At 39.6% G+C, this 60948-nt stretch overlaps 1 protein-coding gene across 1 annotated transcript; it reads left to right on the forward strand.

Moving 5' to 3' along the window:
- Nucleotides 1–45638: 45638 nt before the first annotated feature.
- Nucleotides 45639–51816, forward strand: LOC127632937 (purine nucleoside phosphorylase-like). The gene is made up of 6 exons (XM_052111783.1): nucleotides 45639–45728; nucleotides 46230–46393; nucleotides 46548–46651; nucleotides 48997–49172; nucleotides 49354–49544; nucleotides 51031–51816. The coding sequence occupies exons 1-6, from the start codon at nucleotides 45706–45708 to the stop codon at nucleotides 51246–51248; spliced, it is 876 nt and encodes a 291-aa protein (XP_051967743.1). The 5' UTR covers nucleotides 45639–45705; the 3' UTR covers nucleotides 51249–51816.
- Nucleotides 51817–60948: the final 9132 nt, after the last annotated feature.

The following is a 60948-nucleotide window of genomic DNA, read 5'->3' on the forward strand; positions in this document are numbered from 1 at the left end:
TGAAGGTGAAACCCTACAGAAATATATTACTGTTGTATAAAACAAATTAGCAAAATAATAATAATAATTAATTATTGTATAATAATAAACTGAACTGGACAACAATAAATAAATGTTGGGATATAAAAATAACTTAAATAAAAATGATAATTTCCAAAAACAATATATGTAAATTAAGTTGCAGTTTTTGCACACCCTATTCATAAATAAATTAATATTTAAATAAATAATGTGTTTCAAAATGTTATTTAGGTAAATATTACTTATTTATTACTGTATTGGTGAATGTCAATTTTTAAATATTATAGTATAAATTAAAAAACATTCTTCCTTACATTCAGTTAGTGGAAAAACTTTGGAAAATATGCATTCATTATCTTTGGTATATTTATAATTAATTTAGTATTTTGAATGTACTTGGCTACAGTGGCTGTTAGGATGAATTTAAAATAACTTTGTCATTTCAGAGCAAATAGCACAAACAATTATCAATGTATACTGTATATCGAATTTTATCAGCAGACTGAAAAAAACATATATAAATAAATAACAATTAGAATATTATAAAATAAATATATATAACAATATAATTTTTAGAGCCACGATTCATCCAGCGCATCATATGGTGAAAGCGGGCCCCAGGTAGTACCGTTGCTTGGGGCCTCGGAAATCATAACCCCACCCCTGGCTGCCCAGAAATCATTAATTGGGATGTCTATTAAACAGTGATTTATTACATCTTCAGAAATGGAAAACCCATTTAATGGACATACAATATGAGTACCAGACACAATGGTATGACATCATTTCAAATCTTACGCAATCATGAAATTAATTTGACTTGCCTTGACATGTGTATCTCTAAATACCTGCAGTATACACCATAATCTTTATGGTTATCTCTGGGGAACTGCATTTTAATTTCATGGGTATCATGCTAATTTGCAGAGGGGGGATATGGCAGGCAGGAGGAGGAGGAGGAGAGGGTAGATGGAAAGATTGCCATGTCTAATCCCTCCCTCCTTTTTTCTGATGCCCAAATTATTTAAACATGCATTTTTTTACGACTACTATAGCAAGACAAAAAATGGTGTATTATCAATGCATCCAAGCTGTGCAGGCTTAGGATTTACACTTTGTAGATTCATGCTTGGCACCAGTGTTGGGTAACATTACTTTTAAAAGTAACTCGTTAGAATATTGCATTACTCCTTAAAAAAGTAATTTTTTATGGAAAGTAATGAGTTTCTTTACTTTTGCATCAATTTTGCATTACTTTTTTCTCACAGCCACTTTCTCTTCTGCTATGCTATACATTAAATAAGCCAAGCATTGCATACAAGAAACATTACAGGTTATGCTAGCTACTGTACAACACTCATGTTAAAACAACATAGTAAACAGTTCCATGAACAAACATGGTTTGAACATCCATAACAAGATCAAACTGAAACTGATGGCTTTTTAACACTTTTAACAGGCAGTTTATTGGATCAATAGAGGTAAACATCATATTATGCATATTATGCATTACTTTACAGAAAGCTTGCCACCTACTAGTTAAGTCTTGCCTTAAGAGCAGGTGGTATGGAGTCACATGATGCCATGCGAGGAGTGGACGTGTGAGCGGCGAGCTCTGCGCACTTTGCTAGTTTTATACTATTTGTGTAGATTATATACACCCTGATTCTTAACTGTTCTAGGAAGGCAATATGTCAAAGAATTCAAAATCCTGGAGACATTAAAAGACATTTATGTGCTCAAGCTGATTCCACACAGTGGCAGGCCGAAAGCCCCGGACTCGGACGGTGAACTGAATGAATTCTGCCGTGAACTGATGTGTCGCAATGCTGTCAAAGGTCATTGCAGACTTGGAGAATCTTGCTGTGATACGTTGATCGATTACCGCCTTGGAGACGAAATTCTCTGAGATGGTAAAAAGAATGTCGGATGTTGAGAAACGGATCGATTATCTGGAGTCATCGGAGAGGGAATTATCTGCTAACACACTAGCGACCAAGGGAGATTTGGAATGCTTCTGGGAAAAATTTGGTTTTGGTAATTTGGATAATTGTAATCGACGAAACAACGTCAGAATTTTGGAATGCCTGAGCAGGAGGAAGGCAGAGATATGGTAAAATTCCTAGACTGGCTCTTCCTGAGTCTGCTCGACATAACAGGCTATAAGCTGGAAATCGAGCGAGCTCACAGGGTCTGAGATCTGCTGAGGGAGACAAGTCACGATCAATTCTGTCCAAATTTCTGGGATCATCCGATAAAGATCTCGTGTTACACAAGGCGAAGAGTAAAGGAATGCTTTCTTGGAATAACCACAGCATTTTCTCATTCCCAGACTTTGCAAATTCGACAAGAGAAATGTGAACGATTCAGGGAATGCAAGGAACACCTACATCAACGGAAGTTTGCGTTTGCTCTGATGTTTCTGGCCAAACTTCGAATAGATACTAAGGATGGCCATAGAGAATTTACATGCACACAGCAAGCACTGTCCTACATAAAGACAATGGAATAAGTAAACCATTTGGTGATTTTCATGTTGCTGCCTAGTGGACCAGACTCACTGAACATTCTCTTAACTCTTCGAGGAAACTGGGTACATTTTTTGTTTCATTTTGTGCTGGTTCTGCCTAGCGGCTGGAGTTCGTTTTGTGGAATATTTCTAGCAGGACATTGGACTGCCCGAAGAACTGAACAGCCTGTTTTTTTTTGTTGTTTTTTTGTTCCGCTAGTGATTGGAGCTTGTTTTGTGGAGGCACACACCTTCGAGGCAGTTAAGTGGATGAATCTACACATTTTTTTTGTGTGTGTGTTTATTCTGCTCATTGGCTGGAGTTTGTTTTATAGATTATTTTCTGTTATGTAAATCTGTCTCACAAAATTTGTATAGAAGCACCAGACTTGAGCAATCCAATGGCAAAGTAGTCACAGGGGCTCTCGTAGGCATACATGGACTGTTTGAGTTTAAATGTATGGATGCCGGTTGGCGCTATCGTGCACGGGGTTAATGCGCATGTTTTTCTTTTTTCTGTTTGTTTGGTTTGGTGGGAAGTTCGGGGTTTGACAAGGTCAAACAGAGTAACAGCTCTGCCACCTGCTCTGTACTATTTTTGGGAGTAACATACATCACCCTTAAACGGCAGACACTCTGGAAGTGGTGAATACTGCTTTTGGAAAAGGTCATGAGGCATCAGTGTATTACTCCCTGCTAATTCAGAGTGAAATGTTAAATGTTGATTCCATGTATAAAAGTTTTTCTTTTCTTTTTTTCTGTGTGAAACATTAAAAATGAGCAGGTGGTGCAACTAAGTAAAGCATTGGCTTAGTTAAAAATTAATTAGTAGTTACTAAACCCTTTTAAAACAATTTTACATCCATGGATGGATTTGTAATCTGGCATAGTAGGCATTGATAAACTGAAATGATTCTTAGTGTTATGCAGAATGAGCCACTAAATGGTGCTGCTTTATGACTAAGGTGGCAGCAATATGAAGAAAAGAAACCATAACTGAGACAACCCACCCATGTTTACGTCCCAACTTACGTGAGACCTTACTCGCAGCTGGTGCAACCCTACCCTGAGAAATAAATTAATATTTTTCACTTGTCATCTCAGTGCACACTTGTTTTAAGTTCATCCACAGTGCGTACAGACACCACAACTTCAAAGGTGCATGTTGATCCAACTTGAATGGAATCGCTTTTAATGCTACCAAAATTTCATAAAAATGGTTTGTTTCATGAATCAAGGTACTTTTTAAACATTGCTCGGAGCTACAGATCCAGAGTCTTTTCTCATCCCATTCTTCTAGTTACAGTACCATATCATGTCGAGGCCAGTGGAAGACTAGTCTTATAATCCCTCTGCCTAAACGTGTTTACAGATTTTTTTAATACAGTGTGTATTAACACATGAATTAAGCTAAAAACATAAAATGTACATGCATGTTAGCGAGTTGATTGACAGGCGATGTCTGTATCTAAAAGGTGATTGGCTTTTTTAACTTCAAGGTGGGACTTCCTATCTATATCCATTGAGTGACTCGTTTCTCTCTGCCAAATGGTCTCCTCCCCGAAGTTTGCACACTTTTACTCCTGATTTCTCACAAAACAGGGACAGTAGAGGTGTACAAAACCAATGTTTTACTTTATTTAAAAAGGAACTCTTTTAAATATCTCTTATTATGGTCTAAAATAAAAATTATTGTGTTACTTTACTCTAAAAAACTTAATCTGATTACTTAACTTGCGTCTCAATATTTACTCATAGTTATCTTGAAACACACACATGCAAATGCATCTCAAAGATTATCCATCATTGTCCTGCTAGGAAACAGACTGCCTTCCTCCATCTCCTCGAATCCTCGAGCTCATTAATGAATTCAGAACAGTCGACCAAAGTGGACGATTCTGACAACTGGCAGCCGTAGTGTCTTCAGAGCTGGCTGGCATGCACTGCGACAGCTCTTTGATGCCACTATTGTAAACATCTGTTAGGTCTCACGGGGGACTGATGCTCAGCGCGAGTACCCCTCCAGAAGAATTAGCTGTTCCTGCCTATTGTTTTCTTGGAATCAGAGCATTAGTTCTTTATCAGCGCTTCTATTGAAAGTAGTTAATGTGCCGCCCAATTTTAATAATGAAAAAGTACAAAATGTGGCCTGGTGTAAACTTTTACGAATTTTACGTTACAGTTCACCCAAAAATGAAGGTTTCCATACAATGACAGTTAATTTTGACCACATCTTTCAAGCTCCAAAAAGGACAAGGAATTCAAATAAGCACTATAAAGGTAGGAAAATATAACAGCAACAGGTTTGGAATGACATTAAGTTGAGTAAATAATAACATAATTTTAATATTTGGGTGAAATCATGAAAAAAGTCCATGAATTGTCAGAGCCTGCGAAAGTAGCTTAATTTTGACGTAGTTTTTTAGTAAATTAGAAGATGATGTCTCAATGAAAACTGAAGTTGTTGTTGAAGCCCCAAGCAACAGGCTATACAAATACATTGTCCTTGGTAGAGCTCTAATAGATTTCAAAAACCTTCACACTGTTCCGGTACTGTGCCAAGACGCAACATGCCTCATGTGAGAACATGCAGGAAGGCTGGTCACTGGTATATAAGGAGGATTATGACCTTGATTATAGAGGTAGGCCAATAAATCTCCTATTTGTTCTAATGTTACTCTACAGTTATGATTATTGCTTATAGCTACCTTAAAGCAATAGTTCAGCCAAAAATGATAATTCTCTCATTATTTACCCTTATGCGGTCTCAAACTAGTGTTACTTAATTTCTTCTGCATGGTACAAAGATGATTTCATAGATGTATGATGTGTCTACATATATCTATACAATACAAGTGAATGGGGTTCAACACTTTCAAGTTCCAAAAAGAACATAAAGGCAACGTAAATGTGATTCTTTGCAACTAAGATTTAAAAAGCACAAAACATTTTCATTATATTCATACACATGACATGTTTTCATGGCATTGACAAGAACTTAGAAAATAATTTTTCGTGTCTCTTACAATATGAACAGAAAATAAATTTTTTGCATGACTGCACATAATCATTCAGTAGACATTTTTGTTCAAAGCATCTCGTAATGTTATTCAAATTATATGGGAAAAAAATGTATATTTCACAATTACAAAAATGTCAAGCTCTGTTGAATCCACCAATACTAAATCAGTTCTGTCTAGTTTACTCTGGCCTTTAATCGGTGCTAAGATACAAAGCCTAACCTTCCAGTAACTAGCAATTCAAACTGTTAATTGATTAAACATATTTTTGATGTCCCTCATACATTGTGAAGAGAATTTATTGATTCATCAAGTCAAAACGAAAACTGAGATGTTTTCTCCCTGTGTGCATCCTGTGCAGTTCTTCTAATGTGTTGGTTATGTGGACCTTCTGTGAAGTTGCGTCATAGGCTTTTTTATAGCGGTATCGTCCTGCTGTGTGCATGGTGACCTCTGAAATGCCAACGTCAGGGTGCGCAGATGAAGCACAACTGGGACTCATGCTGGGGAGAGAGCTCTGATGTGAAGTTCAAGCTTGAGGGATGGCCAGCTGTGACCACACCTTATCTTTCCCCGGAAGATCTCCCACCATATGCTGTTATACTAATGTGTTTGAATTAGACTGCAAATGTAGCATTTTAATGTGCAATTATTGTAAACCTTTATGTGGTTTTTAAATGCTGCTATAGTAGAGTCCTTCCACAGATCTGCAAAGGGCCATGGGGATGTAGAGACAGTCTTCAGGGCCCCAGCCTCTAAGGAGGACACAAGAGAGAGAGTTCAACACCCCTGATTTTGCTACAACATGTGGAGATTGCCCACCGGAGATCGTGCTCACATATTGCCCATGACAAATACCGCCGCTCCAACGTATAATGGCATGCGCACCCCCCACTCACCCACTAGTTAACTTCAGACATGATCACCTTTCATTCCAGTGCTGTGCATGTTGAGCAACACAGGTTCTTGTCCGATGAAGACCAGAAAGTCACTTTCACCAAGAAATCACTTTCACAGAATCAGTAATGATATATTTATGATATAATTATGTTTTTACTCCACTGACAGATAGGTTTAGGGTTAGGGCATAATGTTAATAAAATACATATTCCTGTTGACTGTATTACATCATTTACAATTTAACCCTCAGGGACTACAAACTAAATATTTTTCATTTTGATTCGTTCTGAGCAGAAATTTTATTTTATGTTCCATTTGGTACTTTAATTCACTAAAGTGGCATTCAACTGATCACAATGTATAGTCAGGACATTACTGATGTAAAAAAAACAGCACCGTCACTATTTAAAAAAAAAGTCATTTTTGATCAAATCTAAACAGGCCCCATTTCCAGCAGCCATCACTCCAACACCTTATCCTTGAGTTATCATGCTAAATTGCCAATTTGGTACTAGAAAATCACCATTATATCAAATACAGTTGAAAGCTTCGGCCAGTCTGATGGAGTTGTAGAGAGCCGGGTCATGTTTGAGAGCAGTGCCCTGTAATGGAGGAGGGGGCCTTGATCCGGATCCCGAACCCCACAGACTGCCCCGATCGGGCAGGGATATACCAAATACCCTAGAGTATTAAGGGGGGTACATACCAAGCCTTGGTGGATACAGGTTGTAATCAAACCTCCGTTCCTTTTTGATCATTATTGAAGGGTTGTGTGCGGATGAGTCCTGTGAAAAAGTAAAGCAGTGTGGGATGTGCGAAGCCCTGGATAAGGAGGCGTGGCCTGGGCCATCTGTATCTGCTCCTCATCAGGCTGATGCTGGGGAAGGGGAGGTGTCATTCTCACCCACCCTTAGGGAATTCCCAGTAGGGGATTTACCGCTAGAGCAGTCATGAGATGAAAACCTGAAGCATGCGTTTGACCAAGTGAACGTGATTGATGGTCAATGTCTCAGCCAGGCATCGCACTTACATATCCATATTTTTCAATTATAAAAGATTGGTTGTATAGAGTGACACAGGACACTCGGACAAATGAAAATAAAACCCAGTTGTTGATACCAAAAAGACGGTATTAATGTTATTCCAGGCGCCTTATCATAATCTGATGGCAGGTCACTTTTCTATGACATGGCCCATTCTATTGGCCGGGCATTCACGGGGATGTTCACTGGTGGTGTATGGCATGCCGTGAATGTCAGCTGGTGAATCCCCCTGCTGGTCCAAAAGGGCTATTGAGCCCCTTTCCGTTGATCGAGGTTCCTTTCGAACTAATCGGCATGGACCTTATCAGGCCATTAGAATGGACAGCATGCAGGCATCACTTTGTGTTAGTCATGGTGGATTATGCAACTCGATATCCGGAAGCAGTGCCACTAAGCAACATCTCAACACGTAGTGTTGTGAAGGCACTCTTCAAAATTATCTCCCGAGTAGGGATTCCGAAAGTAATCCTCACTGATCAGGGCATGGCTTTTATGTCACGTACATTATGTGAGCTGTACGAATGATTGGGTATTAAATCGATTTGGACAAGCATGTACCATCCATATACAGATGGCTTGGTCGAATGATTTAAGAAGTCCATAAAGAATATGATTCGTAAATTTGTGCACGAAGATGCTCAGAACTGGGATAAGTTGCTCGAACCCCTGTTATTTGCAGTGCGAGGGATCCTGCAAGCCTCCACGGGGTATACCCCATTTGAATTATTATATGGGCGTAAGCCCCTTGGTGTAAAATAGGGAGGAACCTTCACAGAGCAAAAATGAAATTCAACACATTCTTGACCTGAGAGCAGAACTCCACACACTGTGCCAACTATCAAAGGAGAATTTGCTACAGGCGCAAGAACGTCAGTCGTAGCTTTATAATAGGAGAGCTTGGCTATGGGAGTTTGCACAGGGAGATAAAGTACTTGTATTGCTGCCCACATCAAGCTTGAAATAACTTGCAAATTGGCAAGGGCTCTTCGAGGTCAAACGTTGGGAGTTGGGGAAGTCGACTGTGAGGTAGTGCGTACGGATAGGGGCAAGGCACGTCAGATTTACCACCTCAACCTACTAAAACCATGGAGAGAGTTGGTTCCTGTATCCTTGGCAACAATAGTTCTGGAGAGGGAGGCGCTCGGACCATAGGTGAATCTAAAAGCCAATCAGTTCATCCCGGTCCTGTCACGCACACACACAAGACGAGACAGTCACAATGTCGGAGTAAACTGCTTTATTCCACAAAGCAGGCAACAGTACAAAAGGGCAAATCCAGTGAAGAGGAGTCAAGGGGGGACGTGAGGTCGAAGCCGGGGAATCAAAATAGAACAGAGGGCAAATCCACGGAAGAGTAGTCGGGGGGAGCGTTAGGTCGAAGCCGGGAAATCAGTAAACAACTAGACGAGACTAGCGAGAGGAAAAGACAGGGGAAGCTAGGGGAAAACTAGTGCTGGCAAAGCGAAGGGGTAAACTAAACAATAACCAACAAGAGTGAAACGAAAGGGTTGTGATATATATAGGGGAAAAAACGAGCGATGCAGGTGAAACGAATAACCTAGTGATTGGGACGAGTTCGGGTGAAACTAATACTCTGGTGATTGTGAGCGAGCGCGAGAGCCAGAGGGGGCGGGTGCAGGTGAAACTAATAACAGGGAACGTGCACGCTAACAAAGGGACTGTGGAGTTAAATACGGGACGAAATGGGCACAGAAGAGGTAAGGGCAAAACGAGACAAGGTGAATGTTACAGGTCCCTTATGGAGACAAACTCTCGCCATCACAATATATGGAGTTTGCCAGGTTGCAAAATCATTTCTCTGACATGTTCTCACCTCTTCCTGGCCTCATTAATCTCATAAAACACCACATCGAGACAACCCCAGGGGTAGTGGTAGTCGTCCCTACCACTTACCTGAACACAAGAAACAGGTAGTACAGGAAGAATTAAAGGGCATGCTCAATATGAGGGTAATAGAAGAATCCCATAGTGATTGTGCCCGCCCGGTGGTACTAGAACCTAAGAGTGATGACTCAGTCCGGTTCTGTGTGGATTATAGGAAAGTTAACGCAGTGCCGAAATTTGATGCTTATCCAATGCCTCGTGGTGATGAACTGCTCGATCGGTTGGGCATGGCTCACTTTTATTCAACATTGGATTTAACAAAGGGATATTGTCAGATCCCCTTAATGACAATGTCCTGTGAAAAAAAACGGCGTTCTCCACACCATTTAGTTTACACCAATTTGTGACCCTTCCGTTCGGTTTGTTTGGGGCCCCAGCTACGTTTCAATGTCTTATGGACAGGGTCCTCAGACCGCACAATGTGTATGCCACTGCCTATATGGATGATATAATTATTTATTGTAATTATTGGCATCGGGACATGCAGCATCTGGGGGCCGTTGAGCTGATGAGCAGGGCTCACAGCAAACCCGAAGAAGGATGCAATTGGACGGGTTGAGGTACAGTATCTGATGTTCCACTTGGGTCATGATCAGGTGTGGCCCCAAATTGATAAAACTGCAGATACTTCTATCTCAGATACATGACATAACCTTGTAATAACACTTGTAAAACTCTAAAAAGTTACTTTCAACTTTGAAAGCAACTTCTTTCCTTCTTTAATAAAACATTCACATATTATCTTCTCTTTCTTTGAACCCAAAATTGGCTTTTATACACCTTATACATGTAACTGCATATAGCACAGCAGCATTTAAGATTTAAACAACAATTAACTAATATTTAACCAAGATCTCAATAGATGAGTTTCACTTTCCAAGAGAACTTGATTTCAGTTGATTTCCCGAAGAACAAAAACGTTTTTCCATTGTTGAATGAGTGTTAGCACTCACTCAGGATTGTTTGACTCGATAACATTCAGTCCACAATTCTATTTTCAAATCTCTTTTAGTTATTTTAGTTATGTCATTTCTAATCTATTTTTCTGTTTTAGGGCTTTTTAGGCAGCACAACAGAAGCAGCTTCATCAACCGTGCTCTCCCCAGAGGAGCATCCTCAAAATCCCTCAAAATTATTGTTATTCTAAATTAAACGTATTTCTTAACTTTATGCATTTTCTTATACGCTATTCAGAACAACACTCTTAAACTCAACAGATATTCATAAAATAAAAATACTCAATTTACATATTTATGCATACTATAACACTTTCTTTGTCTCATTTTTTTCTAGCTTCAACTTGGACTGCTAGAAACCTGGGTTACAGATGTCAACGCCTGGATCACCCGTTGGTATCTGGCACTAGCTGTTTAAGTTCGAGGTGGTCCACAGGCCAGGGGCGCAGATGGCTGTAAGAGACTTTCTCTCCAAAAAAAGGCGATGGGGAGTTCGGACAGTTCCCCCGGCCTGAGTCGGGTGGTAGGGGTATGTGGAGGCGAGGGCGTTGTCGAGTGTTCTTCTGGGAAGAGAGGAAGCGGTAAGGGTTTTCACCTGAGATGATTTGCTGGTAATTGCTGTTTCTTTGTTCACAGTGAAAGATGGGGGATATAAAAGGGGCCAGACTTCAGAGAGAGAGAGAGAGAGCCCAGCTGAAGCTTCAAGTGTGTTGGCCACTGCCAGTCCCACTATATATTGCGTTTGAGTGTTTTTTTGGGAAGCATTAACATTACGCAGTCAAGCAAACTTGTTTTTGTGTGAAGAATAAATTTACCTTTGAGATGGATTTGCCGTCTCCCACTTCCTCATTCAACAAACCTGTTACAGGGGTCTTTAAACATCACTCTTTTTTCTTCTTCTTTTTTTTGTGAGGGATTCTGGTGTCATTGAATTATATTGACATGCTTTCACAGCTTTTTCTCTACCGTAAATCCTCATTTACTTCCTTGTCATCAGTTTCCCAAAGCTCAGACAACTTGAACATTACCCATACTGCTTTTTATAGGTGGGCCACATGTGTGTTATATGGCCAAAGTAGGGTGTTTGTTGATACAACAAAATTGTCTATACATTAAAATAATGTATTTATTTGGATGAAATGGTGGATTGGCCACAATGGAAGATTGCTGGAAAATAGGACCGTCAAGAAAACCTTCTTAGAAAATGCCTTTGATGATACCTCTAAGTGCAGAGCTCGATGGTAATAGAAGTATATGTAAGACGACAGTAGCGCTTGGCAAAAAACGTGTTTGATGAGCCTGAGGAGATGAAAAGAATGATATTATTTTGTGTATAACAGTAAAGTTCCATAGGCCTTTATCTATCTCAGAATGTGTGTATGTGTTTCAATCATCTCTCTATACTTATTTCTAACTTTCTCTAAAATGTAGTCTACAAGCAGGTAAGCCAAAGTAGGTCAGATTTACTGCAACAAACATAGATACATAGTAATTTTTGGTTCTGACTCTCATCAACATTGCATTGCTTCTTTGCTTGTTCCCCACTGGGAGTTCTGATGCAGATGCCGTAAGTCTGCTGAAATCATTGATCAGCAGGGTGCATCCGAAGCGAGGCATGATACCCTCTGATTGTGTATTGTTTTATATGGATTTTATTTTAGGGCCTGTTTAAAAATAGCTAAGCATTGAATGTTACCATGCAACCTGTAACACAAAAAGAGATAAACAGACATTCTTTTGTTATGAGACTTTGAGCTGACTTAAGTCTAACCTCTGGAAATGAAATAGATCCTCATCTGTTTTTTTTATCTTTCAAGACTTTCTCCTATCCCAGCTTACTATACAGAGACAACTATGAGTATTCCTACTCATTCATATGTTGACTTCCCCTAAAGTGCACTGTGGTGCTTTTTAAAACAATACTCTGTTTGAGCATCCCAACCAGCCATAGCAACATCTATCTGTCTGTCTATCTGATCTTATATTATTCAACCTACATATGGCATATAGAGCTTTCTAAACTGATGGCTCTGCCTGACAGGCAATGCTTTGTCAAGCCAACATTGAAAGTTTGTCTTGACGAAATTACCTTTTAAGGTATTCCATTTGATGACGTGAGTGGCACAATGTTACTCTCAGTTCAATGTACTTTTATTGGACGGAATTACATGGCAAAGATCCACTAGGTTAATATGTATTGTCTCAAATGTATAATCGTCTGATTAGATGCAAATTCAGTCTTTTATATCTTTGACTTTATATTGTACAGTCTCTTGTCTTTTTCTCAATCTTGTGTCTGGCCTTGGCACTCAGTGCTTATGACTTTGTCACATAAACAATATGCTAATCAATAAGACACCTAAGCTCATCTAGAAGATCATGAACATCAAATAAAAATGAAATAAAAATAAATATATGTGTGTGTGTGTGTGTGTGTGTGTGTGTGAGCGTGTATTTATCACTTTGTGGGGACCAAATGTCCCCATAAGGATAGTAAAACCCGAAATTTTTGACCTTGTGGGGACATTTTGTTGGTCCCCATGAGGAAAACAGCTTATAAATCATACTAAATTATGTTTTTTGAAAATGTAAAAATGCAGAAAGTTTTCTGTGAGGGTTAGGTTTAGGGGTAGGGTTAGGTTTAGGGGATAGAATATAAAGTTTGTACAGTATAAAAACCATTATGTCTATGGAAAGTCCCCATAAAACATGGAAACACAACATGTGTGTGTGTGTGTGTGTGTGTGTGTGTGTGTGTGTGTGTGTGTGTGTCTGTTGGTCTTCATTGTTTTTCTTCTATTGTTTGAATGGTCTCTGCAGGGAATCCTTTCTAACCCAAATGGACTACATTCACCGGAGTATTAAAAGGCTAAACTTCGTTCAGCTTAAGGATTAGGGCAATATGTAGTTCCCCTTCTGTCACTCACTTGAAGTTGTATTGATGTAGTGACACTAGGGGTCACTCTTGGGCACTCAATCCACCTTCAGATCTGTGAGAAAAGGCCAATAACAAATTGGCAAGCTGAATTTGCATGCCACTCCCCCCAACATACGGGTATAAAAGGGAGATCGGAATGCAGATTCATTCAGACTTTTTCTTCAGAGCCGAGCAGTCCTTTTACAGCCAGCTGAATACCACTGCCGTTCCCCTTCACCTAGACTCTTCAAGAGCTTCTGCTGTTCTCTCTCCACTCTGCACTCTGCTGCAGATTACACACCTAGGTGTTTCGACAGCACTTCTAAAAGAGCTTTTATATAAAAGAGTATGTTTCCTCTATTCAAGCAAGGCACAGTGACGTTGAACGTCTTTTTAAAGACGCATCTCTTTAAAGATCACTTTCCATCTCTGTACCGTTCCTGGATGTGGTGGTTACCTCTCCGCCTCTGGCTGATGGCTCATGTTCTCACTGCGAGAACATGACCATGGCAATGTTGCGGTCGCGGCTTTCTCTCTTCCGAGAGAAAGCCACTTCGTCTGTCCCCCTCGCAGCGCCTCCTACCTACGGGTACGAGATCGCCTCGGCTGACACCGGAGGCGATTTGGGGGCTTCAGTGAGTGCGGCTCCACCGGGTAAATCCCCACGGACCACCCAATCCCCGATACGCTCATTTGATTCCATTTAGGGATCAGGTGGTGAACCTTCAAGCGCTGCCTCAAGAGGAGGCAGACCCAGCCTTATCATTGCTGTGGCCTGTGCATGATTTGCACATCTACTTGGACAGCAGGCAGAGTTTTAGGCACTCTGAGCAGCTCTTTCTCTGCTTTGGCAGACAGCGGAAAGGGAACACTGTCTCCAAACAGAGTCTTGCCCACTGGATCGTGGACACCATAGCGCTATCATACCAGATTCAGTCCATGCCCGCCCACTTGCGGGTTCGAGCACACTCCACGAGAAGTGTGGCATCCTCGTGGGCACTGGCCAAGGGCACCTCTCTAGCAGACATCTGTAGGGCAGCGGGCTGGGCAACACGCAATACCTTCGCGAGATTCTACAATCTCCTGTAAAAAAAACCTGTATGTTGGGGGGAGTGGCATGCAAATCAACTCGCCAATATCTCATTGGCCTTTTCTCAAAGATCTGAAGGTGGATCAGGCTCCCAAGAGCGACCCCTAGTGTCACTACATCGACACAACCCCTCATTCCCTCCATCAGGGAATGGAGGTTACGACAGTAACCAAGACATTAAGCGCAGATCGAATAATCAGTCATGTTAAGGCAAAATCCAGGCAGAGTGCCACTAGCTGGGCCTGACAGATTGCCTCATTGATTTAGATTGATGGAGTTGGCCAGTGAACTCTAGACCAAATGGTCAGGCTGGGGGGAGAGGTTTGGTAAATGGGATATTATAGGATTCACCTGGGGCCTGTACCAAGGACAAAACAGTTTTGGGGGACTAAAATTTTTATCCAAGTTCATGTTATGGCATATCAAGGTTGATGTGTTGAAAAATGCAATTCTACTACTTGGGATGTGCAAAACTACATTTAAGTCATGACAACTCTCTGAAAGATTAAGCATGTTAATGGTTATGACATATTCATGGGTTATTGGTCTTCTTGGTGGATTAGATCGGTACACCAAGAGTACCCTAGACTACCCTGCTGCTGCAGAGCAAGTATGGAGACTTGCTACTGCTAAAACATACACATACATACTGTATTAAGCATGTGAACATGCTGCTGCATGATTAGAAAAACACAAGACGTGTTGCATCAACCATGTATGACAATGCCGCTGCACAATTAGACATAAATACAACCCACATGTAGCAGATCTACACAAGTGGAGCTTTAGAGGAGGAGGGTTTTCAGAGAAAACTCTTGCAGCCCACTGCAGTGAAACTGGCTTACTTGCAGTCTAAGCAAATTTAAATGTTAGGCAAAGAGCAAGAATGCATGTTGATTGGCTTTCCGATTACTCATCAAAGGACCTCTCAGCTTACACCATGTTAACCGATTGGCTTGTCATATCACATATGAGCAAGCTAATTGGCTAACAGTTAACAAGTTTAAAGAACTTATCAGTTTGCGGTACTCAGAGTTCATGCTTGAACTTAGTCCTATTTTCAAAAATGTACTAGTTTTTTTTTTTATTGCATGAATGACTAGTTGGCAGATCAGTCTTAAGGAAGCCCTTAAGGAAGGCTGATGTCGAGTTTACTTGACCACAATCAGATATTTTTCTTATGAGATGTATAAATAAGACATTTACAAACAAATAGGTTGAGCACAACAGATTTCTGAGGCCCCAAGCAGTTGTCCAGTTTTTCAGTATGATACAGTATTATTATTATTATTACTAATTATTACAGGATTTTTTTTATGCAATAGTAATATATTTACTTATAAAGTCTTATTTACTTTCACCTGGAGCTTATATTCTAATGCTGCAGTTCATCATATAGCAAAAGGCTATATTTCATGTAAGCATCATAGGCAACATTCGTAATTGTAACAGTAAACACACAAGGCATAGCATCCCCTCAGCACACTAGAGTGGAAGGAACCAAAAACATTGTCTTCATCAAGTGCTGAAAATTAGCTTGGTGCAGAAGAATCTGAAATAATGTTAAACATTGTAAGAGTCACCTCTTTGCAACCTGAACTTGTTCGGAATGTTAAATCTTTGTGACACATGTGCTAAAAACAATCTAGACACAGTGCAACTAATGAAACAGAACGTATACGTCTCGACGAGCGTTTTTGAGACCTGAAGTTATTTTTAACTTGACACTGTGTCTAAAAATGACCCAACCTCAACCCCAATGTCTGGGGCCCCATGCAACTGCGTGGTTTGCGTGGTGGTTAAAACCACTACTGAAAATGGAACAGAATGTAGAGGTCTCAAAGCATTTTAAAAAGTTGGACTATTTAAACTCAAAATAAGCGATTAATTTAGCAAACTGCAAACAGTTAAATTCAAGCTGTGCAAAGCATGCTGTCAGCATGATAATTACAACACCAATGATACAAATTTTAAAGTAACATTTAAAAAAAAATCTAGATAAGCTTGTTGAAGTCACTGATGAGCAAGTCGATTTTTGGACGACTAATCGATTAGTTAACCATCATGTCCCTAGCTACTACATTGCCATGGATTTTTGTATGGAATTATACTTTCAGTTTATTAACAATAAACAGGTACATTAGCGCTTCCTTCCTTTGTGACTAAAGCACACATATGACATCTGTTTATAAAGTTTAAATGTGAACTGTCACTACATATCCAGTAATCTCTTGTTGTATACGCTGCGCTTGCTCTGTGTGATTAATGATCATAGTTCAGACACCATAATGCACGGCTATACCGTCAAGTCTCAATTTACATATATTCATAAGAGTAATGTGTTAATTAACAAAAATAGAAATGCAAGGAGATCATTAACCCCACCACAAACACTTTCCATTCTCCTGAGATGGTACACTTCTAGCTGCCAGTCCCAGGTGTCTTGCTGCCAGACACGCTAGCATTTAGAGTAGCGTGATAATTGACATTAAACACAAAAAAATCTGTCATTGTACAGCTAGTTTCCAGAGTGTCTAATAAGCTCTGTTTGTTCATCCGAATGCCAAAAGAAGTAGTGTCTGCCAATTAAGGATGCTGCCACTTGCTAATGCAATCTTGTAAGTTAAATTGTAGAGAAGGATAAACTTTGATACATACAGTAGCTCAATATGGACCTATAGGCCAGAGTGGTTATTATCACCATGGTTTTCTGTCCATTGAGTAACACAAGGATCAGTTGATCTGGTTGACATCATTAAGACTGCTCAGTATATTGATATTTATATATCGATATCGCTGATATGCCTGTTGTCTGCTTTGTGTTTTGCATTTTTACTAACTCTCAGGTTTTTTTACACTTGGGGGAATTTACACATTTTATTAAAAGCAGGTAATAGCTATTGTGTGTACCATACATCTTCAAAGTAATACATGATTTCATATGGCCTAACATTTCAGCTATAGTGCCCCTTGTGGCAATGTTGAGAATGCAATGCGTGCTAGTGTTGTGTTATGAATTGCAGTCTAACGCATTTTAGAATGCACAAAATCGAGCTCGCATAGGCAGAGGCCTCTGCTTTCGCATATTTGTGTAGAGTATGTTTCAGCTTTTAGAACAGTGTTGACGACGCTTCTTATTTGTTAATTAGCCAAACTTTCTGGAATTTATATCACATTTTTAATTAATCTGCCCAATGCTGTCGATTGAGCTTAACTTATATTGAACACAGAATATTACTTTAAGCTCAATTGTCAGCATTTGTGGCATAATGTTGAATACCACTAAAAATATTCGTCCCTCACTTGTTTAAAAAAAAAAAGAAATTGTGATTAAAGTAAGACATTTAAAATGGAAGTGAATGGCGCCAGTCCATAAACATGAAAGTACATACTGTCTTAAAAGTATAGTCACAGTATGTAAACATTATACATGTTAACATGATTTTACTATGATAAAATCACTTTATGGAAAGTTATATCCAATATTACAACTTTGCTGTCGTGATAATGCCAGTAAACCCTGTAATCTGGAACAAGCCATCAAACCAGTACATTTTATCATGCACATTTTTTTTTTATGTTTATGGACTGGCTCTATTCATTTTCATTTCAAGTGCCTGACTGTAAAAGCGTTTTTTGAAATAAAATAAAAATGAGTCTCATGTTGAAATTATTTTTGTGGTAGGCAGCATTATGCCACAAATACGGTCGATCAAGCTTAACTTGTATTGAACTTGGAACATTCCTCTGATTAAAGAGCGCAACCTGACACATTCTCGTCTTATTTAGCACAAACAATGTAAAATTGAGCTTTTTAAAGGCACTCGTTGAAACAAACTGTATTAAAACTTGATTTGTCTAATATCAGCATTTGTCTGACCTAACCACAGAATCCTTTCATCACCACTATGGTAACCTCCATTACTATTGTGAGAAATTACTCAATTACTTTGAGGCAATTCATTCTCTTGAGTGTATTGAACATGTTAGGATTTTGGTGTATGTGTCTTATTGTTAGAGCAATTTAATTTAGTTTTATATATATATCTTGAACTGTTGCCTTTTTAACAAATATTCCATCAATAACTCACTTTTCTTCTCTAACTAGATACTTTCCCTCCCACCCTTCCACCCCCTCCTTATGCCACCCTCACTTCATCTCGTCTTGCCACAGCACCTTTGAAAAGCAGCCCGCTTCAAATCCCATGTCATTCAGTTATCCCTGAGCAAATATCACTGCCATGCAGCATAGTAATTACAATGCATTTCCATGGCAAAAGCCCTGTGTGCCAGAGCCTGTACATGATGGCTCATGTCTGTGAGCTGTGATAGAGCACCTAATCAAAAAAATAAATGTCAGATTGATTGTGGCAGACAGTGGCAGAGGCACTGATCCCATGCTTGTTATCCATACAATGAGAGAGATGTGAAGGTACAGAGATGGGCTCTCCACACCTACGGGTAGATGGCAAGTGGCCCAGCGAATTTCTTTTTGTTTATTGGCATTTAGGACTAGCTTAGGAGATCAAATATTTCACAAATTCCCTGACTGGAACTCTCCCTTAAAATATTTTAGCCTCTGAGGGAATTCTAAAAAAGCATCTGCTATAATAGTCCAATTTTATATGAGCATTGATTGTACAGAATGTGCTATAGAACACGTTATAGGTGATGCATGTCATTTCTGTGCCACTAGCCTCACCAAGTGGAATTGCATAAATAATGTCTGTTGTCAAACAGGTTTCCCACATTCCATCTACCATTAGTTAACAAACAGATAGTACCGCTCCCAAACTTGGTGTCCGATTATAATTGCATTATTTTCATAACCCAAGTTTTTGTCATGGAGCAAGAGATTTTTATTTATTTATTTGAGAAAAGTTTTTGAGGAAATCTTCAAAATAAAGAACAATGAGGTGACAATCTTTGTAGCCTTTTCTTCCTCCTGAGACACTCGATGCACTGAAAATGTTCTAAATTATTGAATGGAAATAGTTAAATTGGGCTAATGTATAATACAACAAAGAAATTGAAGTAGCAGCCTCTTCCTGTCACATTGAGATGGAAACACAGCACCAAGGTCCCTTTGAATTCACAGTTTTGGGGAATGAGGAGACTGCCTGCTGCCAAGTTGTTGTCAGCCATCTGTGGTCTATAGTATTTGAATCTGAATACAAAATAATCAGGTGGAGGAGAGATACAGGGGTAAGCACTTTTTGGGGCTCATCCAAAGAGCATTCATAAAGTTCTCCTCTCATCTGCTGTCAAACTCGGAGTCTTTGATTATGACTCCAGACATCAAACTCAAGCAGCTCAGTGTGACTTTCAAATACTTCTGTATTGTTCAGATATCACATGCATAATCAAATATGCCTCTGTTATCATATATTTTGTTCATTTAGTCTTTCACGGATGACATAAAAGTAGAAATCTAATCCATTTAAAGGCCTCTAAACAATTCTATACTTAATCTAGTTCAATACACAAATGCAGGTTTTATTAAAAATTTTCCCCTTTAAATAAAATAACAACGCCTGCTTTAAATCCCCTGTGGAGCAGAGGGGGCGGGTCGGAATATCGCGCGCCAGGTCCTCAATTGGCCCGATGAGGCGCGCGAGAGATAAAGGTGGCCGGTGACGATGGTTCGAGAGAGAGAGAATTACGGGCATGTCCGTCAAGTGTGTGTTTATGTTTGTGTGTTTTGGTTTTGAGTTTCATTAAATAGTATTTATATTGACAAGCCGGTTCTCGCCTCCTCCTTGCCCATCCTTTAAACCCCCTTACATTGGTGCCAAAAAGCTCACTCACCGGTTCTCTGATGTACCGTCGCGTGGTCCTCGAACACTCCTCCACACTCAGGCGGACGACAGCCGCTCCAACACTGGGCGAACCGGAGTCAAACCTCCGACCCCCAGCGGGCAGAACACCCCTCGGCTTTTCTGGAAGCAAATGAGGACACTCCTCCACCCCTGGCAGCAGCCCTACCGCTCCGGGCGGTGGTGGAGTTTCTTCCCTCCTCCCCTCACGGACGGCGGTCTTCCCTCGACCCCTCCGCATCTCTGGGGACGACAGGACACTCCTCCACCCCCGGCAGCAGCTCCCTCGCTCCAGGCGGTCGGGGTATCCAGTCCCCACTTGCCCCGCGGACGGCGGCCATTCCCCGCAACCGGGCGGTAGGGCTACTCCGTCACATGGCAGATGGCAGCGCCGCTCCCCTGGGTGGACGGCAGTGTCGAGGACTCTGCAACGGGCATCCCTCCTCCTTCCCGGGCTTTCGGCACCAATGTAAGGGGGGTTAAAGGATGGGCAAGGAGGAAGCGAGAACCGGCTTGTCAATATAAATAATATTTAATGAAACTCAAAACCAAAACACACAAACATAAACACACACATGACGGACATGCCCGTAATTCTCTCTCTCTCGAACCATCGTCACCGACCGCCTTTATCCCTCACGCGCCTCATCAGGCCGATTGGGGACCGGGCGCACGATATTCTGACCCGGCCCCGCCTCCCCTCCGCTCCACATCCACTTAGCAAAAAAAGAAAAGATAATTTTTTTGCAGCCTTTGGTTTAAAATAGGGATATGATTTTGCTTCTCTATCTCGCCTTTTGTCTCTTTATCCATTAAAATCAACCTAAATTGTGTACCCCACAGCATTTGTTCTCAGCACACTATCATTTTCTGGCTAACCTACATAATTCATGAGATATCGGGGAAGACATACCAAGTAGCTTGAAAATCTAGAAAATAAAAGTCTCCTCTCCACAGATTGTTGTTAAGTAATACCATGGTAAAACGAAAAACATAACTCTGTATTTTCAAAGGTTTTCTCCTTGCCACTCAATTGCTGAAACTGTGTCTCAAAATGTTTTGTGCACCATAATAGCTTGTCTGAATCAAAGTCAATGTTTAATGCGGTAACACTTTATTATTACATTTATTAAAAACTCATAAAATCATTGTGATTTTCAAGGAGGAGAGGGAAAGGAGGACACAAGATACTTGGGCTTCAACTCAAAGGTATAACTTTTAATAAACAGGGTTGGGTGTCAGGATATACCCGAGGACAACAAGGTAAATAGGATTCAGAAAGCTTTAATAGTTGAATGGCAGGTGAGCATCATGTGAAACGGACAGATGCAGGATATGATTTGCAGAGGAATGATCGTGGGATGAAATGTTGTAGAGATCTGCTTGGATATAGCAAGGATGTGCCAACCGGGAAACACAGGGAAGGATCACAGGAGAATCGGGGAGAATCCAGGAGGGAACGTGGGGTCTAGGGAAAGAAGCAGCAGGTAAGTCCTTTTGCTGGAATACTGTGGAGTCACACTGGAACTGATGAGTATACGAATCTGGGAATCACAGAGAGAGAGAGTTAGCAGGTCGGTTCCTAGTTCAAGGTTCGACGGAGACTGGATGAGAAGTGTGCTCTTTTGTAGTGCTCAGTGGTGCTGGATTAGATGACAGGTGCAGGTGGTTAATACTCAGGTGATTGTGATCCTTGTGCAGTGGGTGTGAATGAACCTGATTGATCCCTGACATTACCCCCTCCTCCATGGTCCGCGCCAGCGGACCAAGGACCCCGACGTCGTGGTGGTCTGCCTCGAGGTCGTGGAGCCAGTCGCTGTGGATGCTGCTGGTGGAACTCAGTGAGAAGCGTTGGGTCCCGTGGAATCCAAGATCTTTCCTCTGGTCCATACCCTTCCCAGTCGACCAGGTATTCTAGGCGACCATCCCGACGTCGGGAGTCCAAGATGTCATGAACAGTGTAGATGGGATCTTCTTCAATGGGGGGCATGTCAGGATCAGGTTCTGTGGAAGGAGGGAGAACAGCAGGATAGTGAGGTTTTAACAGTGATACATGGAACACAGTGTGAATCCTGAAGTGAGGAGGGAGTTGAAGCTTGTATGTGACCGGGTTGACTTGGTGGAGAATCTTGAAAGGACCGATGTATCGTGGGCTAAACTTTCGACATGGTTGGCGTAGACGAATGTCCCGTGTGGAAAGCCAGACAAGTTGACCAGGTTCATATGTAGGCGTTTCACCTCTTCAGGCGTCTGCGAACATCCTATGTCTGTTGACCGCCTGTTGGAGATGACAATGTGCCTTGTTCCAAACCCTTTCACTTTCTCGGAACCAGTAATTAACTGAGAGAACCTCGGACGGTTCACCAGACCATGGGAACAAAGGTGGCTGGAAACCCAGGAAACATTGAAAAGGTGTTAGTCCAGTAGTGCTTTGATGTAAAGAATTCTGGGCGTATTCGGCCCATGCGAGGAACTGGCTTCATGTCTCGTGGTGGTTCTGGCAAAAAGTGCGGAGGAAACGGTTTATTTCTTGCACTTTTCTTTCCGTTTGCCCATTCGCCTGAGGATGGTACCCAGATGTTAGACTGATCGTGACCCCAAGGAGAGAAAAGAAAGCCTTCCAGACCCGAGATATAAACTGGGGACCACGATCGGATTTAATATCCTCAGGGATGCCAAACTGACGGAACACCTGGTTGAAAAGATTCTCTGCGGTTTCGAGGGCCGTGGGGAGTCCAGGTAATGGAATCAATTTACAAGCCTTAGAGAATCTATCCACGATGATAATGATGCACGTGTTACCTCCAGAAGATGGTAGATCGGTGATGAAATCTACCCCCAGATGTGACCAGGGTCGCTGAGGGACAGGGAGTGGTAAGAGTTTCCTGGATGGTAGATGGCGTGGAACCTTGGATTTAGCACAGATTTGGCATCCTTGGACGAAGCGTTTTACATCTCCCCTCATCCTTTGCCACCAGTACCGTGGTTGAAGGAGATTAAACGTTTGCGTGGCTCCGGGATGTCCTGTACCCACAGAGGAATGCGCAGACTCAATAAGAGGTAGACGAAACTCATGTGGGACATAGGTAAGATTGGCTGGGCACTCAGGTGGAGGTGGATCTCGTCGTGTACCTCTTTGGATCTGGTCGTCAATATCCCAAAGGATCGGGCTGATGAACACCGATGTTGGTAAGATCGATTCAGGTTCTTCAATGAGATCTGGGGGAGCATGAAGTCTGGAGAGAGCGTCGGCACGGATATTCTTGGATCCTGGGTGGTAGGTTATGTGGAAATGGAAACGGGTGAAGAAAAGGGCCCAACGGGCTTGTCTCGGGTTCAGCCTCTTGGCTTCTTTGAGGTACTGCAGATTTTTATGGTCAGTAAGGACTGTGAATGGATGTTGAGCACCCTCGAGCCAATGTCTCCACTCCTCCAAAGCCAGCTTGATGGCGAGAAGCTCACGGTTTCCCACATCATAGTTTTGTTCTGCTGAAGATAACTTCTTGGAGAAAAAAGCACAAGGGAGAGGTTTGACGGTATCTTCCTGCTGTTGAGATAGGATGGCACCGACTCCGGTCGTGGAGGCGTCAACTTCCACAATGAAGGCGAGGTTTGGATCAGAATGACGCAGAAGGGGTGCAGAGGTGAATTCCTGTTTCAAGATGTTGAATGCTGTGTCTGCCTCGGGAGTCCAGGTTAAGGACTTGGGTTTTCCCTTTAAGAGAGAGGTGAGTGAAGAGGTTATGGCACTGTAGTTATTGATGAAACGTCGATAAAAATTTGCGAATTGCGGCTTGATTTGATATTTCACATACCCGGGATTCAGGGCTTTTCCAGTCACTGATTTTGCGGCGAACAGGGTTGGAGAGTGGGTCTTCGGGAGTTGAAGTTGCCTGCAGAGGTTGCTCGAGATGAAATTAGTCGTGGTGGTCGGACAGGACAGACGCTGATATAATGGGTGTTGTCTCCACAATACAGGCAGAGATGATTTAACATCTGTCGGGCTCTTTCAGAGACAGTTAAACGGGTATTGTCAATCTGCATGGGTTCTGTATTGTTTGCCACAGGACTTTTCAATGATTGAACAGAAACAGGATGTACTGGTTGTCGATTCTCAGGATAACAGTTCTGAGCACGTCGGGCCACTCGGATGGAGAGCTGGATGAATTTCTCTAAACCAACACTATCATCATATACTGCAAGTTGCAATCGAAGAGCGGGATTTAAACCTTGCCGGTAGGTAGTGATGAGCGCTTTCTCATTCCATCCGCTTGCCGCAGCCAAGGTTCTAAATTTCAAGGAATATTCAGTGATTGAACTTGTACCTTGTCGCAGATGATAGAGCTGTTCACAGGTGGATGAGTCGCCTAAAGGACAGCCAAACACCTCTTTGAAATGGGATATGAAAGTTTGGAGGGTATCGGTGGCTGGACCGCCCTGATTCCAGATGGTTTTGGCCTATTGCAGTGCTCTGCCAGTGAGTAATGAAATAACAAAGGAGATTTTTGAGCGTTCAGTAGGAAAATGATATGGCTGTACCTCTAGCACCAGGGAACATTGAAGGAGAAACCCGTTGCAATCCTCCTCCTTGCCTGAGAAGGGCGCTGGTTTTACCATGGGGCTTGTCACACACCATGGAAATGAACCAGCCGATGCGGAAGCGGGATTGGTTGTCGCTCCGCGCTCGTCAAACACAGGCAGAGGAATGTCGGCTGGATTTCTCTCAGGAGCGGGATTTTCTGAATCCATGGCGGTCTTGGTCGAACCTTCTGTCAGGGTATACACGAGGACAACAAGGTAAATAGGATTCAGAAAGCTTTAATAGTTGAATGGCAGGTGAGCATCAGATGAAACGGACAGATGCAGGATATGATTTGCAGAGGAATGATCATGGGATGAAATGTTGTAGAGATCTGCTTGGATATAGCAAGGATGTGCCAACCGGGAAACACAGGGAAGGATCACAAGAGAATCAGGGAGAATCCAGGAGGGAACGTGGGGTCTAGGGAAAGAAGCAGCAGGTAAGTCCTTTTGCTGGAATACTGTGGAGTCACACTAGAACTGATGAGTATACGAATCTGGGAATCACAGAGAGAGAGAGAGAGAGAGTTAGCAGGTCGGTTCCTAGTTCAAGGTTCGATGGAGACTGGATGAGAAGTGTGCTCTTTTGTAGTGCTCAGTGGTGCTGGATTAGATGACAGGTGCAGGTGGTTAATACTCAGGTGATTGTGATCCTTGTGCAGTGGGGGTGAATGAACCTGATTGATCCCTGACATTGGGAGGGTTACTTTTGAAATGTTTTCCACTACAGATTACAGAATACATGCTGTAAAATCTCATTTGTAACGTATTCTGTTAGATTAGTGAGGGTCAGTAACGTATTCTAAATACTTTGGATTACTAGTTAATATTTAGTCCTTTCATATAAATGATGCAATCCAATCTGCATTTGAACAGCAGTGAAAAACTTTCTTATGATGTGTTACATTCATATGAGCAGACAGAGACGTAAGTTTGGAGCAGAAGAAATAGAAATAAACCTTTTGTAAATTGCAAGAGTTTTCTCTGAAACTCTCTATTTCTAGCCATTTTCCATGCATATGTAATGGGGCGGCTGTGGCTCAGTTGGTAGAGTGGGTCGGCAACTAGTTGGTGGTTGGAATCCTGGCCCACAAGACTCCACATGCCGAAGTGTCCTTGGGCAAGACACTGAACCCCAAGTTGCTCGCAATGGTAGGCTAGCGCCTTGCATGGCAGATCTGCCGCCATTTGTGTGTGTGTGTGTGTGTGTGTGTGTGTGTGTGTGTGTGTGTGTGTGTGTGTGTGTGTGTGTGTGTGTGTGTGTGTGTGTGAATGGGTGTGAATGGGTGAATGAGTCACAGTGTAAAGCGCTTTGAATACCGTTAAGGTTAAAAAGGCGCTATATAAGTGCAGACCATTTACCATTACAGGCACGATCAAATGTTTTCATAATGTTTTCATTAAATCATAGTAAGACCTATGATATTAGGGCAAAAATCGATTTCTTGGTAATAATGTTTGTATTGTTTTCCTGTAAAAATATCTAAAAATCCTTAAAACAAGATCAATTTTATTTATCTTGTTTTAGAAACAACACTGCACAAGATATTTAGGTTTTTCAGAGAATGTATTTTTAACATGTGTGTTTTGTATTATGTGAGTTTTTATAGTCAAAACAAGTGAAAAAATCTACCAGTGCGGAAGAAATAATCCAAAGTATTTAGAAAACGTCTAACTGCATGTATTCTGTAATCTGTAGTGGATTACATTTCAAAAGTAACCCTCCCAACCCTGCCTATATAAAGGAATTAAATATTGACCTGTATCGCAACCACACCTAACAGATCGCTTCTGAGGACTTTGATTTAACCACTGGAGTCAAATGGATTACTTTTATGCTGATTTATGTGATTTTTGGAGCTACAAAATTTGGCACCCATTCATTTGCATTGTATGGACCAAAAGAGCAGAGAAAGTATTGTAAAAATCTTAATTTGAGTTCTGCAGAAGAAAGAAAGTCAGACACATCTGGGATGGCAGAAGGGTAAGTAAATGATGAAGAATTTTAATTATTGGGTGAACTGTTACTTTAAGGAAAGTTATAGAGTTTTAGAGTTATAGAGTTTCACCTAATCGTTAAAGTAGTAATTGATATTAACCCTCATATTTTTTGTGTAAAAAAAAATATTATATTAATTTCAAACCGTACTTATTTATTTTTCCTTTAGATTATTTAAATATGATCGTCGGACTTAGTCAAAGTAGGCTTTGATACTGTGTGCACAGTTTAAAAAAAATGCAGGAAGCTTATTCAGAAGGCTCAGACTTGTTTTTAAAATGGTTTTGACTGTAATTTTATATGTTGGTAGTTGATACATAACAAAATAAAAGGGTTATTGATGTATAGCTTTTTTATTTACATTGTATATAAGGGAAAATGTATATCTTGGGTCCTGTAACTGGTTACCATTTCTTTTAAGTTTTTTTTTTTTTTTTTATCCCTTTTTGCCTTCACTATTGTTCATTTTAAATGGTTCTGCTGTGTGTCAAATGAATTTTTCAAAGTGCAAATATTCCATGTAGTCTCACTTACAAAGAGGTAATTAAAGCATAAAAGAATTAGCAAAATAGCTAAAACAGATTTAGATGAAGAATAATGTGCCACCACAGGATATATCAACTTTACAAAAGTATTTAATGTCAGCTACCCATGTGCACCAGCAAAATAAAGCATTCAGCCATTATCTCTCTGTCTTAAGTAAGTGAAGATGTGTTTGTTGTGGTTTGCCCTTTTTAATTCCAAAAATCTAAGAGAGTATGCACGTGGGAAGATTTCTGTATGCACGCAAATATGTGTTTGCATATTTGTGAAATTCAAGGGTGTAGTTAGTATTTAAAACCTTAGAGAGTCATACTAATAAAACAGATGTTAGGCCTGTGAATTCTCCCACTTATCACCTCTTTTTTACTCTCTCTCTCTCTCTCTCTCTCTCTCTGTCACTGTTGCCATGGTGTCCTGGTCACCACCCTCTCCCAGTCTGAGAAGAGTCTTGTGAAGCATCAGTTGCTTATGGACTAGAGTTCAGTCAGCCAGAAACAGACAGAATCAAGATGGCAAGACTCCAAGTCTCAGCCTCCTCCTCTACATAAAAAAACGGGCATTGCCCCTTGCCCTTCTCCAACTGCTCCCCGCTTCTTCCCCCTCTGTTTCCCTGCAGCCAAAAGTGGGGGGATGATGGGGGATTTGGAAAGGAATTGGGGCAGATAGATTGTGAAAACCATGACAGCTGGAGCAGACCCTGGGAGGTTCCATCCTGTTAATCTATGCAGTGTTTCACTCACCTAATTGTTCCCATTTCACTCTGATCAGCAAAATAACTGTTGAAATATTGAATGCGGTGTGAAGCTTCTCTGCCTTTATTGAACAAGTGCTGTCTTTAGGTGGGCTGCTAACCATAAATGTACTCCTAAGAGTGAGGTACCCATGTGGTTTACTGTACAGTATGTGCTTGTTTTGACTTTTCCATTCTGTTCAAAACAAATGTGAGTTCATCGAATATCCAGGGAAAGGGGGATAAAAGGACAGGCACAAATATTCAGAGATGGTCTTGGTCAAAGTAATCCTGACTTGGTTGGTCTCACAATAGCCTTACAGATAATTATTATTCTGTGGGATTACATCTTTCAATTCAGTGCCATGATGACTTCGCTTTCTTTGGACAATCTTCCATTAATGCAGCTCAATGAGTTTGCTTTTATTTCTCACCGTTTCTCAGTGTGCTAACTATAATCTGATCTTTAAGTCGCCAAACACCGCATCCTAATCACATAATAAAGCGGCAGGAGATTTTGTTGCTTGGTTTCTAATTCTGTGCAATGCACTGTTTAAGCCTGACAAATTGCTTGGTATTGGAAACGTCTGGTTTGTTGCATCACGCAGTCTCAATCAGGCATCTTTGCATCAATTAAATTGTGTTAACCTTTTGCTTTGGCACTACTGATTCCCATGGAAACAAGGAAGTAATTGCATTCACATAAATAAAGATGAGTGTGATTCAGAGTTTGCATTTTCCCTCTAAGTTTGCATTTTTACTCCACTGACAGTTAGGTTTCAGGTTGGGGTTTGGGTTACGGAGTAGAGTAAATTAAATATACATTCCTGGTGAATGTATATCTTCAGTTAAAGCAAAAAATACAACTCGCTTTTGGCACCACTTTGTGGACATTTCACCAGAAACTAGCTCACACATGTCCACATATTCAACAACACTTTCAGCTTCAGCCACTGAGGGTAGAGGTTCGAACTTCAAGTCGCCAAACACCGTGTGTAGGATCAAAGATCAAAGCAAATACTCTCCACAGATACAGAAACTGACACAGGACAAAACTGAAACATATCAGTTTAGTTAACCTGCAAAGCCAAAGGTGTTTTTTATTTTTCGTTACAGGTCAGTTTAAAGGTTAGTACAAATCTTCAATGTGCTGGTCATCACTTCTTCTTTTTAAATGAATTCTTAAATTGGGTTGGAGGACTGGGTGTGTAGAACTGGTGTAGTAGGGTGGAACTGGGAGTCAATAAAGGTGAAGGACATGGCTAATCTCTACAGGCACTGGTCTGTGTCCATACATAAGCTGTGTGAGGGTCAGCAAATCGGTGACCAGGTTGGAGGTGAGAGTAGAATGGAGGCCAGCGTCCCATTACTGAGGCCTAAACCTCAGCAAGAGTGCCCTCACCACTGCAGACATCTCAGTCTACTGGAGATTTCATTAACCTTGTGTTCACATGTCCTTTCGGCAGCTTTATGGTGGGCAGTAGATACAAAATCAGCTTTATTCTCCAAAAAGTATAGAAAATAACTGATTAAGTGCTTAGAATATACTTGAAGTATTTCAAAACTTAAAGGAATGTTAAGTGTTCTGTAAAATGATAGTGTTGATTACCAAAAAAAGATTAAACATTTGACTTGCCTCTTGTTTATTAAAAACAGGCAAAAATTGCAGTTACAGGAAGGCACTTGCATTGGAAGTGAAAGGGACCAGTACATAAACGTTATAATACACACAGTCTCTTAAGTATAAGATGTAAACAATATATGTGTGAACACGATTTTAGTGTGATAAAATCAGGGACTTACGGCCCTTACCAGATTAAAGGGTTTGGCACTGCGCTGTCATGACAACAAATAAGGTTAGTAAGTGATTTTATCAGCCTAAAATCATGTGAACACATATCTTATTTGCATCTTGTGGCAATACTTTTTAAACTGTGAGTATTTTAATGTTTTTTTAGACTGGCCCCATTTACTTCCATTGTAAATTCCTCACTGTAACCGCAATTTTTGCTTAATTTTTCTATAAACTAGACTTTATTTATTAACTAGAATTATTTTTAAATAAAAAATATTTAAAAGTCATTGCAAAAAGGGCTCAGAAAATGTATTTAGTTCTGAGAAAAGTTCTTGTTTTTTTGTCATTTCTAAGCTTGGCTTATATATTCAAATACTTTAAAAAATATGAATTCCAAAAAGATGTTAATTTAAAGAACAATAGATCTGAAAAATGTTTAACATCGTCCTCTAAAATAATGTTTTCCAAAGAGCTCCAACACATTCAACAGATATGTTTTAACATGCTAAAAAATATGCTGTCATCTAAAGAAACAACATTGTCATAGAAACCCCCTTGTTTCCCAGGTTGTGAGATTTACTAACAGTACCACAGTTACCAGATACTGCAATTGATTTCCTGTGTCATAGAGGCAAGATATCAAGAATTTCAATAACACAAAAATAACTTATGGTGGATATCTTTAATCTTATGAACAGTGGATTGTTCCTATTTGTGGCATATGTAGTCACAACTAAGTTTACATCTTAGAAGCACTTCCAGTGCACTATTGATTCAGATTTTTTTATTTTCTTTTAATCATAGCTGAAGTGATTCTGGCCTTCTTCAGAGTAATTAATTATTAAAAAACAGCATCAAGCACCCATTTGATGATAAATTATTAATGGGAGCATAAAGAATTCGCATTTGATCAATTGTGATTCATATTGTCAACTGAAAGCGTTTTAAAAATACACTTTTGTAGAGATTTAATATGTTGAAACACTGTTTTATGTCCCCAGATACATTTTGCCTAGCTTAAATTGCAAAGTTATTTTGTAAATGTTTTGCGAGTATGTGATGAGCATCCGTGAGTATAATAATGGGAGTAGCAGTGAGCTGTATCATATATATATACACAAAAAACGGACTGATTTGAAAGTAATTTGCAAATCTAAGGTAATGTAGTCACAGCCCTGTCATGAAATATTAATGTCAAATAACAGTATAAGTGTGATTTTGATGTGTGCAAATAACTAGACATTTGTGCTTGAATAAGTCAGGTGTGAAATAATAAACCATAATAAACCAACGGTAATGCACAGATGTGTAATATTATAGTTTATTGTAAGAGGATGATGTCACATGGTACTATGTAGTCAACTTTACAAATCAAAAACATTGCTGCAATGAGTACAAACATACTGGATATTATAGCATAGTGTGCCTCAGTGTAAAAAGCAGTCTGTTTTAGTAACCATTTTTGTGTTGACATTACTTTCATATGTATTAAATCTGTTTTGGTCTCAGTCTCAATTATATATAATATGAACACTGTGTGGAGTTCAAACCATATGTGTTTGTATATATATGCTCTTATATCTGACTAGATCATCATGAGCTTTTAAACTTACCCATATGCAATTTAATGTACTATAAACAACAGTGCTGATCAAAATATCCTGGTTATGTATTGCACATGTACAATATCCTGTCAGTGTGTACAGACACAACAGGCCCATGTTGCTGGTGTGCTGACAAGTTAAGATTTAGTGACATCTGCTGCCCAAAACAGAAAATCATTCAGAACATTTTCATTGATGTGTTGGGATTGAGTTTAACAAGTAACACTATTAATACTCATACGTTTCAGAGTACTGAATTTCAGTTGCAATAATTTATACATATTCTTTAATAAGGTGTCAAGCGAGAAGGAAAAGACAAACCAGGTGTAAGCACGATGAGTTATAGAACACAGTGATTGAGACTGAGAGAGTAGGCTCTCCTTGATATGAAGGATTTGTTGGTTTGTGGAGTCCTAAGCAATGCATGAATGAGCACAGTTGGTGCAGAGGAATCAACTGGAAACTGGAGCTATCCAGGGTGTCTTACATTCTCCCCATTTGATTGGTGTAACTACTGAAATACAGTGTGGCCAGGAAAAGTATAGTCATTTATGAACAATAAAGGGTTTTTAACTTTTGTACTTGAAGCAGTGCCTTGGGCGTTTGGATATGGATTTATGAATTTATGTGTTGAAATAATAGAAAAAGTCCTTTAAACACATTATCATACCAATGTTGGGGAGATGGATGGAAGAGAACAAATAAACTAATTTAATTATAGCCACTTGGTAAATGTAGCTGCAGTGATTTTTGCTTTTTTGCTGTATGGTTGTAGCACAGAGGACCTAAGCCCAACAATACTTGACAAACTGTCAGGGATTCGGACCAGTTTTTCAAGTAGGGCTATTACTTTGTGTTTGGATTGTGTTTGTAATTTATCAGATATTATTTATAATATATTGTTTTTTATGGTAATTCCTTGCTGGACAGACCATTGCGATTCCTCTTTCTATTTTTGTAGTGTCTCGAACAGGACCGCCATATTTTTCACACACTGTTTTCTTCTACTATACCAGTACTGTAATAAATGTTGCTTATGATGTTTAAAGAAAATACAGCCTAGTTAAGCAAATTTAATTGCTTGGAGGATAAATTGTAAAGAGAGTGAGCAATTTCAAGTTCAGGCCTTAAATTTCACAGTACCAGTCTGGTCAGGTTTCTAGTTAATGCCTATGCAGACCTCTTCTGTATCATACTCTTATACATCTTGAAAGGATGAGGGAAGCAAAAATGATGTCTTCCTTGAGCAAGCATACAGACATACTGTATATGTTCTTAAACAACATACACCCACAGACACACACATAGTGGGTTTACACTAATGCTGTATTCATGTTTGCTGATATATGCCTAATGACACTACAATTTACAACTCCAATTCAAAAAAGTTTTAAGAGCAGATGTATGGTTGAATGAAAATGGAACAATTGTGCAAATTATAATACTAGCCCTTGAAAACCTTTGCTTTAGCATGGACATGTGACATGAACAAATCCAACTGTATAGAAAATATGTGCATGTCTGTGTTTTTGTTTATATGGCAGTTAAGCAGTAGTTTTTGCCAATTGATGCCAGTGTAGAAATGCATGGTTTGCTGGCAGCCATTGTCAATTTACATTGTGAGTGAAAGTGTCTGATAAAAGGGGGTTTGATGAGAAAAGGGGCTTCTTTCGAGAGCATCAGATACCTCTGAATATGAAAAAGGCCAATGTCAAATTGGTGAACAGAATTTTCACGTCCCTCCCCCGGACATACGGGTATAAAAGGAGGGGATTATGCATCTGTTCAGTCAGGTTCTGCACTGAGGAGCCGAGAATAATGTTCGGTCAGTACAGCGGCTTGGTATAGTGTTTCCATCAGGGAACAGGGTTTACACTAGTAACCTAGACGTTCACCTTCTGTCACTCACTCGACGTTGTGTTGATTGTAGTGACACAAGGAGTCCCTATTCAATAGCGTGGGAACAAAAGACATAACAAGCATGGGAGCAGGCCGTGCCAGCCGCTGCCTTTTCTCTCTCTAAGGCTGGGGCCATCTTGCTATAACGCGCTGGTATGTCCTGCCTAAGGAGGGAGGAGCTCTACAAACAAGGTGTCCGGGGCAGAGGGGACTGCCCAAGGGAGACGCGGGTCTGCCTGACCGCAGAAAATACATCACAGGGGGTTACATTGATAACCAGCACCTATGGAGCACCTATTCCAGTACAGAGTAACTAGTACCCGTAGTGGGTCTGGTCGGTAATTCCTGGGAGTAAATGCACACGTGTTCACTTCAGTGGAGGGGAAAGGCACTAGCGCAAGTGTTCATCAAGGGGACGCCCTTGACGAACAGATGGGGTATGTGCTCTTGGGCGATGAGGAGGCGTGATGTGTTGAATGGTCTCTGTCTGTTTTTTCACGTTTGGCGAAATCCTCAGCAGCGTCATCGAATAGGCTGAGCTGGGAGACAGGGGGCATTGAGAAAGCGAGCTTTGTCAGAATCCCGCATCTCGACCAGGTCCAACAACAGATGTAATTCTTGGACCACGAGGGTGGCCATCGCCTGTCCGAGTGCCCACACTGCGAACTTTGTGGCCCGGAGGGTGAGGTCAGTTGCTGAGCGCAGTACCTGCAGCACATCAGGATCAGGACTACCCAAGTGCAGTTCTTTAAGTGCCTTGGCCTCGTGGGATTGCAGTGTGCTGGTGCACTGCAACCGCTTTGTCCACTCGGGGGATCTCCGTATACCCGTGGGCCCCCACGCCATCGAGGGTAGTGATGGGGGGGGGGGGGGGTTGGCTGTGAGCGGTGCCCTGACCCGAGGAACTAGTCGTCTAATCGCATTGGCTGAGCGGGGGGATGGGAAGTTCCTGTCCAGCCCAGGCATTCTCTTTAAGGAATAAAGCCTTGACCGCAATGTTGCCATGGTCACGCGCTCACAATGAGAACATGAACCGTTCCAAAAGGCTACCTCAGTGTGAACGCAGCCCATACATGCTGTCAAAGCCCAGGCGCATGGCGAGAAAGAAGAAAGCCGCAGGAATGCGCCATAGGATCCAACAGCAATGCTCTTAGAGCTGAGTGGAACAGTAGTGAATGTCTCAGCTCGCTGATCACACAACCGCTCGGCTCCGAAGAAAGAATCTGACTGAACAGATGCACGATCCCCGCCATTTATACCCGTATGTCAGGGGGCGGGACATGCAAATTCAGGTCGCCAATTTGGCATTGGACTTTTTCATATCCAGAGATATACGAGGCTCTAGAAAGAAGCCCCTTGTGTCGCCACAATCGACATAATGTCAAGTGAGTGACAGAAGGGGAACTGAGTTCAGCTGGTCATGTGATCTCAACATATTGGCCCCCAGAAGGTTGTTGGTTCGAACCCCACGGCCACCACCATTGTGCCCTTGAGCAAGGCACTTAACTCCAGGTTGTTCCGGGGGGATTGTCCCTGTAATAATTGCACTGTAAGTCGCTTTGGATAAAAGCGTCTGCCAAATGCATAAATGTAAAATGTAAATGTATGTGGAATTAAGGGACTGCCAGGCTACTCAGCTGCTGGTGGCACGCATACTTAAGTATTACCCATCTGAGAGTCTGCCCTGTCATAACACTACATGCCAACATTTTAAACTTCATGGAGGTCTGGAGAAATGTCTCCATACCTCTGAGTGACAGCGCCATGTCCCCTTACAGTGAGTGTAGCCAAGCGTGACCCCCATGCTGGGCCCACTTCAGTCTGTGTTGGCCTTCCCCGCAGCAGGGGTCCCATTATTGGACCGAGTGTCAGCAGTACCATCCTAATTCACACCGACGGTGCGTTACTCACACATCACCTGGATACAGAGCTCCAGCTGTAGTGGGGGCCATAGAGACCAAAACATTTGTAAAAAATCCATAGATTCAGTACATGCAATATAGAATGAACGCTAATTCTCTAATGTTGGTGTGTATGAAAGTTTAGGTGTGGCAGAGTGCATATGTAGGTCAGGGATGGGAAACCTTTTTCCTATTCGATTATTTACAATATGATTTGCTTGTGATTTCTGATTGTATGTTTAAATGAATGCATTCATTCCATAATGTGCTCATGCAGCTAGAATATAATATGTAAAAAGACCTTTCTATTATATGTTATTTTGCGTTAATTTTAATATATATATATTTTTTTTATTATTATTATTATTATTATTATTTCACGAATGGCCTCGCAGGCTGGGTAAAATGTTCTTGTGGACCTTATACGGCTCTGAGGCCTGACGTTCCCCACACCTGCTGAAGGAGTATACTTGCATGCATTGTCCACTAAAGAAGAAGAGAATGCTATTTATATGCAGTATTTCACTGACACTTTACGTAATCAGGCACCACACTGAAAAAGAAGAAGGGAAAAGGGATCTATTTCTACTTGATCTAACTTATGAAATTTAGTTTAGTTTATTTATTTTGTTAATTTAAATGGTATCTACAACATGAAGTACTATTATAGGGAACCTGACAGAAGGTTTTTGGTGACACTTTACAATAAGATTCAATTTGTTAACATTTGTGAAGGCATTAGTTATCATAAACATAAACGATATGCTGTATATTTTAGCAGCATTCATTTTTTGTTAATGTTAATTTATAAAGATACAGTTGTTCAATGATAGTTCATAATGCATTAATTAATGTTAACATGCATCTTTTATGTATTAGTTGTACTAGTATGTTTACTATCTATTAACTTAAAATTAATATCTGCTGAAAAAGTGTTGCTTATTGTTAGTTAATACTTTGTCCCGTGAAGGTGCAGTATCCGCTTTGTGATAGTCTGCATATATATTTTATTTGGCACAAGTTTTACACCGGATGAGTGGACTCTCACTCACATGGGGCAATTTAGAGTCTCCAATTCAATTAACTTGCATGTTTTTGGACTTGTGGGGGAAACCAGAGCACATACAAATCCAACCCAAACACAGGGAGAACATGCAAACTCTCTAGTTGAGCCAGGACTCGAACCCAGTACCTTCCTGCTGTGAGGCAAACTATAAATTATATAATTGACCCTGTATTGTTTCATACTTCATGTCTTGTAGCATTCCAAACTTCTAAGTCTTCTCACATAATAAAATTATGTTTGACTCAAATCAATATTTAATGTTAATTTTACCAATGATTACCATTTATTAGTCTACCAGTTATATAGTAATTAGACTGTTTACATGCACGATCTTAAACAAGTTATGCTTTAATAAACTGTAAACATGTAAGATCATGTAAACACCTTTAAGGGTTTCCTTTATCATTCTAAGGTCATAAACGTTTTAAGCAAAAAACAATCAAAACGGCTGGATTTTGCTTATAGTGCTAATTTTGCATTGCAAGTAAACATGTTTATTGCTGTTCTTATACTGGTTTATCCAATGTGTTCTGTGCTGTGTGCATTACTTTAAACGTTTTGCCATCAAAAGCAGAGTATAACCAGGGGTGTAAAGTAATGAATTGCACATACTCACATTACTGTAATTAAGTAGTTTTCCCCAAGAAATGTACTTTTTCAAGTACTTTTAAAAATGGTATACATTTACTTTTACTTAAGTGCTGTAACTGTACTTTTAATGTGCTATTTTCCCACCATCTGTACTCGCTAATTCCCTGTCCTGATTTTAATTTTATCTGTCAACATGATTGGCTTTCACACGTAAAGAACTTGAATGGCATCTGTAGATCCGGTGCCAACTGTTATGGCAACATGCTGGTTTTGGAAGTGGAGGATGCCTCAAACAAAGTTCAACACCTGAACATCACGGCCTCACCTGAAAGTGCTTTTCGCAGTGAAAAAGGCTAATTGCGTGACTGTGTCATGTAAGTTTAGCTTGCTCAAGCCAAATATCAGCATTAATCCTGCCTGTAATTTTAAGAAACATATCAAGTTAAATTTCAGATTTCTGCTTCCTAGATTCTGTCTATAACGTATTGTGTAACGTAACCCTATCATTGAGATTATTGGGTTGATGTGAGAGATTCAGGCAATGTTATCAATAGAGCTGGGCAATAAAACAATCTTGATGTTTATCTGAAAAAAGAGAGATGTCCTCGATATCGATGATAGATTTTGAGTAATTTTCTATACTGACAGAGGTGTACATTACATCAATCACAATAGCAAGACAACCACTGGTTGGTTGATCTAGATAAAATATAAAGATTTGCTTTTTATTTCCGGGCATCTGTAGCTGCATGCTGTTTGATTGACAGGCGGCTAATGTTTGTGCGCTAATGCGGGTACACTTTATAATTCTGCCAATGCCCATCTTGGTGAGACATTAATGTAAAGGCAGTCTGTTTGGTCTAAAGTGAATGTAAATAGTGGGACAAAAATAGTGTTGGACTTGAAGTGCACATGTAACTGAATAGAGTACTGTCTAGTAGGCAGTATGTCATATAAAGGATATTAATCAAACAACAATAACAAGGAAACAAGAAAACCTCTCACTACTTTTGGCTGAATAACTTGAGTAGCTTTAAAAGTATTAATGTAATAGAATAAAAATAAGATTTTTAGAAGAATATTTCAGCTCTGTTGGTCCATAGAGTGCATAGAGTCAGCAAAAAAGTAATCCACATGACTCATGAGTGTTTTAATCCATATCTTCAGAAGTTATATATGAGAAACAGATCAATATTTAAGTAAATTTTTGCTATACATTTTTATCCCTGCCCAGTAGATAGTGATATGCATGAAGAATGTGAATTACAAAAAACAAAAGAAGAAGAAAGTGAAAGTTAAAGTGGAGATTGACTGAGCAGAGAGGAGAATTTATTGTTAAAATTTACTTAAATATTGATCTGTTTCTCACCCAACCTATTATATCACTTCTGAATACATGGATTAGGCTACTTTTATGCTGATTTATGTGCTTTTTGGAGCTTCCAAATTTTAGCACCCATTCACTTGCATTGTATGAACCAAAAGAGCTGAGATATTCTTCTAAAAATATTTATTTGTGTTCTGCTGAAGAAAGTCATACACATCCGGAATGGCATAAGGGTGACTAAATTATGAACAAATTTTCATTTTTGTGTGAATTATTCCTTAAAAAAGCCCGATGTGGACCCTATGCCAAATAACTGCTCTACCGCCTCTATTGTGCCAAGTGATCCTGCTTTTTTAATGGTTTTTTTTTTTCAATCCATGCATTGTTTTGAACATGTTTTATACACAACATTAACTCTCTCAGTCGGCATTAAGGGAAATTTAGACCCTACACATAAACTGATTTTAATGTAATTGTTTCATACATTATGATATTGAAAAAATCTTTTTATTTCTGTAATCATGTCGCCCTTTTATTTATTTTTTTAATGTAGTGTTTACAGTATCATAGATAAGTGATGTATTTTAAAAGTTGTCAATCACAAACACCTATAAAATAGCTATAATTTTTATTCTGTCTGGCAAACAGCCATAAAAGAGAATGTAAATGACGGTATGTGTGCTACATTTTTTAATTATAATAGAGTTTTTATTATAAAGGGGCATAGCTTTCGCAACTCAGTACTCAATACTCACTACTCAATACTCGCTACTCATGAGTACTTTTTAATGAGCTACTTTTTTACTCTTACTTGAGTAGTTTTTAGGACAGGTACTTTTACTCTATTCAAAATATTTTTTTTAAAGAAATAACAGTTTTTTTTTCAAATAACTTTTATTTGAGTATTATATCAGTACTCTTTCCACCCCTGAGTACAACCCGATGATTACAAATCTCAATTAAACATGTTTTTCTTGCGTTGTCAGATTTTCTTTTAATAAGATGAATTTTAAGAGATATCAGTGTATTGGTTTGCATGTAAACACAGTCACTGATTTTTTTTACCAATAATTAACTTTTTTTTTTTTTTAAATGAGTGGTCTATAACACAATTCAGGCTGGTAAAAGTCAATAGAATATGAGACATTTTCCGTCTTTGGCTTCATTCTAGCATGAATCGTTCATAAATGTTCCCGCCTGCTAGACAGAGAGGGTCACAGAAGGTTCCACCTGGAGCAAGACCAACATGCCTGTCTGAGTTTGTAGTCCTTTGAGTATATGCGAAAGTCGAGATAGCATGCCCTTGTGAGCCTTGCCCTTCTGTCTACCACTTTCACTTTAACATTGTTACCGTGTGAGAGATTATGCCAAGTGCTGCTAATCTAGAATAGTCCACAGACTAGGCAGCCGGTGCAGTATTCTGGCAATGAGAATAGCTACAGAGTGATACCAAAACAGAGCATCCAAAAAGTCTAATTGAGATAAACGGCAATGCAAATCCTCCTTCTGGGTGAAATAATAACAGAGGTAATCATTCTGGCTAACCAATAAACAATGCTTTTTCTCAGAGCCTTGTGTAAAGAATATTAGTGGAATGTTTGTTGTGTTTGTGGGTTTATGGGCCCCACTAGGGGCATATTGTCAACCTTGAAATCCTCCCAAATGAAAGAGGTCACATATGGTTAGGGACTGCAGTCACTGAGCAGTGAGTGTATGACAGATGTGTGCGGCAGCTCATTGCTCAAATTGTTTGTGTGTCTTCTATTGTGCATTTGAGTGTGTATTAAGCATTCACATTTGTGACAGTGGATTTATGCCATCATTTTGTCCCATATCTTGAAGACTCCTAACAGAGGGGCTGACAGCTATGGCAACAATTAGTGGCAATTAAAGACAGGACAGTTTGTTCGGAGCCTTTGCAGGGCAAAGAGTTGATTTACTTTATCTGGGTGATGTGAAGTGTATCCTATCTTTTATTGACATCTGCAACTGTACTCATGAGGAGCAGATCTCCTCTTGTGTACTTTATTTCTGTGCAATTGGTCAATTAAGTGCCTCTTAACTTCCTTTTCACTCCCCACCCGCTGTGTTTCATTTTCTGAAATGCTATTATGTCCTTTCTTTTCACTTGGCCGATTATCATTGCAGTCCATTAAAAACAGATTTGCATAATAAAGCATGCTCTGTAGCATCAGGACAAAATAACACATAAATTAAGCGGACTTAATCATGGCATCACAAAAGATTAAGATATGTGACTTTCACTTAAAAATATATACAGTATCATATGGCTCTCTGTAAGTTAGGGTCATCATTTAAGACAGTAATAGGCCATCAGAGGTCTCATTGGGTGGGCCGTAATTTCCAAGGGTGCGCTCTTGATTGTCGCCATACATGTATGCTAGCTGTCCTTGGTTCTTGGCGAGATGTGGCGCCAGATGTACATGGGCGACCCTGCTCCATATGTGTTCCTGAGGATTAGCGTCAGCTGCTTAAGATTCAGAAACAGACTGGCTTCCTCACTCACCTTCATATGACCTGTGAAAGGGCAAAGGGGTTAAGGGTCTTTCATTTGGGTCAGGATGGAGTGTCACATTGTAGCTTATGAATTAAAGGATTACTTTCCACCCAAATATTTTCTTATCATTTACTCACCCTCATGCTGTCCCAGATGTGTTTGACTTTTCTTCTTCAGCAGAACAAAAATAAAGATTTTTAGAAGTGTATATTAGCTCTGTAGGTCCATGCAATGCAGGTAGATGGTTATTGCCACTTTAAAGCTCCAAAAAACATAGACAATTGTAGTAAAAGTAAACCATTCAACTCCAGTGGTTAAATGAATGCCTTCCAAAGTGATATAATCACTTTTGATGAGAAACAGATCAATATTTATGTCCTTTTCATTTAAATGTTTTGCTTCCAGTCGCTCTCCAGTGCGCGTCCATGAAGAGAATCAGTTCACTGCCTGTTGCGTGACGTATGTGCGTTCACGGGAAAACTGACGTGACACAACAGGAAGTGCATCTTGATTTGTTCACAACAGAACGCTGTTCACAAGTTTAATTGGTTTTGCTTTCGTTTATAAATGGCAGCCGCTAACATTATACAAGAGGCAATGTAAACTGATTCCCCTCATGAACGCACTGGTGAGCGACCGGAAGTAAATAATTATAGTGAAATTACTTAAGTATTGATCAAGCGATTGACTGGGGGGGCAGTGATTCAAATTTCGGTTAGCGCAGACTGATTTCAGCAGCAGAAAAGTTAATCTTCTGTTGCCAAATTCACAGTGTGACCAGTCTGACCCTTACAAATTACTTACGTAAGTCTGGTTAAATGGTTATTATTTTTTTAACAATGCACAAATATACTGTAGCCTATACTTAATCTCTATGGTATTGATATGCCTTCTAACACTATAAAAAGGATTTCCTGCCATTTCGGCTCATAAAAGCAACTAAGAGACAGCATATGAAAAGAAAGGTCAGGGATAGGATAATGAGTCAGCCATATACATGAATATTCCACAAGTCACAAGTTTCCCCAGCAGATTCACTAAACTCCAATTATTGCACACCTCCACATGACCAGCCCAGTTTGCGTGCATAGAGTAAGTATTGTGGAGCACGTTGAATGCCTTGTGGATGAGAAATGCCTGGCACGTTCCAGAGCAAAGTGCTTTTATTTTAGTATATAACGTTGGCTATGTTGGCTTCTTTTTCATGTTTGAACCATTTAGGATGCATTGATTTGACATTGTAAAACAGATACATTTTATAGAAATTGCACAATTTCTTATTTGTGTTATTCTGTTTATTGCATAGTATCCATTAATATTGAACACACTGGGCAATCAGATTCCAGTGGGTGAAATCACATGTGCCTCATATGCCTCAGATTACTTCTGCAGATGGAGAGAGAGAGAGAGAGAGAGAGAGAGAGAGAGAGAGAGAGAGAGAGATGAATAGGGTATGCTTGCCACTCAACATTGTTAATGTAGTTACAGAAAGAGGAGTACTCTCTCTCTCTCTAAAATTATATATAATTTTCTGTCTTTCTGTCAGTCTGTCTTCCTCTCTGATTACATTGTATACCTCACATGAGCCTAGTTAGACATGACCGGGTATGCAATATTAGCCACGTCTTCTTGGGACAAAAGGTTTTCACATCTCCTAGTACTATCTTGACTCTAATAGCAGAGTGTTTTGTCAGACTGCTGGTATGTGAGAGCAATGGCAAACATTTTTATATTATAGTCTAGAGCTGAATGTTCCCTTTGGAAGAGCCTGTGCTAGATGGGTTTTAGTAGGAATTGTCACAGTAAATTTACAGGATTGAGCCAATTCTTAAAATCAAACTGCTGGAATAAGTTTCAAATACAATTCAGACCTGGGCTAGTTGTCACACTCTTTACTCCATTGCCTATTTCTCAGAGAATGTTTATTTTTGAAAGTCAGCTTCTGCATAGCCACACACGTTGTCCTGACTATTGAACTATTGAGCTATTGAACATTTTCACCATTCTTGCACATGAAAAAATATAGTTAATTGAACAAACACTGACCTTTTGTAACAACTTTCTCCAAAAGCGGGGCACATTGTCACACCATATGGGGCAAGTTTTCACAATGGAGGATAACAGGGAAACATGTCTCCACCATCACAACCACCATAACAAAACCTGTGCCTGTCTTCAAATCTGCACCTGCATTAATAAGTCTATTAAAGGGATTATGAGCAAATTTGAGCTTTAAAAACCTACTGTAAGTTTCAGAACTCAAAACCTCCTTCTCACTACAAAAAAAGCATTTGTTGACACCAAGCTACCAAAACGATTGTTCTCTAATTCATCCACGTTGTGATGTCACACTGTGGGGGACATTTGCATCTGACCGACCTCCACAACTTCATTCCATAGCCCTGCCCAGTAGCGGTAATCAGTAAGATAGCAAAACCGAGCATTTCTTACAGAAGCCAAAATGTGACCAATATGATTTAAAAAAAATATATAATATGCTGCTTGTTCTCTCTTTAAAGTTTTCTCGCCGTGACAGAGGTGGAAACCTTTATGACGTAGCCATGCTCACTCACTATACCGTCTCATTCTAGCTCTGAATGGCGAGGAGGAGCCTAGCATACAGCCTCAGAAGGCCTGGTCTAGGAAGGACACAGCCTAACTAGGCTGCAGCCTTTCAATTGAGAAGCACCCAAAAACTGAAATATGAATCGATTCTGAATTGAAATCAGAATCGAATTGAGCGCATGTGAATTCAGAATCTAATTGAACTGGAAAATCTGTATCAATACCCAAGCCAACTAATATTATAAGTGAACCACAGGGAACATATTAAAATAATAAAAAAGGCATGTCACTTTACTGAGATACAGCCTCAGTAAAGATACAGTCTTCTGGTTTTCCAGCTAAATGTAGAAAATAAAACAATCATAAAGCACAAAACAATTCATTTAATGACAAAAAGTAGAAAAAGCGTAAAAAATATCAAAACATTGTTTTGGCCAATAAAATATTGTAATAATAACTTGTATACTTTATGACATTTAAAATATTTGGCAACCTACCCCACCCTAACTGAAAAATACTTTTGTCCTAAGAACCCATTTAAACATTTTAACTTTTGATAAAAATCTGCCTTCATAATATAGTTGACCCTTCCTTTAATGTATGACAGTGTGGTTTGATCAAAATGTCTGGCTTGATTGTTTACCCAAGAGCTATGATAAAAATATATTAATAGTGAACATTTTCTTTTGAGCGTAGAATTATTCTTATTTAAGAGGGTTTAGAAAGCTACACACAAACCTTTGCTAGACACAACCCACATTTGCGCAATTTGACTTTTGACTCCAAATCTTATTTGTGACAACTTCCCAATGTTACAACTAGCCATGTCTCCCCTTTTTTTTTAGAAAATATATTATATTATATGTATAAATAATGTGTAAAAATACATTCTTTAAAAAAAAAATCTTTGTCACCACCAGATGTCCATTGATGAATAAGCTCCCTCATTGCAAGGCTCTCTAAACTACCAATTCTGATTGGACAGTTGTGGAATTCTGTGGCCAAATATTTTAGTAAAATTACTTGTATAATCGACCATTGTCCCAGGCAACTGATTTCCTACTAGTTAAGCTACATTGGTAAACTAGTCTCTCGTGACACTTCAGGAAAATTCAAATAAATATTTCATGTCCATTTATTTAGTTGTTAAGAGGCCATGTAATGAGTGGCATAATGCTTACTGATGTTTTTTTTTGTTTGTTTTGTTTCCAATAATGATGATGAATACCGACTGACTGTTCATTATCCATCACATGTGAGATGTTAAGTTAATGTGATAGCTTTGTTGTCTGGTTTTAAGAGTTTTTTGCCAATAAAGATCATGTCACAAAAATAGAGCAGGTGTGGGAATTACAATTAGAGATGGATCTATAGTTATTTTGAGACATCTATGCCAAATACTGCCATCTAAACTTTTGAGTCCAAAACCTTTCAGCACCTTTCAACTTTGGCCCAGGATCCCATAAATTCACACAATGCCAAGGCAAGGCAAGGCATGCCATTTAGAAGCAGTCAACCACTGTGTGCGATGCTTTATAATTTATTTAGGGGTGATGTCAAAAGGAGAGAGGCTGCATTTATACATTTAAAATGGTTTTACGAGGCTTTGGATCTAAAAGTAGAAAATTGCTTGCAATCAGACAAACCTTGTGAGGTACACAAATTGAATTTTTCTGGTCCCGTGCTTTGGATTTGGTAATGGGCTTCATGTGTTACCGATACTATGGTAGAACTCAAGCTCGACACATTGGCAGCTTTATTTGGAAATGTCATTGGTGCAACATACTTTAAAGGGCATCTTAGATCCTGTTTATGTGTTAGGAAAAGAGGTTTTTATGCATTGTAAAGCAAAACACACACTGTTAATCACTAGTGGCATAAAGTGGGTTAAACATAATATTGGTATTGCAGAAAATTAGTGTATCTAATGTGTTAGCAGTTATATAATTTCAGGTGACATTTAAATATTATTGATTAATGCTTTCTTTCTTTTTTCAAAGTCTCCTCTAATGAGATTAAACTTGTAGTTCACAGCCTTGTCTAAAACACATGCAAACATTTTATGTAATAACACAAATCTTTATGCATATCAGATCCAGATATTCTTGTGGGGTTGGATTTAAAGACCTATTTTTCACTAATTTGATTGAAAGCTCTGCCTGCCCCTCTATCATTTAAACTCTGACACACCTCCAAATTACAAGGCATTTCATTTGGCATGACTAACTGTAACATTGAATTGTAACCAATCAGAGCATTTTTGTACGTGTTAGTGAGGTCAGACATTGGGTATATTTATATCAACAGGAAAGAGCTGCTCTCATTCACATACTGCTCAAGTTCAGGATCACACTGATAGACTTCCATGTCAAACTTTATTCGAGACAATCACACAATTTCAACCAAACCATGCATAGTAAAGATCAAATCTGGTAAGTTATGTTTTCTTTCCATCTTAAGGTTGAAGGTATTCATTTGGGGTGTGTATCAATGTTTTTTCTTTTCTTTGGAGGACTTCAGAAATAGAAATCATGGTTAAAACTTTAGCTCTCTTTCAGACTGTTGTCCTATATAGGGTTCTTAAAAACAAGCAAAATTGCGCGGTTGTATGTAAATCTGGTTTCATTTTACAGTTTGAAACCTTTTGCTCACGCAAAAGATACCATTATTAAATCAGTCATTTCAACATAAAATAGCACAGTGTGAACTTTCTATTCAATATCACAATAGTCATAAAATAAGATATTTCAAAACTGTACTATCGCTTTATTGAAAAACAAATAGTCCAGAATGTGCAGTCAAATGTTATAGGATTATACACAGCCAGTTACTTTTTTAGTAATTGATGCACTAAATTACACAATTTCCATAAATAAATATATACACATTGAGTCTCTCTGTCAGTTTAATAAAGACGTCTTTCTATTCAACAGCCATGAGGACTACCAGAGAACAGCAGACTGGCTTCTGTCCCAGACACAACACAGACCTGAAGTAGCCATCATCTGCGGCTCTGGGCTGGGCATGCTGGCTGACACAATCAAGTGCCAAGACTCTTTCAAATACTCTGAAATCCCCGGCTTTCCACAAAGCACAGGTGAGACACATCAGAACATGTAACACTCTATTTGCCAACACAATAGTTTGCCATTGTAACTGAGCATCATAAAAGGGTTTTGCCTGCACTACTGTTATGTTATATGTAGTGAGGCTTGTGTCCTGACTGTATGTTTTTATGTGTATATAAACAGTGAAGGGTCATGCTGGAAGGCTGGTTTTCGGTGAGCTTAAAGGGAAGACTTGTGTTTGTATGCAGGGCCGATTCCACATGTATGAAGGACATTCGCTCTGCAAGGTTTGTCTTTACAAAACCAATGATTTGCCTTGCCTCTTTAACATAAATTAGGATTTTATTATTTTTCACTTCAATTCACTTTGATTATTATACTGTATATCATTCTTGACATTTTAATGTTGTGTTAAAGGGATAGTTCACCTAAAAATGAAAATACTTTCACTCTCTTTACTCACTCTCATTTTGTTCCAAACCCATATGACTTTCTTTCTTCCATGAAGCACAAAAGAAGATGTTAGGCAGCATGTTAGCCTCATCACCATTCACTTTCAGTGCATCATATACTCACAGTATATAGTGACCGAGGTTGTCATTCAGTCTAACATCTTTAGTTTACCTTTAAAGCAATATGCTGGGTTCAATACAAGTTAGGCTCAATCGACAGCATTTGTGGCATAAAGTTGTTTACCCACAAATACTCATTACAACTAAAACGTTTTGCAAAAATCTAGGTTGCAGTGAGGCACTTACATAGGAAGTGAATGGGGCTAGTCTGTAAACGTTAAAATACTCACTGTTTCAAAAGTATAGCCACAAGACATAAACAATATGCATGGTGACATGAGATAAAATTGCTAACTAACCTATTCTGTGTACAGTTATACACCGATCAGCCACAACATTAAAAAAACCCTGCCTAATATCGAGTAGGCCCGCCTCGTACCACCAAAACAGCTCTGACTCATTGAGGCATGGACTCCACAAGACCTCTGAAGGTGTCCTATGGTATCTGGCACCAAGACGTTCGCAGCAGATCCTTTAAGTCCTGTAAGTTGTGAGATGAGGCCTCCATGGATTGGACTTGTTGGTCCAGCATATCCCATAAATGCTCAATCGTATTGAGATCTGGGGAATTTGGAGGCCAATCACCACCTTGATAACACTCTCTGTCATGTTCCTCAAACATTCCTGAAAATGTAATGCAGCGTGGCAGGGCACGTTATCCTGCTGAAAGAGGCCACTGCCATCCATCGGGGAATACCGTTGCCATGAAGGGGTGTACGTGGTCTGCAACATTCTTTAGGTAGGTGGAACATGTCAAAGTAACATCACCATGAATGACAGGACCCTAAGGTTTCCCAGCAGAACATTGCCAAGAGCATCACACTGCCTCTACTGGCCTGCCTTCTTCCCATAGTGCATCTTGCTGCCATCTCCCCCCCAGGTAAATGACGCACATGCACCCAGCCTTCCACATAATTTAAAATAAAATGTGATTCATCACACCAGACCATTCATCTCTACGCAGCCCCATATGCAGCAAGCAGCGATGCACTGTGTGTTCTGACACCTTTTTATCATGGCCAGCATTACGTTTTTCAGCTATATTTGCTACAATAGCTCTTCTGTGGTATTGGACCAGACGGGCTAGCCTTCACTCCCCACGTGCATAAATGAGCCTTGTCGCCGGTTTGCCAGTTATCCTTCCTTGGACCACTTTTGGTAGGCACTACACAAGAACACTCCACAAGACCTGTCGTTTTGGAGATGCTCTGACCCAGTCGTCTAGCCATCACAATTTGGCCCTTGTCAAAGTCACTCATATCCTTACGTTTGCCCATCTTTCCTGCTTCCAACAAATGAAATTCAAGAACTGACTGTTCACTTGCTGCCTAATATATCCCACCCCATGACAGGTGCCACTGTAACGATATAATCAATGTTATTCACTTCACCTGTCAATGGTTTTAATGTTGTGGTTGATCGGTGTATACAATTTTACTATTCCGTTGCCATGACAAGTAATGCCATATACCCTAAAACCATAAAAGGACCATAAAAACTACAAATTTAACAACTTTACAGCTGAAATAATTCATGAATTTTAACAGAATAAATGTAAGTGCGTTTATAAAATTATAAGATTTACATACAGTGCCTTCAAACCCTCCAGAAATTGGCCCCATTCTCTTCCATTGTAAGTGCCTCACTGTCATAATTTATTGTGGTTATCATCATTATGCCAGAAAAATGCTGTCGACTGAGCTTGTCATCATCATGTGTGTCATGACGGAATTACATTACTTTTCAAGAGTAGCCTACTCATATATGCTGAGATGATAGAAGAAGGGGATTCTTTTTTCTTTTTTTTTATGTCAACACTGGGACAGTGCATTCACTCCTGATCATGCTAATCTGAATCACATGCTTTAATGCCAGAGCACAATTTAGCATTCAATGAATCTTTTGTCTTGTTTACATCACAGGGTTAGACTAATGTGGCTTGTTGGCAATACGCCTGTACAGTACAGCTGCAATCTTATGAAGTTTATAACAATGTTGATGCTGGTTGGATTAACAGATTACTACAGAATTTGTCCTGATCTTCTGTTTGTGCTCCTCAGGTCACTTTTCCAATAAGAGTGTTCAAGCTTCTTGGTGTCGACACCTTGATTGTCACTAATGCAGCTGGATCTTTAGCAGAAAGTTATAGCTGTGGTGATATTATGATCATCCGAGACCATATTAACTTTCCTGGACTCTCTGGACTGAATCCACTCAACGGCCCTAATGATGATAAGTGAGTATCAATATAAAGAAAAGTGTTAATGTGAGCTAAGAAAGCATTCATGTATATCAAAGTTAAAGTTTTATTTTATAAAATAAAAATGTATTTTATTACAAGCTCACATTTAAAATAAGCATAAATAATAATAAAATATAAAAAAAGACAAATTAATTGTCTGTTGGCTGCTTCCAAGGTTTGGTCCTCGATTTCCTCCTATGTCTGGGGTCTATGACAAAACCCTGCGGAAGATGGCGTTTGACATATGTAAGAGCATGGGCGTCTCCCAATATGTCAGAGAGGGCGTGTACTGCATGGTGGGAGGGCCTAACTTTGAGAGCATAGCTGAAGCCCGCCTTTTGCACAGACTGGGAGTGGATGCAGTTGGTAAGCATCACATGCCTCAGTCATCATTCCTTTTCAAAATAAGGAGGGGAAAAAACATGTAGTGAAAGTAAATGATGATTAAAGTTAGCATTCTGTCAAACATTTCCTTATAGGAATAATTTTTCCAAAATTGAAAATTCTCGCATCATTTACTCACCCTTATGCCATCCCAGATTCTTCTGCTGAAAAAAAGTGTTTTAGAATAATATCTCAGCTCTGTTGGTTTATACTAGAATGCAAGTGAATGGTGAACAAAACTTTGAAGTTCAGAAAGCACATAAAGGCAGCATTAAAAGAATTCAAATGACACTGGTTCAATCTGTTTTCAGAAGAGATATGATAAGTGTGTGTGAGAAACAGATCAATATTTAAATCCTTTTTTACAAAAAAAAAATCTCCACTCTTCACATTCAATTCTTTGTACATATCTCCACCATCTGGGCAGAAGGGATAATTAATAGTAAAAAAAAAGGACTTTATATATTATAAAGTTATAGATATGTATCTGTTTCTCACCCACACATAACATATTGCTACTGAAATCAATGTCGTAGAATGAATTACTTTTATGCTGCCTCTATGTGCTTTTTGGAGCTTCAAAGTTCTGGTCACCATTCACTTGTATTGTATGGACCAACAGAGCTGAAATATTCTTCGGAAAATCTTAATTTGTGTTCTGTAGAAGAAACAAAGTCATACACATCTGGGATGGCATGAGGGTGAGAAAATGAGAGCATATACATTTTTGGGTGAACACCCTTTAATTTGATGCATGGAATAAAGAAGTCATATGGGTTTGGAACAACATGGTGGTGAATGATGACAATTTCCATTATTTTCAATAATATGAATAGTATTATTATAATTATTGTTATTATTATTAATCATTCTGTAATGCCTGTTAAATGTGTAGGAGGGTAAATATCCATTACGTTATATGTGAAAGTAACTAGTTACTCACTATTTGAGTATTCTTTTTAACGGATACTTTCTTACTCTTACTCGAGTCATTTTTAACATTATTACTTTTACTTCTACTTGAGTAATTTTATTTTATTTTTTTAAATAATTGTACTTTTACTTGAGTAAATTTTTGGTTACTCAAGCCACCTCTGTTTAAAGGGATAGTTCACCCAAAAATGAATATTCTGTCATCCTTTATTCTGTCATCCTTTATTCATCATCATATTGTTCCAAACCTGTATGACTTTCTTTCTGTGAAACAGAGGATGTTAGGCAGAATATTAGGGACTAACAGCCTCAGTCACCATTCACTTTCATTTCATGGAAAACAGATGCAATGAAAGTGAATGGTGACTGAGGCTGTCATTCTGCCAAACATATTATTTTGTGTTCCTCTGAAAGACATTCATACAGGTTTTGAACAACATGATGATGAGTAAATGATTTAGGTCAACTGTCCCTCAAAAAAGGAGTCATTTTGTGGGATAGCTGGATTTAATTATGCATTAATTTGTCTTTAAAGGTATGAGTACTGCACCAGAAGTGCTGGTTGCCAGTCACTGTGGCATGAGAGTCTTTGGTCTGTCTCTCATTACTAATAAAGTAGTGAAAAGCTATGAGGACAATGAGACTGTCAACCATGAAGCTGTGCTGGAGGTGAGCAAAATGCGCTCAGAGATGCTGCAGGCACTCGTCACAGAGCTCGTCAGTCACATGGACATCAACAACAACACTGCGTGATGACATCAGCACTGTAACTGTCAATCAAAACCTCATTCAGACAAATCTGCAGCTGCCATGATTTCTTTATCAATTGGTCATTCTTGTACATGTAACTATAGAACATCTATGTCAGTAAGACATTTTCTTTGAAATTTTTTCAGTAACTTATTACTGATTATGATACTGTTTTGTTTGTTGTGATCTTGGAAATGATTCTGTTCAATGGTGCCATAGTAACAAATGCTAAAACACTGGGCCAAAAATTTACTATTCAATATACTGCTTTATTCAGTAAGAATGTATCTTTTTGTACAGTACAGGTTTTATGCATGTAAATGTATATTCATAATAAGAGCCTGATGTGGGATATTATGCTTTAAAATGTTTTTAATTTTTCATTCATCGTTCAAATTAATATAATTCTTTGTGTTAATATTTTGATGACAAAGTATGATATTTATATAATTCCTTTATGCTATTTATGATACTGTCTTATATGTTTCAGTTTGCAGTGTACAAAGCCACTGAATCAAGAACTTTTTGTATAACCTGCTCACTTCTACAAGATCAACACATAATCTGAACTTCAGTGCAACAATAATAACAATAAAAGTATATGTTTCACTTTGATACAAACTCATCAATGTTTTACAGCGATTGAATATCATTAAAAAATATATATAATAATAGATAAAAGTAGCTTTTGCAGAGAAAAAAAAAAGTTTCCATTTAATTGCCGCACATGCTCAACATGTCCACTAGATGGCAACAGATTTGCAATATGTGATTGTGTGCAGACGCGCTCCGCCGGTTGCCATGGCAAACTTAAACGCTTGGTGCGGACGGAATTGTTTTGATCCAAAAACGACATCATGACTTTTAGTTCACGTCAAAAGATGCTCAACTTTTATCCAGTAGTGTGATTTACTTTGTTTATGGCTGATCTGTTCTAATGTGACTAGGTTATTTTTTTAATAACCTATTCACATTAGGTTTGTTTTTGTTTGTTTTTTAATTTGAAGGCGAGAAGAATCTTTTTTTTTTTTTTACCGAACGTTAAATAAAAAAAAAATACAACTACAATGCTATAACATTTTTTTTTTTTTTTTATATAAAATACAAAATTAGTCCAAATCAAATCAAAGCCGGTCAGCTGTCATGTGACAAGATAGTCATAAAACAGAGAGGATCGTGACTTTTGCTCGGTTGCATGCAAAGTAGGACGCGTCCTTTTAAGACTGCAGTATACCGAGTGTCCTACTTTAAACGAGACGATCTTCATAGGGTAAACGGAACGTAACATGGTTGCTACGTTTAACAAGCGCGAGCGCTTTGAGTGAGAAGGGAACAAAGTCCATTTACAAGGGAATGTATGGAGGTACATTTTAGTAGAGTTATATAAAAGCAAATAAGATTTTACAGGTGTACTTTTAGTCTAATACTTTATTTTATTTATGTATTAATATAATTCTACGTAACATATTATCTACTCTGCACCCATCTACTGTGGTACTTCAACTTGGGAATTAACATTCACATTAACTTCATATTTACGAGCAAATTGACGTAGGCTAATTATTTTTTTTTTTTTAGACATTTCCGTTTAAGCAAAGAATTGTGGGCTGTGAGTGCCCACAAAGGATACACCTTATGCATCCTCCGAATTTCCGTGAAAGAAGGTCGCATTCGAAGTGTCCTACTCGTTTTTCTGAAACGAGACAGCCTCGATGCCGTATGCGGCCGACAAATGTGACCTCCGGAGTACGCCAAAGAGACACAGCCTGTGTTTTAAATATTTACACATTTTGTTGAGGTTAAATGGATTAACTCCTAGAAAACTTATTGATATGTATGACTTTAAAAGTTCATGATATTTGTCATTTTTATAATTGTACCTTGAAAAATCTTTTTGAAACCTTTTTTTTCCCCTTAATTTTTAAAAGAATATTTCACCCAAAAATGGACAATTCTCTCATCATTTACTCAACCTCATGCCATCCCAGATGTGTAGGACTTTCTTTCTTCTGAAAACAAACTAAGAATTCTAGAAGAATATCTCAGTTCTGTACATCCATACAATGCAAAGTCAAAATTAAATATTGATCTGTTTCACAATACAGCAGGATCTTATCGCTTCTAAGATTAATAGAAAATAGTTTCAGAACAAAATTCCATCAAATTTAGTTCAATTAAATTTAGTTAAAAATGACATGATTCAATATGATGGAATTTTGTTTGAAAATGAAATGCATAAATATTAATTGTTTTTTAAATGTGTTTTCAGCATTTATTAATCTTTGGAAATGTTAATTTATAAAAATACAAATGTTTATTGCTTGTTCTTGTCAGTTTATAATGCCTTAACTAATGGTAACTTACTCAACGTTTAATTTTTAAAACATATTAGTATATGTTTCAATTAAAATAACCAAGATTAATAAATGCTGTAAAAGTACTGTTTATTGTTTGGTTTATCTTAACATGTTAATGAATACAACCTTATTTTAAAGTGTCACCAACTAAAGTTGGCATTTTGGCCAATAGATAGGAAAATATTAAAAGGTAACATAAATAAATCTCAGAAAAATCCTTTATTTAGCTCTCATTGGACCTCTTCAATCTTCAGTTTATTTTATCCTCTTGTAATTCTCAGGTTGAGGAGGAGGATGTGACTTTGCTGTTTAAGAAAGAGATGGCAAATTTGGAGAGATGTGAACGCCAAAGACAGCAGGCTGTACTGTCTGCCATTACTGAGCTTAAGCAGCACTTTGAAGCTGTCTTTGTCAGATTATTGATTTAATTTCAATGAGTATTCTGTTTCAATACAAGTTAAGCTTGATTACAAAAAATAATTTGACTCGTCACACCTTTTCTTAAACAAATAGCAAAAATCAAGGCACTTAATATGTAAGTAATCTGGCCAGTTTTCGGGAGGGTTTAAAGGCAGAAATGTGAAGCTTAGAATTTAATAAAATAACTAACACACATTTTTCTATTAAAACTCGAGTCTTAGTTGAGCTGTAAAGTTCTTTAAATTGTCTTTTTAAGGTCATTTTAGGGTTTTAGAGTTTACATCTTTATGTCTTCATTACATCAGAGTTGTAAAAATAAAAAATTACTTTAAACAGAAAAGGCTACGATGCGATTTTATTACACTACAATCATGTTAACACAAATACTGTTTACATCTTTTGAGTATTTTAACATTTAAAGATTGGCACTCAATCAGTTATTGACATGAGTGGTTTAAGGAACGATCCAAATGCAAAGGAAATGAAAATGAAAACACAAATGAATGTAATAATGAACTGATGACTGAAAACTTAGTCCTGGTTGCAGAGACGTGAGTGACGATGATGGCAGTGATGAACTGGGACACCTGGATGAGGAATGGTGGTGAGAATGATAACAGCAATGAGGTGAGTAATCCACAGAGCAGTGATGGCTGTGATGAGCTGAGACACCCGGGTGATGAAAGGTGGTGAGGATGATCATGGAGATGAAGTAAGTGGTTCACAGAGTAGTAGTGGCTGTGGTGAGCTGAGACATCCAGGCGAGGAATGGCGGAGAGTATGGCAATGTGCTGAGATGAGTAATCCACAGAGCAGTAACAGTTCAGAGCAAGTGTCCATACGATAATTTCAACAGGTGAAACCAGGAGCAGTAACCACCAAATCCACACTGGAAAATACTGAGAGAAACAAAGGTGAAAACAGACTAACAGGAAGGCAAGACTGCACACCAAAAACAAATGTGAACAATTGCAACTAGATGAGGCACAAGAGGGAAATAAATACACAGCGGTAATGGCACACAGGAGGGGGTGATTACCTCGTGAGCTGCGCAAACGAGCGTCTCCAAGGAAAAGCTGATTGCTCTGCTCCCGAGGCAAAGGAAAACTCACAAAGAGAATGAAAACACAGACACACTAAAGGAACCGGCAGATAAGCCAGAACCGTGACAGTACCCCTCCTCTAGGGATGCCACCTGGTGTCTCCTGAAGTTTCACCATGATGCTGATAGAATTCGTCAGTGAGGGCGTAGTCCAGGATGTCATGAGCTGGAACCCAGCATCTCTCCCTCAGACCATAGCGCTCTCATCTACCAAATACTGATATCCTCTGCCCCTCCGCCTCACGTCAAGAAGACGTCTAACAGAGTAAGCCTGAGCCCCGTCTATTAGACAAGCAGGTGGGGGAACAGAGGAGTCAGGCTGAAGGGGGGAACGGACAACAGGGTTGATTTTAGATATGTGGAAGCAGGATTTTACTAAAAGGGTGGGTGGTAATTTGAAACTAACCTCGACTGGACTAAGCACCTTAGAGATGTTAAACTGTCCAATAAATTTAGGTCCTAGCTTAAGTGAGGGAAGTCAGAGAGGAATGTCTTGGGAGGACAACCAGACCTTCTGTCCACACACTTAAACCGAGGGGTTAGAACGGTGACGGTCCGCTGATGCTTTGTTTTGATTGCCTATCTGGATAAGGGCTTCTCGGGTGACACTCCCGGTGCGACGGCATCACTGTATGAATGCGTGCATGGACTGAACAACAGGACCAGTTTCTTGGGAGAGGAACAACGGGGGCTGGTAGCCTAAACAGCACTGGAAGGGTGACAGACCTATAGATTAAACAGGGAGGGAATTATGTGTATTCTCGACCCAGGATAGTTTGGAACACCAAGTTGATGGTTCCTGAGACACCATGCAGCGCAGGACCCTCTCCAAATCCTGATTAGCCTGTTCAGCCTGCCCATAGGTCTGGGGGTGTAACCCAGACGACAAGCTAGAGGTCGCCACCAGCTGTTGGCAGAATTCTGCCCAAAATTTAGGCACGAACGAAGGTCCCCTGTCAGAGACCACGTCCACCGGGAGACCATGAATACGGACGATATGATCAACAACTACAGCCACTGTCTCCCTCGCTGAAGGTAATTTGGGGAGGGAAATGATATGAGCTGCCTTCGAGAACTGTTCTACTACAGATAAAATAACTGTACTGCCATTGGACGGGGGTAATCCAGTAATGAAAAACATGGCAATGTGCGACCAGGGTCTCGAAGGGACTGGCAGCGGCTGAAGGAGCCCCACAGGGGGTCGACTGGAAGACTTGTTGCTAGCACAAACCGGACAGAATGAAACAAAACTCTGTACATCCTGCACCAACAAGGGCCACAAGAACCATTGCTTAACTAATGCCTGGATACGAGTAGCTCCTGGATGACAGGCCAGGTTGGACTCCACTTGAGGACGTGAGTTCAGACCAACTCAGGAACAAACAGCATTCTCTCTAGACACTTTGCGGGAATGGTGACGTTGTGCTAAGCAGAGAACAGACTTTGGACTCTATCTCCCAGGCACCACTGCCACCACCCTGTTGGGTGGAATAACGGTATCTGGGGAGGCCGAGGTGCTCTCAGTCTCAAAAGAGCAGGACAAAGCATCATGGTTACCGTTCTTAGACCCGGGGCGATACGAGATATTAAAATGTAATCTGCCCGAGAAAATTGCCCAGCTTGCTTGCCTGGAATTTAGTTGTTTTGTGGTGCAGATGTACTCAAGATTCTTGTGGTCAGTCCAAACCACAAATGGAACCCTTAAACCCTCGAACCAGTGACACCACTCACCCAATGCTAATCTGACAACCAGTAACTGCCTATTCCTGGTGTCGTAGTTCTGTTCCACATGGATTAAGTGAAGAGAAAAGAATGTGCAGGGGTGTATCATCCCTTCCGATGGAGACCTTTTGGACAAAATAGCCCCTACCCCCACCTCTAACGCATCAACTTCCACCACAACCTGACAAGAAGGTTCAGTATTTACCAGAATATGAGCTGAAACAAACAGTGCTTTAGATTTTGTAAAGCAGACTGAGCCTGCTGGGACCAATAGAAGCAAGTTTTGGTGGAATTTAGGTTCTTCAGAGGGACGGTGGTCTGACTTAAATTCCAGATGAACCGCCGGTAAAAATTGGCAAATCCCAGAAACCGCTGGACAGCTTTGCGAGTATCTGGGACTGGCAAATCTGCAACTGCCTTTACCTTTGCCAGGTCTATCTCAACTGGGGAGAGAGCAGAAACAAGACAATGAGACAGATAGAAAGAACTCCAGGAAAACACAGAACTCTCATCCCAATTCAAGTGTGGATTATGGGTTACCAGCCACGGATGTCAGCTGGTATATCAGCCTTGATGATATAGGCAACCTTGTTCAGAGGGAAATGATGATGGTTGTAATGCAAATACGAGAGAACACTGGGACAAAAAAGATCGACAGATGGCTTACCAGAATATGGTGCTGAGGATTTAACCAGGGCTCGGGGGATCTTGATTTAGTTGAGACCACTGTGGGTGGAATTGTAGCTTCGGCAGAGCGACTGGCGTTGGGGGTGAGACAAAGCTGTTCAATCCTGGATGTCAGGTCGGCTATCTGTCTCGCCATCTCCTCAACGGCTTGACTGGAGGATGTGAGTTGCTCCTGTTGATGACCGAGGAGCACCCCCTGTTGTGAAATAGCGTTAACAAGAGATGTTCCCTCTGCAGGGTCCATGTTTGGCCAGATTGTTCTGTCTGGAGTGGTTTAAGGAAGGAACCAAATGTAGAGGAAATGAAAATGAAAACCGTTTTATTGAAACACAAATTAATGTAATAATGAACTGATGACTGGAAACCCAGTCCTGGTTGCAGAGAGGTGAGTGACGAAGATGACATCGATGAACTGGGACACCCGGACAAGGAATGGTGGTGAGGATGATAACAGCGATGAGGTGAGTAATCCACAGAGCAGTGATGGCTGTGATAAGCTTGAGAAACCCGGGTGAGGAAAGGTGATAAGGATGATAACAATGATGAGTTAAGTTGTTCACAGAGTAGGAATGGCTGTGGTGAGACACCTGGGCGAGGAATGGCAGAGAGGATGGCAATGTGGTGAGGTGAGTAATCCACAGAGCAGTAACAGTTCAGAGCAAATGTCCACCAAATTCACATTGGAAAATACTGAGAGAAACAAAGGTGAAAACAGACTGACAGGAAGGCAAGACTGCACACCAAAAACAAACGTGAACAATCTGGCGACTAGACGAGGCATGAGAGGGAAATAAATACACAGCGGTAATGACCCACAGGTGGGGGTGATTACCTCGTGAGCGGCGCAAATGCGCGTCTCCAAGGAAATGCTGATTGCTCCGCTCCCGAGGCAAAGGAAAAGACGCGAGGCGAACGAAAACACACAGACACACAAAAGGAACCGGAAGATAAGCCGGAACCATGACAGTTATATTGTAAATGCCTCACTGTAATCCAAAGGAGGGACAAGTCAAAATGTGTTTTTGCAGAAATCAACATTAAGCCACAAATGTTGTTGATTAAGCTGAAGTTGTATTGAACCCGGAATATTCCTTTACTTGACTTTAGGAGCATTAGAAAACTTCTCTTTGTTTGATTATTAGTGACATGAATCTTGCATCCCTCCCTTTGTCAAACTGATGGCTGCTCATAAACACACATTGAGGAAAGAGATTCACATGTACAGAAAGGTGATAATTAGAATGAATTTATCTATTTAGAAATCAAAGTGCTTTACATTTTGCACAACTAAATGTTTCTCCCGGTTGTCTATAGTATAGTAACAAAGTTGAACTCGGATGATTGTTCTTGATCTATGCTTTTTTTTTTTTTTAAGGAGATAGTGGAGTTGAAGCAGAAGAACAAAGAGCTAATGAAGAGTATCCAGGAACTGAAAATATCAAGACCAAACATCAGGAGAGAGATCTTTTCATATGCTTTGCTATAATCAGATAAGTAAGTGGATGAAGACCTTAAGTTAAGGCAAACAGATTCCTTATAACAAACACAGAACAGAGTTGTAACATCTTCAAGTAATGCAAAAACCAAGCTCTTCATTTTAAGCATGCGTTCTAAAGTTATAATATAATTGCAGTTGCACAGACGGTTTTTTTTTAATTAATTTTGCCACTTGAAAGGAAGTTCAATAAACCCCTCAAAATGTCTGACAGTGACCTGACTCTTCTCATAAAAAGATATGGAAAAGCAACACTTAGAAAACGTCACTTATAAGAGCCTTTTTAAAGCGTTCCAAAACATCATACCAACAGCACACAATCAATGATAGTTTAAGTTCAGTATGAGTTAACGGCATGATGCATGTTGACTAGCACTTTTACTATCCTCACTATTTTGAATGATGCCACTACAAGTGTTCCCGTAGCTCAGTGTTCTTATGTTCACGTAGTGTACCAGTAAACTGGTAGAGCATGGTGCTAACAATGTTGGGTTCGATTTCCAGGGATCACACATACTGATAAAAATGCATACCCTTGAATGCACAGTAAGTTGCTTTGGATAAAAGCATCTACCAAATGCATACATGTTAATGTAAATGGGCTCCAGCTTTGCAAATAAGATTAAAAAAATGTCAACATGATTAAACTAGAAATCAAAAGGTTGCTTCCAAACGTTTATGTGCATGTAAGATGATGGACATGTTTTACAGTGTAAGGAATCGTACCCACTCTGCTTTCAAACAAAGGCATGGTTTAGATAATTGGATCTAGTGTTATATTACACCATTTTGCAAAAGACTCCAAAGGCCATCTTAAAGATAAATGAAGAACAAAAGAATGCAGCACATTCATGGAATCCCCGGCGTCCATTAAAGTTTAATGACTGTTTCACATTTCCCAACAGTCTGTTCCACACAATGATAATTTCCTCTCCATGACAATCAGTCATATCTCCAAAACAATCAAGACACTTTATTCCAAAAGTCAGAAAACCACAGAAATGATAACTGAATGTAAGCACAACCTCTTACACCCATGGGACCTGTTATCACTGTTAAGATTCTTTCATTTGGGGCTTCGGTCCTAAAGTGTTTCGGTCTAGGTGACAAGGAATGTGGAAAACAAGCAAAAACATTTAGGGTTTTCACATGTCATGTCACACTGGTTTCATGAGCTCCAAATTATAAAGGTTTCCATTAAATGGAGATAATGATAAACAGATCTGGGATTTCCTGCTCAGCTCATGACAGGGACATGGGTTTTGTATCTGCATATGTCTCGAGCCCCAGCAGAGAAAGTTCTCATGTTTCCTGTCTTAAACAAACTGTCTCAGGCTTTGGGGACCATGTTTAATGGCAAATGTTCCATAAAGAGTTTTGTTTGCATTCTAGCCACAGCTGTAAGACTGTTAGACAGCCACCCCCTCAGGGTCAATTTGGGGAGAAACTTTGCTTATTCAAAACTGGAAAGTTTATTTCTTTTTCATGATCTTTTGCAGCTCTTTGTTCTCAAGCAGGCAAACAACTTTCAAAAAGTTTATCCTAACTTAATTGTTTATTTTGTATCAAAATGTATCAAAGCATCACTCATATACACAGCATATACATTTATAATTAGAAAGTGTTTCATGCATTATGTATTTTGGGCCTTGGCGCACAAATACCTCTGGTTATGGAGGTTCATTGTGCAAAATTAAGAACTTAAAGTATATTATAAGTTATTATGAGCATTAAACAAAGTCAAAATGTTAATGGCAGGATCTTTTTAATGCCTTAAATGCTAGTCTGAATAAGCACTTCTAAATTGTTACGACATGAAACCATAGTTTTGCCACATTTCTGAGGTTGTATAATGACTTTAAACTTTTGCTGTCACTGTTTTCTCTGCATTTTAGGTGTAGTCCAGATATGGATGTCTAT

Source organism: Xyrauchen texanus, chromosome 39 (genome assembly GCF_025860055.1).
Source record: "Xyrauchen texanus isolate HMW12.3.18 chromosome 39, RBS_HiC_50CHRs, whole genome shotgun sequence".
In the NCBI taxonomy this organism is placed as follows: domain Eukaryota; kingdom Metazoa; phylum Chordata; class Actinopteri; order Cypriniformes; family Catostomidae; genus Xyrauchen; species Xyrauchen texanus.

Coding starts and splice junctions, on each gene's coding strand:
- LOC127632937 (XM_052111783.1), top strand. CDS start 45,706: ATGCATAGTAAAGATCAAATCTG. Junction 45,729..46,229: donor CATAGTAAAGATCAAATCTG/GTAAGTTATGTT, acceptor TCTATTCAACAG/CCATGAGGACTACCAGAGAA. Junction 49,173..49,353: donor AACGGCCCTAATGATGATAA/GTGAGTATCAAT, acceptor GCTGCTTCCAAG/GTTTGGTCCTCGATTTCCTC.